Source organism: Podarcis muralis, chromosome 6 (genome assembly GCF_964188315.1).
Source record: "Podarcis muralis chromosome 6, rPodMur119.hap1.1, whole genome shotgun sequence".
Taxonomy (NCBI): domain Eukaryota; kingdom Metazoa; phylum Chordata; class Lepidosauria; order Squamata; family Lacertidae; genus Podarcis; species Podarcis muralis.
Genome location: NC_135660.1, coordinates 43,610,580 through 43,682,668, shown reverse-complemented (window position 1 = coordinate 43,682,668; position 72,089 = coordinate 43,610,580). Strand labels below are relative to the sequence as shown.

The 72,089-nt window shown below is 42.7% G+C and overlaps 1 protein-coding gene across 3 annotated transcripts; it reads left to right on the top strand.

Moving 5' to 3' along the window:
- The first annotated feature begins 13,903 nt into the window (after window positions 1-13,903).
- KAZALD1 (Kazal type serine peptidase inhibitor domain 1) lies at window positions 13,904-48,225 on the top strand. 3 transcript variants are annotated; one of them, XM_077930168.1, is made up of 7 exons: window positions 13,904-14,113; window positions 32,092-32,232; window positions 35,416-35,546; window positions 35,649-36,248; window positions 39,022-39,182; window positions 42,004-42,151; window positions 46,707-48,225. In XM_077930168.1, the coding sequence occupies exons 4-7, from the start codon at window positions 35,711-35,713 to the stop codon at window positions 46,802-46,804; spliced, it is 945 nt and encodes a 314-aa protein (XP_077786294.1). In that variant the 5' UTR covers window positions 13,904-14,113; window positions 32,092-32,232; window positions 35,416-35,546; window positions 35,649-35,710; the 3' UTR covers window positions 46,805-48,225. The 3 variants fall into 3 exon arrangements, with proteins under 3 accessions (XP_077786294.1, XP_028586303.1, XP_028586302.1); XM_028730469.2 differs by lacking the exon at window positions 35,416-35,546 and having other exon boundaries at window positions 13,905-14,113; XM_028730470.2 differs by lacking the exons at window positions 32,092-32,232; window positions 35,416-35,546.
- Window positions 48,226-72,089: the final 23,864 nt, after the last annotated feature.

Sequence of the window (72,089 nt, the reverse complement as noted above, 5' to 3'; positions counted from 1 at the left end):
GAAGATTGCTTGCAAAAGATGTGTATATCGGGCAAAATTGAATCCAAAAATGCTACATTTGAGGGAAAGGCTGAAAGATGAGGCACACTTAGCCTATAAAGGAGAAATCTAAAAATCCTCCTCTGATTCCACTTGTTTTATTACGTATTTATTTATTTAAAGCATTTATAAGCCTCTTGATGTAGTATATATTTAAAATCCCTACATAATTGCTGCTATGTAATTGTTCCCAGAGGCTATTCAGCCAGATTTTAACTTCTCCCAGCAATAGTATTCTGATTTTGAAGTAATTAGCAAGAAAGTAAAAGGTTTGTTACTGTCTGTCAGAGAAATGACAAAATGAAAATAGTAAATCAAAGAGGAGGAGTATGCAGAGGGAATGGAAGGGGACCAAATGGAGCTGCCTGTACATGTCTTACTGTACAAGCACGTGGAACATCTGTGGAACAAAATATGGAACCACCTGCCCTGGTTTAAAGGCAGTGTAGGGTAGTTCCACAAACCCCAAACTATTATTTTCTCTCTGTGAGAACTCTCTCTAATCCTCCAGAAATCTCCTTGCATACAGCTAGTGCTCTACAAGGAAAAGCACACCAAACTTCCCTTTCTGCTTGCCCCACTATTCTGCCCCCAGAAAAACATATTACCATTTTCTGTTTCCTCCCCTGTCTAGCCTCATTAGTGGGTTCTCTTTCTCACCTGCTGTAATCTATTACCTCCTTCTCCTTGCCTCTCCCAGGGATCCCAGCGCTTGGTTATGATTAAGCAGGCCATTAAGTGGAGAGTGTTTTTACCTTTAGGGCTGGATCGTCTGCTATCTAACTTCTCAATTAGTATTTTGGAAAACGTCAACCAAGATTAATAGTTGCATTGCTCCGGGACAGGGTAAATGAAGACTGGGAGAGGCAAGTTGCAACTGGCAGGAATGTGGTTGGCATGGAGGCGAACTCCTGCCAGGAAAGGTGAAAGATTCCAGTTTGGCAAGCTCGAATTGGTTTGGCAAGGGCCAAAGATATTGTCCGTGGATGAGAGATGAGCCAGTGGGGGCAAAGAACAAGCAGGGAGCAAAATGCCTGGGGATTTAAACTGCTTTATATTTGCTTAATGTGAAATGACTGGCATGCATATTAAATGTTTGTGAGGTTACATGACGCACCTTCTCCCCCACCCACAAACATTTCATTCCACCTCCACTAAACCCTATTTCATTGTACTTTGCAAAACTGTGTTACCGGAAAAAGTTGTAAAACACATGTGTCCAAGGTAGAACACATTTCCTGCTCTGATGGCATGAAGAATTACTATGAGTGAGTTGTCTGTTACTGTCCACTTTTAGGTTCACAATAGTAGAGAAGAGGGGCAGTCAAATGGAGTTCCAAAGTTCCTGGGCTCCTATAGAAGAGGCCCTTTAAAGATGTCAGTTTTCAAGAAGTGCTTATTGACTGGTCTCCAATCTTGGAGAAAGTGTTCCGTGAGATAATCAGGGCCCAGACCATTTAGTCAAACTGTTGCTCAGAAAACCCAGCACCTTCAACTGAGCCCAGAAACAAGATGGCAAAGAGCTTCACAATTCTGTTGGTATTAGAATCCACAGCATACAATGATAGCACTTTCAGAGATATTGGACATTCATGTACTATTCGTTATATTTCTTGATTATGAGAATAATTTATATCCCATCTTTCAAGGTACAAGTCCCCTCCAGGTGGTTTACAGACACCCTTCAAACAACAACTATAATATTAAAACACCAAAGCAAATACAGTGGACCCTCTGGTGCGAACATGATCTGTGTGGGATGCATGTTCGCAACCCGCAGCTGCGCGTCTGCACATGCGTGGGTTGCGATTTGGTGCTTCTGCACATCCACAACTGCCGAAACCTGGAAGTAACCCGTTCTGGTACTTCCAGGTTTCAGTGGTCCGTAACCTGAAAAAACGCAACCTGAAGCATCTGTAACCCGAGGTATGACTGTAGGGTGAAACATATTAAAACCAGCAGTCATCTTCATGAAAAGATTTGGAAAGCAGGTAAATCTTCAAAGCCCATTTAAAAGCAGCAAGACTGTAAGCACAGTGAGGGAGGCCTACAGCTGAGAGAAAGTGTGGCGTAGTGGTTAGAGTCATAGAATCATAGAATCATAGAGTTGGAATAGACCACAAGGGCCATCGAGTCCAACCCCCTGCCAAGCAGGAAACACCATCAGAGCACTCCTGACATATGGTTGTCAAGCCTCTGCTTAAAGACCTCCAAAGACGGAGACTCCACCACACTCCTTGGCAGCAAATTCCACTGTCAAACAGCTCTTACTGTCAGGAAGTTCTTCCTAATGTTTAGGTGGAATCTTCTTTCTTGTAGTTTGGATCCATTGCTCCGTGTCCGCTTCTCTGGAGCAGCAGAAAACAACCTTTCTCCCTCCTCTATATGACATCCTTTTATATATTTGAACATGGCTATCATATCACCCCTTAACCTCCTCTTCTCCAGGCTAAACATGCCCAGCTCCCTTAGCCGTTCCTCATAAGGCATCGTTTCCAGGCCTTTGACCATTTTGGTTGCCCTCTTCTGGACACGTTCCAGTTTGTCAGTGTCCTTCTTGAACTGTGGTGCCCAGAACTGGACACAGTACTCCAGGTGAGGTCTGACCAGAGCAGAATACAGTGGCACCATTACTTCCCTTGATCTAGATGCTATACTCCTATTGATGCAGCCCAGAATTGCATTGGCTTTTTTAGCTGCCGCGTCACACTGTTGGCTCATGTCAAGTTTGTGGTCAACCAAGACTCCTAGATCCTTTTCACATGTACTGCTCTCAAGCCAGGTGTCACCCATCTTGTATTTGTGCCTCTCATTTTTTTGCCCAAGTGCAATACTTTACATTTCTCCCTGTTAAAGTTCATCTTGTTTGTTTTGGCCCAGTTCTCTAATCTGTCAAGGTCGTTTTGAAGTGTGATCCTGTCCTCTGGGGTGTTAGCCACCCCTCCCAGTTTGGTGTCATCTGCAAATTTGATCAGGATGCCCTTGAGTCCATCATCCAAGTCGTTGATAAAGATGTTGAATAAGACCAGGCCCAAGACAGAACCCTGTGGCACCCCACTAGTCACTCTTCTCCAGGATGAAGAGGAACCATTGATGAGACCCTTTGGGTTCGGTCAGTCAGCCAGTTACAAATCCACTGAGTGGTAGCATAGTCAAGACCGCATTTTACCAGCTTCTTTACAAGGATATCATGGGGCACCTTGTTGAATGCCTTGCTGAAATCAAGGTAGTCTACATCCACTGCGTTCCCTTCATGTACCAGGCTTGTAATTCTGTCAAAAAATGAGATCAGGTTAGTCTGACATGACTTATTTTTCAGAAATCCATGCTGACTATTGGTGATCACAGCATTCCTTTCTAGGTGCTCACAGACTCTTTGCTTAATGATCTGCTCCAGAATCTTCCCTGGTATTGATGTCAGACTGACTGGGCGATAATTATTTGGGTCCTCTCTTTTCCCCTTTTTGTAAATAGGGACATTTGCCCTCCTCCAGTCTGCCGGGACTTCGCCTGTTCTCCAGGAATTCTCAAAGATGACTGCCAGTGGTTCTGAGATCACATCTGCCAGTTCTTTTAATACTCTTGGATGCAGTTCCTCTGGCCCTGGAGACTTGAATACATCTAAACTAGCCAAGTATTCTTGTACTATCTCCTTAGTTATTCTGGGCTGTGTTTCCTCTGCTGAATCATTTGCTCCAAATTCTTCAGGTCGGGCATTGTTTTCTTTATCGGAGAAGACTGAGGCAAAGAAGGCATTGAGGAGTTCAGCCCTTTCTATGTCCCCTGTTTGCATTTCACCATCTTCTCCTCTGAGTGACCCCACTGTTTCTTTGTTCTTCCTTTTGCTACGAACATACCCATAAAAGCCTTTTTTGTTGCTTTTAACCTCTCTAGCAAGCCTGAGTTCATTCTGTGCTTTAGCTTTTCTGACTTTGTGCCTACATGTGCTGGCTATTTGTTTGAATTCCTCTTTGGTGGTTTCCCCCCTTTTCCATTTTTTGTACACATCCTTTTTTAATCTTAACTCAGTTAAAAGTTCTTTAGATAGCCACCCTGGCTTCTTTAGGCACCTTCCATGTTTCCGTCTCATTGGTATTGCCTGAAGTTGTGCTTTTACTATCTCCCTCTTAACAAACTCCCAGCCATCATGGACTCCCTTTCCTTTTAGTATTACTGTCCATGGGATCTCACCCAGCACTTCCCTAAGTTTTATGAAGTCGGCTTAAAAGAGTGTTGTATTAAGACCAGAGAGACCCAGATTTAAGTCCCCACTTGGGTATAAAGCTCATGGAGTGACTGGGCCAGTTGCAGCAGCTGCGTCTGACCTATCTCACAAGGGTTTTGTCCCTCTCCTTTGTGGTGGGGAAGGCAGGTCACTAGTGTAGCCCTACCCATGCTTCCCTGCTGGCCAATACTGCCTAGAATAAAACAACTTGTGAAGCCACCACTGAAAAGCCCTGTCACTGGCAGCCATCAATCTGATCTTCCTTACTGATGAGCTAGAGAATGCACTCCAAATCAGGACTGAGGCACGGTCAGAATTCAAGCTGGTGAGATCGAGTCATTCTCAGCTGCACATTTCATCTACAAAGCAGGCTGGCTTCACCTGCAGTTTCTCAAGATCTTGAGACCTTCTATCTTGCTGCCGCTGCTGCTCATTTCTTCCTCATTTCAATCCCAGTTCAACACACCTGATGTCAGCTTCTTGGAGCAAAGGATGGAGGGCAGGGGAAGAAGAGGGAGCCAGGACTCTGCCATTCCAACATTTCAGAGCAATTACAGAGAGACCCCTGGGCAAGGGAGGGGAGGGGCAGGGATCGATTAATCTCTGGGATATTTAATGAGGAGCCCCCAACCGCAGACTTTAACCTTGCAGATAATGGGGTTAGCGCTGGTAATTCCTATCGACAGAGTAGGTTCCCCCGTCCTTAATGAGCTAATCAATACTTGTTCTCAGCTTAATTTCCATCTAATTGCTCTTTAACGACGCCTGATAATGGCCAGTCTCCTGTGAGTGCATGGGGTGGGGAGAGATGTTTTAGGTAGGGTTGTCATCATGGAGGGACGGCAAATTCTCCTGTCCCTTCTCCTCAGTTATGCTCCTAAGAAGGAGACATTGTCACATCCCAAAAGGAACTGGGACTAAGAGTTATCATCCTTTCTTTCTTGCCCTTTATCTCCTCCTGTGGCCGCCTACCTGCTTGCTCTATTTAGGATCTGTACAGTCTCGAGAAGACCGGTGTGGACTTTCATCCATGACCAAACATGAATTTATTTTACAGTTTCCCTGGGCTTTTTGGCTATGTATCCCTTGGCAAATGGTCAGATCTAACGTTCTACCCTACCTCAGCAACTGAACCTCTTCTAGGCAAGCTACGATCTTGCTTCCCACATTGCTTTCCTGATTGCTACAGTTTTCTCTAGTCACACAACACATGCAATCATCTAGTGATTCTTATTCCTACAAGCAACATCCTATTTGTTTCCTTCAGAGGACTTCTATGCAAACATACAATCACCCTTTCAAGTTTCTTTTTTAAAGGATTTAAGTTTTGGAAAGTTTTGAAAGTCTTTCGGGCATTGGGATGATGGTGGAAGAACATGCTGCTCACCAAAGGCACTGTCAAATATAAGCACAGTTGCTTATAAATCAGAGAAGCATTTTTCCTGGAAATGTCCAGAGGAGATTTCTGCGCTGCTTCTTTGGCTCTCTGTATCTCCAAGAAAGCTCTTCAGTCCCAGCCTGAGAAATTTGATTCAGTTCATACTCAAAGGTGATTCTACCACAGAGGAACCAAATTGTCCCCAAGATCGAGGGGCCCGGTGCGCGTTTTGCGTGTGTGACATCACATGAGCAATGTGTGTCACATGTGTGTGACATCACGCAACATTGGGGGGGCCCTGGCCCATTCAAAACAATTACAGAAACAATTACCAAATCCACACCTTTTGAAATATGTGAAGCAAAACACAGCTGCCCTTTGGAGTTCACACTTCTATGAAATTTGTGATGCAGTTCTCCAATCAAATGATATTTGCAAAAATGCCATACGTTAGGGGAAATTGTGTAAAAAAGTGAATATATCAATGAAAATAACATGCGCACATGCATTATATTAGGGGAAATTGCTTTCCAAAATCAAAGCAGCATACAAAAATGTGCTTATCAGCAGAAATTCACAGTAAAATGCTGGTGAATTTTCATGAGGATTTTAAAAAAACAAACAAAATTCTCAAATTGTTGCAAAAAATGTGGAGAACTGAAATCCACAAGTCCTTCTAAGCTTATTTCACACAGCTTCCACTTGTGAGCTCCATTCTCTCGTCCTTTTTTTTCTCTTCTATGGAGAATCCATAAGCAGTTGTTTACTTTCAAAAAGACTTTTCAAAGAGGAGCCAGTCCCCAGTAGAGACTGTGGCATGGCCAACTAACACTTGTCCTCTAGATGGCAGCAGAAGGTCCTATATTTTACATTGTATACAATTCAAGGTAAATAATGCCCTGTTAACTCTTGCTAAACTGACAGGCGGTTGCCTCTGATAGGTGAAGACTATGGTTTCAGGAAGTGAAATCAACATACTTAAAACAAGTATCAGATCCCCGGAGAGAAAACAGAGGCCAAAACTGGGCCCAGCATGCTTTGGACACAGATGCGGAGCTTTCAAAAGATAAAAGAAATCTCAAGTCTACGGGGATTTTAACTTTCTGTCCCAGAAACTGGTTTTACTGCCTCTTTTTAAATTGTGGGAGAAGTGACTCGTTAAGTAGTGAGTGATTTATTCTGGGTCTTTACTTCAATTGTAGTTAATATTATATTGTGGTTCGAGGACCCGAACCCCGCGCAGTGGAATGAAACACAAGGACACGTGATATAAGGTTAATGGCCAAGAAAAGGCCACAACTTTATTGATTACAGCAAGTGAAAAGGTATTGGCTTAGGCATTGGATTACGTCAGCTGACTCCACCCACTCGGAGAGGGGTGAGTCTAAAAAACAAACAAACAAACAAAGGGGGTTTATTCACCAGTAGGTGGAGCCTGTTGATGCTAATTCAACTATAGGCTCTCCCCTGATGTCACCGAGGGTCGTGCCATGGCCTCCCGCCAAGCAGGCATCGGACAGAATACACGACCGCCGGATTCCTTTAACGGAATACCCAAAAATTGAAGGCGCAGGTGATGGCCACACCTAGCCCTTCGACACAACAACACATTATTCCAATGCCTAACCTACCCACCAATACCACGAAAGTTGTGACGATTGCTACGAGGTAGGCGAAAAAACAAAAAAGCCTAATGCCAAATGGAAAAATTCCTACCAGGCCCCCCGGACAACCAGGGCGACCAACCTAAGGTCCATAGCAAGGCCAAAAGAAAACTGGAAACCCTGCTCTAAGGGAGTGGAGGGTGGGTGACTCGCGACGGGACGACAAAAGTGAGGGCTGGAGGCTGGCGCCGCAGCAATTTAGGCTGCTGTACACGCCCCCCTTGAAGGCACCTGGTTGGGTACCTGGCCGAGGGTGTGGGCGCCAGCCAGGTGAGTGGGAGGCAGGGGGCAAATGCCCCCCTGCTTGAGGCGGAGTCCGGCTCCCGGCCACAACCACTCCCCTCTCTTGCAGGAAGGAGAGTCTCTATGAAAAAGGTGGTGTAAAGTCTTTCCTTTTTGCACTTCAAATATTGGATCTGCTAAATGCTACTGGGGACATCTGAGGTGCGTCTGGCATCTATGCTCAGGTGTCCCGGGAAAATTACACTTCGCAAAATCCTTGGTGCCTAAGTCACTGTTGTAGCACTAGGGAGCTAGGGAGGGAAGCACACCAACTTGGATCACAATTGGAGACAAAATGTTCAGACAAAACAGTGTTTGCTTTGTAATGCAGGGAAGTACCGTATTTTTCACTCTATAAGATGCACCAGACCACAAGTTTTTGGAGGAAGAAAAAAAGAAAAAAAATATTCTGAATCCCAGAAGCCAGATCAGCAAGAGGGATCGCTGCGCAGCAAAAGCCCAAAACATTTGGGCTACAGCAATAATATTCTGTATTATTGTGATATTTCTATTCTTATGATATTTTAAAATTGTTGTATGCCATCTGTCTCCTATAATATGTAATAAAATCCCACAAAATCATTAAAACTCATGAAAGCTGTCCTGATTCCAAAGTCTCCAGATTTCCACACCTGAAATAGATTTGCTATTCTGCAGTGTACCTTGAAAATAATGATGGTGCCAATTTTGAAAATACACCATTATCTGGATTGCTATGAATGATGTGGCGATACCAGGTGACCAGCTGGTAAGTATCAACCTTTTATTGGGCAAGTTTTATATCTATTTAGGTCATTTCTTCCCATTGGTTCTTACAAATTTGTGTGTGTGTGTGTGTGTGGTTGCTGCTCTCCATCCAATGTAAGCCCCTCTCTTTATCTTATGTGAGCTTGCGTGGAGTGGGCAGTTGTGTTTTCAAGCAGATTTTCAGCATGTTTGGTTCCCTGGGGTGGATTCAGGGCAAGTGAAACAGCCAAGCTACAATTATTGGGGAAACTGAACTATCAGAATACAGTGGTACCTTGGTTCTCAAACTTAATCCTGTTCAGGGAATTTTTTAATATGTGACATTTTAGTGTATTTTTGGTCTCTGTGGAAGCCGCCCAGAGTGGCTGGGGAGACCCAGTCAGATGGGCGGGGTACAAATAAATTATTATTATTATTATTATTAATCCGTTCTGGAAGTACGTTCCAAAACCAAAGCGTTCCAAAACCAAGGCACACTTTCCCATAGAAAGTGATGCAAAATGGATTAATCCACTCCAGACTTTTAAAAACAAACCCTAAAACAGCAATTTAACATTAATTTTACTATTTAACGAGACCATTGATCCATAAAATGAAAGCAATAATCAATGTACTGTACTATAAAATAAATAAGACAGTATTGTAGATGATGAAAATTTAAATTATTATTTTTTCATACCTGCACTGATGATAGTCATTGTTTGCATGGGGGGCTTTTATCTACTTCTACAGTCACACAATCAATCAATCAATCAATCAATCAGTAGCTGAATTGGGTTCCACACAGTCACAAAAACAAATTAACTGAAAAAGCCTCAAAAACGCAAAACAAAATAGCAAAAACAAAAGCGCCAAACTTAATCCGTTCCAGAAGCCCATTTGACTTCCAAAACATTCGAAAACCAAGGCGCAGCTTCTGATTGGTGCAGGCGCCCTGGAAACAATAGCCGACAGCCGCATTGGACATTCGGCTACCGAAAAACGTTCGAAAACCAGAACAGTTACTTCCAGGTTTTCAGCATTTGGGAACCAAGGCATTTGAGTACCAAGGCGTTTGAGAACCAAGGTACCACTGTACATACACCAATGTTGCTAGTTGGAGGGATGACAGTCAGAGAACAGGCGAGCTTGTAAATACCAAACTGTTTCTGAACTTAGCCAGAGAGAGTTTGCCTATTACTGCTTGGAGAAATATACATGCACAAGGAGTCATGAAACCAGGGGCAGCTCAACAATAGAGGCGGACTAGGTGCTTGCCAAAAGCAACATGCTAGCCTTTGCTCTTGTGTTGCTTCCAGTCCCCTATAAATACTGAGAATGTACTCCAGGGTTTTTTTTGTGTGTGATGGTGGCAAAAAACCTTGAGCTGTCCTGTATGAACCACAACAATTTTGTTGTCTCACTTCATGAAGAATACAAACGTTGGTCCTCTACTGTGACTAATCAGATATGCCTGTAAAAAAATAGATGCTCAGAAGATCACACCTCCAGTTTTTCCACATTCAGAGAGAGAGGGAGAGAGAGAGAGAGATGACTCAAGTGAATTTCATTAGAAACTCACACATACCAGAGGAAATCTACTCCCTGGTTTCAGTGATCAAGAACAGAAATACATTTCACAGGGGAGGTATGTGTGCCCCATTCAGTATTATGGGAAATAGTTCCCTTTAACTAGAGATTACTTGCTTGAGCTGCACCCTTGAGGCCAGGGCACAGGTTGCACATGAGCTGAGCTACATAGCCTGCCCTGGCTCAGGATGGTAAGACTCCTTTTTTGTTTAGACTGTTTCTGGCTCAGAACAGCAAACATTACAGAGGCATAATTAACAACAGGAATGGCAAGGAGCTTCCCCCACCCTTTTGTCTCTGCTGAGCTACAGAATGGGCTTTGCATCCCTTTTCACGTTTGGAAACCAGATGTTTGATTATCGGAGACCCTGCAGCAGTCATCCCTGGGAGCCAAGCACACTGGGCTGCCAGATGTTGGGAATGGGGCCAGTTTTGATGTCTTCCTGTTCTGTCCAATTTTGCTGGGTGCGTCACTTGTCTGGTTAAGTAATGAGATGTTTTGGTTTGATGGCAGAGAAATAAATGGCAAGGACAGTTGCATGATAGTAACTGACTGATCAGTGAGGCTACTTGTGAATAGGGCTGCTGCCTAGGTTTATAAAGCCAAAAGTGTGTGCTGCTTGACAGTTTTCTCTGCCTGGCTACATTTGGGATGGGGTGGGGGATCAGCCTCAGAATTAGACAATGGACAATCAAATTTGGGCTCCTTTAAATGAATAATGTAGTTGAAAATGAAATTTGCAAAAAGAAAAAGAAAAAGAAAGTGAGCAGCAAGACTATTTGTGGACACTGAGTAAGGCCACAGTCACACCAAATATTGAAAACACTATGATACCACTTCAATTTGGGCTTCCCCCAAAGAATTCTGGGAGCTGTAGTTTGCTAAGTGTGGCAAGAGTTGCTAGGAGAACCCTATTCCCCTATCATTTCCAGAGTTTCCTGCGAAGAGGGATTGATTGTTAAGCCACTCTGGGAATCGTAGCTCTGTGAGGGGAATAGGGCTCTCCTAACACGTCTGAGCACCTTTAACAAACTACAGCTCCCAGAATTCTTTTAAAGTGGTATCATAGTGCTTCAAACATGTGGTGTGAATGTAGACAGGGTGAGAGAACCAACAGGATGGAAATATGTTGAATGCTGAGGGAATAATAGGAGGAGGCATGGATTCCTAGAAGTCACAGTTACTGTTTGTTAGTACAGTCATACCTCGGGTTGCGAACGTGATCTGTGCGGGAGGCATTTTCACAATCCGCAGTGTTTGCAACCCGCAGCACTGCGTCTGCGCACGCGCCTGACGTGATTTGGTGCTTCTACACATGCACAAAGCGTGATTTAGCATTTCTGCGCATGCACGCGCGCCAAAACCCGGAAGTAACCCGTTCCAGGTTTGGCGCGATCCGTAACCCGGAAACGCGCAACCCGCAGCGTTCGCAACCCAAGGTATGACTGTACGAACCTGGAAGAGTGCAGCAAATAATGTCAACTGTCCAGAAATATTTCTCTTGTGTTCACTGAGCTCAGGTCAATATTCTGGCCTAGCAAAACGGAGGAAGTGTGGAAGTCCTTGGGACCTTGAAGGAAGTTCTGGATCAGCAGGGATGCGGATGGCTTTCCAAGAAGTTCAGGTGCTCTGGCTTTGTGAGAATGGGAGACCTCACAAGATCCCTTCTATTGCTCTTGGCTTCATCTTCCCACCAACTGCTGAGTTGGCTGGAAAAGCACAAACCGCAACACAACCACATATCTCGGGAGAGAAACTGGGCTCAAGATTCTTCTTGTAACTATTTTATCAGTCTTGAGGAACTGCTATTATACACAGGGGAACCCCCCTCGAGACTGCTGGTCTCCTTAGCCTTTAAGGCCAGAGCTCAAGGATGATGGGAGTTGTAGTCCAACAACATCTGGGGACCCACAGGCTGAGAACCGCTGCTTTAAGGAATCCCCTACACCCAATTTCAGATATTTAGGAAGCAGGGGGACAAAAGGCAGTATTGAAGTGCAGTTACCTGGCTGCTTTAAAGTCCACCTCATTTTTCCTGCCACCCAATAGTGTTGTGCTTTGACTGGTTATTAAGCAATAAAAGCATTTTAAAATTAGATCCAACTAAATGGATTAATGTATGACTGGCACATCTTTGAGAAATAGTAAACCTAGTCTAGGCTAGACAAATCTAAGGAATCTACATTGCAAGATGTCCTGCAAGTTGGTTGCGTTGGTCAGTGATCTCTGCCAGGCTAGGGAGAGAGGTGAAAGCTATTTCCTGCTTCTGCTGGATCTCTCTGTGACTTCTGATACCATTGACCATGGTATCCTTCTGGACCATCTAGAGGAACTGGGATCTGGGGGCACTGTTATGCAGTGGTTCCGCTCCTTCCTCCTGGGCTGTGTCCAGAAAGTGGTGTTGGGGGCGATGAGTGTTTGGATCCCTGGGCTCTCACTTGTGGGGTGCCTCAGGGCTCCGTCCCCTCCCCCATGCTTTTTAACATCTATATGAAGCCGCTGGGAGAGATCATCAGGGGGCTCGGCTGGGTATTCACCAGTATGTGGATGATACCCAGCTCTACCTCTTCTTTAAATCGGAACCAGTGAAGGTGGTGAATGTTCTGTGTGAGTGTCTGGAGGTGATTGGAGGATAGTTGGTGGTTAATGGATTGAGGCTGACTCCTGACAAGACAGAAGTACTGTTTCTGAGGGACATGGGGTGGGTGGGGGTAGAGGACTCCCTGATCCTGAATTGGGTAACTGTGCCCCTGAAGAACCAGGTGCACAGCTTGGGAGTCATTTTAGACTCACAGCTGTCCATGGAGGCATAGGTCAATTCTGTGTACAGGGCAGCTGTCTACCAGCTCCATCTGGTACACAGGCTGAGACTCTACCTGCCCACAGACTGTCTCTCCAGAGTGGTACATGTCCTGGTTATCTCCTGCTTGGATTGCTGCAATGCGCTCTACATGGGACTACCTTCGAAGGTGACTCGGAAACAGAAGCTAATTCAGAGTGTGGCAGGTAGACTGGTGACTGGGAGTGGCCACAGGGACCATATACCACTGGTCCTAAAGGATCTGTACTGGCTACTAGTACTTTTCCAAGCACATTTTAAAATGTAGGTGCTGACCTTTAAAGCCCTAAGCGGCCTCGGCCCTGTATACCTGAAGGAGTGTCTCCACCCCACCCCCCATTGTTCAGCCCAGACACTGCGTTCCACCTCCAAGGGCCTTCTGGCGGTTCCCTCACCATGAGAAGTGAAGTTACATGGAACCAAACAGAGGGTCTTCTCTCCAGTGGTGCCCTCCCTGTGCCACATCCTCTCCCATCAGATGTCAAGGAGATAAAGAACCACACAACTTTTAGAAGGCATTTGAAGGCCAGATGTCAAAGCGATAAACAACTACCTGACATTCAGAAGACATCTGAAGGCAGCCCTGTTCAGGGAAGTTTTTAATATGTGACATTTTTGTGTATTTTTCATCTTTGTTGGAAGCCGCCCAGAGTGGCTGGGGAAACCCAGCCAGATGGGCGGGGTACAAATAATAAATTATTATTATTATTATTATTATTATTATTATTATTATTATTATTACCCTGTATTGATAAGTTTTTAATGTTTGGTGTTTAATTACATTTTTATATGTGTCGGGACTGGAGTCCCTCAGAGTGACTTGAGCGGCCCAGCCAGATGGGCAGGGTATAAATAATAAAATTATTGTTATTATTGTTACTGTTGTTGCTGTTATTCTGCAGATCTGCCAGGCACCACATTGGCTAGCCCCTGTGTACCACCATTACAGCCCTTCTAAATGCACAGATTTCCTGGGCATTGTCCAGGTTTTTTGCTGGCTCTGGAGATTCTGCTTTGCCTTCAGGAATTTCCCTGGCTCTGTTTTTGTTTTTTTTTAAAGACACGTCACAAAACAAAACAAAAAGCTCCCTTTCAGGACAGCAATAGGCCTATTTACATTTCCCATTTTCTTTGGAGTGGATAGGAATGGAAGGGCTGGGGTGGGGTGGGGGGAAGGGGTCTCATGGTTGCTCCTGTAACTGGCCCCTTCCCTCCCAGCTATAATGCTTTTAGCAGCAGTCATGGCGGGACTGCGGATCAAAATGCCATAGCTGTGGTCTCACCGGCAGCTGCCTGGACTCCTGAATCAGCATTTCTGCAACACGGCATCAACAAGACTAGCACATCTCAAGTGTGCACAGATCTCACGGTAAGTATCTGAATAAGCAGAGGAGATTTGAATAATGTCTCCGTAAGTGACCATGAAAAAAATGTGTGTTAAATGTGGGGAGCTGCGTGGTGCATGTGTGAACTTTCTATGTACATACTTTAATTGAAGTGGATTAATGCTAGAGGTAGGTATCAATTTAAATCCAGTGCGTTTAATATGTGCATATCTGTGAAAGCTCATAGTAGTAATTCCCAAGCTGTGTTCCAGAGCATGCTAGGGAACTTTGAGTGTGCTTGGCTTCAATCCTGACTGTGCACAGTTACTTGGGAGTAAACCCCACTGAACACAGTGGGACTTAGTTCTAAGTCAACATACATAGGACTGTACTGTCAATAAATAAAATGAAGGATGTGGATCAGCCCAATGAACCAACCCACACAGAAAGCTGCCTGCTGTTTCTCTGCAAGATTAACAGCTCTGCCCTTTCTTACTTCTAGTTACCCGCTTATATTACAGGGTCATTGTCTACATATGCACCTACTGATGTACTCAAAAGACACATGCATTTTGGGGTCTTGAGCTCAGAGGAACCATGCACCACTGGGCAAGCTGCACTTATCGAAGACTTAACAAGGGGAACAAACAACCAAGAGCTTAGAATGAAATAATTTACAAACCTCACACAAATTAAAGCAATTAAAACAGTTAAAACAAGTAAAAACGGTTAAAACAATTGTAGCAGCAGCTCTGTCTCTGATTTGTAGCTGGTGCTGCAGCCAGGAGATACGGATTGACTGCAGGTACAGAGGTCACAAGACTACTGCTAATTGTGGCTAATTGGTTTAGAAATTGGTGATGCACATTCAAATCACATTACCCCGCCCTGCAAAGAATTCTTGGCATTATAGTTTGTTAAGGGTTGCTGGGAATTGTAACTCTCTGAGGAGTAAACCACAGTGCCCAGAATTCTTTGAGGGGAAGAATGTGCTTTGGATGTGCTTTAAAGGTATAGCGTGTACAGGTAGCAACCATTCTAGGCGTGTCCAACTGATGTGTGATTGCCAACATGCGGGTCCTTTTGGACCCAGAAGAAGGCAGAATGGGGTGGGGTGCAATTATACCTGCTCCACCGATGCTCGCAGGGGCCAGGAACTGAACCCCCACACGAAATAATCACTGCCTGTACTCTGATCAAAACAAGCAAGACAGAATGCAGGTGTAACTTTTCCTGGGAAAGAAGGCTTTTTCTATGGGGATCTTGCAGATCATCTTGAGGGCCAAGTCACCAGTGTTGTTTTGGTGTTTTGCAATGGGCTGCTGAGGGAAACATATGAATTCATGGTCTCTAACCTCTGCCCCCACGTTCAGTGTGGCAAGAGCAAATCAAAGCACTCTCCAATCCAACAGGGGCAAGCAGAAGCATGTGGACCGAATGGAATAGCCACTGAGTGTTATGACAAACTCATAATGCCAATGTAGGGTGGACCTTCAGTTTGCTTAAGATGACTGATGATTCCTTTGGGACTCTGAAGATGACAACCACATGTCATCCGTGTCAACCTTGCAAACCTTGGCAGACCCTTCGTAGTCAGTGAGGGTTTGTTTGTTTGTTTGTTTAGTCATGTGTAAAAACTGAGTGTAATCAGGGTTTAATAACCAGTGTCCACAGGACACTTCATGATACTGTGCAGACAGAAAAGCAGCATGGGGCATTACCCAGGAGGAAGAAGAAGGACAAGAAAGAAGAGCAGGAAAAGGGAAGTCAGAGATGGGAAACAGAGCACTGATGAATTGAGTGTGTGAGAGAAGAAACAGGCAGTTGCCATCTCAGGTACGACATATGTTCTGATTACCCTCCAGTATGAGGAGCAAGGGAGGAGAAACTCTGCTCTATCTCCATCTCAGTGGATAAAGGGTCCAGATCTGCTGTTGGTTTGTGTTGTTATTCCTGCAGGCATCCTTGAGATCAGAAAAATGGTAGGGAGAGAATTTGCAAGTGTAGTGGCCATGTTTGCCTTTGTAATGCCCTGTTTGGGTCTTTCCATCATGGAATTCAAGGCAGGATACAATAGGTTCTTATCTGAAGGAGCATCTCCACCCCCATCGTTCTACCCAGACACTGAGGTCCAGCTCCAAGGGCCTTCTGGTGGTTCCCTCACTGCGAGAAGCCAAATTACAGGGAACCAGGCAGAGGGCCTTCTCAGTAGTAGCACCCGCCCTGTGGAACGCCCTCCCACCAGATGTCAAAGAGAACAACAACTACCAGACTTTTAGAAGACATCTGAAGGCAGCCCTGTTTAGGGAAGCTTTTAATGTTTGATGCATTACTGTATTTTAATATTTTGTTGGAAGCCGCCGAGAGTGACTGGGGAAGCCCAAACACATAGGTGGGATATAAATAATAAATTATTATTATTATTAAATTATTATAGATTGTCTCATATCCAGGAATGGACCAGATTCAGACCTGCTTGACCTTAAGAAGCTAAAAAAAAAGTATTTATTATATGATTCATACAATTTTCCACTGTAGTAAGTCACAAAACACCAAATTGCAAAAACACTCCCAACTCGCCCACCCATAACAAAGGTGTAGTCCAGCACAGGTAAGTATAGTATATGTAAAAAACAGATTATCATGATTCAGGGAATTGCAAGAAAGGATATACAGTCCAACTATTGGACCAACGAAACTATATGACAAACCCCTAGAAGACCAGTATTGTCCATTGTATTCATAATAAAACAAAAGCAATCTGCTGCGGATATGCTCTAGGAATGTTTCTGTGCCCTCAGACCTTTGTTTAGAAAGTCTGCCTATGGTCTCATGCAGTCAAATTCTTTCATGGAAAGATGGCAGTCATTCATTACACAGAGGTTGGTGGTTGGTTCTCCCTCCTTCTAGCATTTGCAAGAATGTGTCTCTGCTTAAGCAGCACTTCTTATTCACCTTTAAAATAAATATCTTGTAGATTTTTGAGTACAACAATAACATATACAAACAGCAGCAAATAAGACAAGAGTTTGGGAGAGAAATAAAGATAAGTTGCTCATTTCAACTTCTGTTTTCTGTCAAGCCGCATTTCTAACCTCTGCTGTTGTTTCACTTCCTGTACAAGTTTTATGTGGATGTTTTTGGAAGGAGCCTATGGAAAAATCCAGGCTCTGGCAGCGGAATAACGTGCAGAGTTTAAATCAATAGTAGTAATTTTTAAAATGGCTAGGTTGTTTATAGACATACAGCCTACCAACACTGGAAAGCGAATGGGTATTTTCCTCTTATGCAGTTAGTCCTAATGACCCACTGTTACAGTTTTTAAAGAAAGGCCTGGTTTCAGTGAGCGACGGACTTTTTGAGGGATAAGGCAAGAGCTGAACATCACTCCACAGACACCCAGATGCTGCAGAAACAGAATTGTGAATGACCTTGGCTAGTTACTGCAGGATGTATAAGACTGATAAAAATACTCTGATTAATCCCTCTCACTAAGTAGCCATGTAAACTGTACAAAGTGTCAGTTACAGATAGGTAGCCGTGTTGGTCTGCCATAGTCAAAACAGAAAAAATTCCTTCCAGTGTATCTGAAGAAGTGTGCATGCACACGAAAGCTCATACCAATAACTAACTTAGTTGGTCTTTAAGGTGCTACTGGAAGGAATTTTTTCTGTTTTGTACAAAGTGTGTTAGTTACTGTGGTTTCGAAGAGAAAAGGGAACTGGTAGGAGAGAAACACCCTAAAGCAAATCTCATCTTTCATCAGCTGTGTGATGCAGAACAGAAAAAAGTTTGAAATTTTAATTGTAGTAGTAACTTCTTCTTCTTCTTCTTCTTCTTCTTCTTCTTCTTCTTCTTCTTCTTCTTCTTCTTCTTCTTCTTCTTCTTCTTCTTCTTCTTCTTCTTCCAATTTATATCCTATACCTCGTCCCAAAGGAGCCCAGGGAGGAAACATACAAGCGATAAAACAATTAAAACATTTAGCAGTCTCTTTTCACCCTGGTGTGTTCTTTCTCAATTTCATCATGTTTTATTGGCAGTCGAGTCACTTTTTAACCTCAGGTGGCACTAAGTAGACTTTGCTGCCAATATATCTCCCACTACTTGCATTTTATAGGGCTGCAGTGTTATACTATAAGAGAAAACGTTTAAAACCTTGGTCTGTATATATACAACATTTTATTCTATAATTAATGGAGACTGAGTACTTATTTTTCTATGTAGATCTGTTGTATTTATTTGCCTTTGAAAAACACTTCTTCAGAAACTGGTTTCATTCTGAAAAGTAAAGCTCGCTGCAGATTGACTTGGCATCACCCCACAGGTGACCATTTGAAAACAGATGAAAACAGATGTAGGCAGTCCCAGAAATGGTGTGCTTGTGTGGCCACACCTGTCCAATGATGTTTTGGGTGGGCATATACTGCCACTTCCTTCTTCACTCACCTGGGGCATGTGCAGGGTGGAAAAGGCATGGAAAATCTAATCAAGGGGAAGGTTTCCAAATGTGTATCAAGTAACCACAGTCTCCCTTCTGGACTGTAGAATCTAGAATCAATCTAGACTGAAAGCAGTATGTTGTGGATTAGCATGAGTGATTGGGACTGATAAAAACTACGTACATTATTGTTCTACAAGCAGGTTAGCTGTATATGCAGCTAAAATATGCAGAATGCATGTATTTACATTTCATGCTCTTCTTGCAATTAGAGTTTGCAAGTTTTGTTTATTGTTTATGAGTTTCACTTAAATTCACGCAGGAATTTGGGAAAGATTTTCTTTCTGGATCTCAAGCCTATTTAGAGCAACTGTGGTCCTGTGACCACTCTGGATCTGGGAGGCCTTGGTTCAATTTTTACCTTTGTCTTGGAAGTTCTTATTTCTTTACATAAATAGGCAATGAGAAGAAAAACAGTTCACCTCCACGGGTTATTATGAAAATCAAAAAGAAAAGGTTTCTGAAGGCCCCCTGCACAAAAAGTGCTACGGCATTTTGCACAAGCAAACAGAGGGGAGCAGGCGTCTTGCCTTGCTGGCAAAGGAAGAGTTTCAGGAATAAACTCTCTGTATAATGACAGAGTGAGATTCCACTGCAGGATATTTGTTTGGGAACTGTGGCTTCAAACTAGCACTCCTACATATTTACTTAAAATAGAAATATATATTTCTAAAGCAGCAGGAAATGCAATTCAGAATCCCCCATATCTGGGCCTTAGCGTTCTGTTCCATGCGTGAGGGACCCTATATTTCCAAACAGCTGAAAGGAAACCGGATTATTCTCACAGAGGCCATATACCATTTAAATATGATGGTGTTTTGCCCTTAATTAAACAAGAGGGACTCCAGTGTTGCTCAGATGCAGTCTTACACCCTTTGGCAGGTTTCTCCTCTAGGTACAACTCAGATTTATTTATGTTATATATTTTGTGCCTGCTTCCCTCCCCATCCCCATCCCCAATATACACATTAACATGTGCTCAGACTTAGAAACTAAAAGATAGTAAATAATAAAACACATTAAAAAGAAAAGAAAAGAAACCTTAGTGTGGTAGGTTATAATCCTAATCCTGTACACCTGTGAGTAAGTCTCATGAAATTGAATGGGAGTTCTGAATAGGCATGGTTAGTATTGTAGCCATAGACGACATTGTGATGAGCTAACAGGGGTACTCTTCTGGAAATTCATTAATTTTGAAATGGAACACACAGTGAAGGCAATTCATTTGTAAATAATCTGCTGATGGGTAAAATATGTGTGCCCATTGTGTGCTATGATATACATTTAAAAATGTGTGGTTTCCCATTAATTCCCAAGGATCTACTCCGAGAAACCAACTGCAGTAGAACAGAAAACACCAGTTGAAAAAACACAGGAATGAATGTCGAAATGGGTTGAAGCACTTTCAGACATCCCTATGATGTCATCCCATTAGATGTAGTACTGTATTATCACATCATCAACAAAAAATGTGGGGCACCACAGCCAATAAGATCAAAGGCAAGTGTGGGCAAAGGAGACTGAGATGGAGCTGTGAAGGCAATGAAAAAGAGAAATGGAAATGGTGATGGTGATGGGAAGCACTGAGACAAGGCTCGTATGTTCAAAACGAATGCCAAAATCTGCTGAAAAGGGGAGGTGCTTTTTGACACGAAAACAAATGCAAAAATGAGATGAATGGTTTTAACCTTGAGTGGATGAAAATAAAACACTGCTAGCTGTGTAGACTGCAAACTGAGCAACATTACTGCACATGCTTTAATTTTACAAGGTGGGCATAGAATCCAGGAGGCATGTTAATGGACAGCCAGTTGGCAGCAGCTGCAAGATTGTGCAGGGGCTCCGACTGCACGGATGTTTTGTCTAGACCCGACCCAGAGAAGGGGCTCGCCTCTTTTAGCAGTGTGCAGAGAAGGCCTGCAGAACTCCACTGTGAATGTATTCTTCATGCCTCAATAGTTTGTCTGTTGTACATGATTCCCAGCCCATTGCATTGGAAAGATTAATGCCCTCCCAAGGGGTTTGCTGCTTCTCTCTCTCTCTCTCTCTCTCTCTCTCTCTCTCTCTCTCTCTCTCTGCTACTTCAATGGCATTCCCCTCTCAGCAAAAATGCTGCACTGAAAACAAAGTTCCATTCAGTCATTTCAAAAGTGGAGCAGGTTTAACTCATTCATTCCAGCAGATGGGCTTTCCCAGCTTTTTAATGAAGTTATGGCTCAGATGGCCGGGCCTTCGCAACACATTTAAATGGCTTTTATTGATTTGCAGAGCTGTAGGGGTGGAAGACGCCTCAAGAGGCTCACTGGGGTAGGATGTCGCCAACATGTTATCCTGCTGTTGAAAGAATTACATTGGCTGTCAATTAGCTACCAGGCTAAGTTCAAGGTGCTGGTTTTGGTATATAAAGCCCTGTACAGTTTAGGACTAGGATACCTGAAATATCATCTTACCCCTTATGTACCTAATTAAACACTGTGATCTACAGGTGAAGGCCTCCTACCGACAGCACATTATAAGGAGGTCCATTTTGCACAATGTAGGGATTGGATTAGAATTTCCATTAGAAATTCCATTAGAATTTCCTCCCCTTGGATGTTGTCTTTTTAGTACCCATTCAAAGGCCTTCCACTTTCAACAGGCCTTTTAAGTTGAGATCTTTTCCAGTCTGCATCTATTTTGGAATTGTTTTAAAGATGTTTTTAAGATGTTTTATTTGTCTATCGCTTGTTATTTCCTATTGCTTGTTATCCATACTAAATTTATAACAAAAGGGTTTAAAGAGGGTCATTTGTAGAATTAGTTATTTATCTAGCTTCTTTGGTTCTCATATTAGGCTATGATATGTGATCCTGTACCATTTACACAGTGATAGAGAGGAAGGCTAGCCAGGAGTTCTAATGAACTGAATTCTAATACTGATTTGCTACATCGCATCAGCCTTGCAAATAAGCCTACAAAAGTTACTAGCCTGAATTTTTTTTTTTTTTACTAGTCTGGTAAGAGACTTGCAGCCTGTGTTTCCATCCTGGCCATGGAGATGGGGAGCTTCCTCCTCTACAGCCGGCATGAAAATGAACAAACAAAAGTTATACCAAGCAGGCTGACAAAGGAGGACTGGATCACTCCATCCCCCACCCCTTTCACCACCATACCACTGCATTTCTGTGCTGGTCATGAAGAAAGGAAGTTTCCTCCTTCTGTGGAAACCAAGTGAGCTGGTGGAGGGGGAGGAATGAAGAGGTCCCTCCCTCCTCTGCCAGCCTCGTCATTCCCCTGCATGGAATTCCTGGTTGTCTCTGGTTACCAAGCATGTAGTTAATTATAAGACATGAGCATGCCACTTCATTTGCTTAAGGTCCCCATCTTCCCTTTCAACTGCCTTCTTTTTTAATTTTACTTTACGTTCTTCAGCAAATGGACCAGCTCTCAGTATGTGCCTATAAGTATCCATTTTTGAGAGCAAAGGGGGCCTTCATATATGATTTTTATGCTGAGAACAGCAGTGGGACGCTGATCAGACCTCATCTGCTTGCAGCCCTGGCCTGCCCTGTAAACTTCAGATGTAACCACAATAGCAGAAATGTATGGCACATGTACTCCTTGTTTTTCCAACCTCAGAAGTAGTTCCTGATGTGATCTGTATGTTTCAAGTTCTGTTTCTGCGTTGTTAGAAATGGTTCGGCTGTCTGTAGCACTTAAAGTTAATGCCAGCTTGCTTTCTGTAGCCAGACATTATATGAAGCTGAGCTGTAGTTGCTGCTTGGAAGAGACCAGAGAACTCGGACAAGGCCTATAATGGAGAAAACATGCATTGAGACTGGATGTCCCAGGGAACCTTGGGAGATGCAAGGGAGTGGGAGGAGAAACACACACCAGGTGCTGGACTGTTTAGTCTGCAACCTTCGAACTCCCACTTCCTCCAATTTAGCTCCAAGCAAAGGAGAATGTAGCATTACTGGAAAGAAATTTAGGTGGACCAACTTCACTTTATGAAGAAAAAGATGCAGTACAAAATACACAAACATGCAGGTTAAGGTGTGTGTGTGTGTGTGTGTGTGTGTGTGTGTGTGTGTTGTGCATACTAGGAGAGGATGTCACTGGGCAGACAGCTATACTTGGTTCTGTAGGATTTGACTGAGTTTCCACCAGGAAAGCACATCTGGGTGGCATCTAGCTGACACGGGGGAAGAGCTTAGTAGCTCAGCTTGTAGCCCAACCTTTGCTCTGCTTGGGCAGAGCCAGTCTGAAACATTTTGCCACCTGATGCAAAATTGCAATGCCAACAGCAGGTTTTTTATTATTATTATTACTTTTCAAACAGAAAAAACACAAAATCCTAAAGAACTATACTGCTTACTGAGTATAGTCCTCACATGGCAAAGCACCAGCAGTGATAGCGTAAAGGTAAAGGGACCCCTGACCATTAGGTCCAGTCGTGACCGACTCTGGGGTACGGCGCTCATCTCGCTTTATTGAAAGAGGGAGCCGGCGTACAACTTCCGGGTCATGTGGCTAGCATGACTAAGCCACTTCTGGTGAACCAGAGCAGCGCACGGAAATGCCGTTTACCTTCTCGCCGGAGTGGTACCTATTTATCTACTTGCACTTTGACATGCTTTCGAACTGCTAGGTTGGCAGGAGCAGGGACCAAGCAACGGGAGCTCACCCCGTTGCGGGGATTCGAACCGCTGACCTTTTGGTTGGCAAGTCCTAGGCTCTGTGGTTTAACCCACAGCGCCACCCGCATCCCTAGTGATAGCATAGCTTTGTGCAAATTACTTGGGCAGAATGAAGAACAGAATTTTTCTGGGTTTTGCAGCAGGTGTAAAATTCATGACTAGAGTGTGTGTTTGCCATTGAGGAAGGCTAATGGCCCAGAATGGAGTTTAGCACAGGCCATGCATTCTTTAATACGGTTCTGTCACTGCTCCTTTTGCACTTGAGTAGATGCACAAAATCTGCAGGGGTTTTTTGAGCCCCCTGCTTTCTGCTGTGCATCAGAACAGCATCCATCCCTCATGTGCCCTGCCACAAATGGGGGCAGGTGCTGCTGGCTGAGGGAACCTCACTTAGAAGAACACAGCTTGGCTGCTGATACACTCATGGAAATTTCTGGCTAGTCTTCACCTCATGCTGGATCTCTGCTAATCCCATGCGCCCCAAAGTTTGGGAAACAAAACAGAGTTTCCATGGTGTGGAGGCCCTTCAAACATACCTGAGGACTGAAGGGAGGCTGTAGCAGGATCCTTTGGCAATGCTACTCAAGAGCCTTATAGCATAGTATGTTGGGGGCTGCAAATCCTCTACTCCTGAACTTATGGGGTAAAATGCTGATGAAAACACGTTGGCCTGGAGAGAATCAGATATTGGCCTGGGAAAGGGAAAGGTGCATAGAAAGCAGCTTTACCAAAGTGTAAAGGGTGAAATCACTAAGGATCAGGGCTGGCCTATCCTAACCAGCCTTGGAGCATTAACAGTTTTTCTGACTCCTCTGAGAGGAAGCCTGGGAAACTCAAGTGTGGCTGGCGGCAGCAGGCAGAATGGTTTCTGAAAGAATTTGCTGAGAGGGGAGTTTTTAACGGGAAGTCGGCTTACAAAGTGCCCAGAGAAAGGCAAGCCAAAGGCCCCTCGCTTATGGCTTCTGCAGTTAATACAGGTGGGGAACGTGTGGTGCTGCCGAACACAAGAGCAATTGATCTAGCATGGCTCTTGCGGTCGGCAAGAGATGTTGTTAGAGATGCAGTGAGCATCATTAACTTTTTCAGGTCTACCCACCCTGCTGGCTTAAACAGGTTGGATAGCCATTCCCTCTTTGCAGGAGATCCTGGGAACTATGAGGTGGCTTGTATGAAGGGGCCTGTAGTTCAGTGCAGGGCCTAAGCATCTCCAATGGAGGGTACCCAGCCTTTAATGCACTTTGGCTGACAACACTAGCCCATATTTCATAGTGGTGGTTCTTTTCCTTACAGCTGCAGTACGACACACAAGTCTCATTGGGGACCTGAATGTGGTGGGTAGTCATGGGAAATGAGAATCCTTTAGAGGCCTATAGCCAGAACCTTTGTGGCAAGGAAACTTAATGACCACAGAGCAGCCAGAACAGGTAGCCAAACAAGTGCATTCAACACTATTCAGTTGAGTTACTTTTTAGTCAACAGTTGGGTACAATACAGTCTGCATGGTTTTCTTTCTGCAAGTAAAAAGGCTAACTTTCCTTTAAAAAAAATGAAGACTGAACATTTAGGGAGGTGTCTAAATCTGGACAGTCCCTGAGGTTTCTAGGCATCCACATGACTCCTTGGCTATGATCCTGGTTATTTCCTAACAAGATCACCATTCTGGCAATGGAATAAATGAAGAACCACTTGGACCCATAGTGGCTGGCTTCTGCTTCCCCTGTTTTTTAGTCCCTTTTGGGTGCGCCCAGTGACATACTTCCTTCCTACACAATCATGCCCTTTCTCATCAAAGAATGAGTTAAGCATTAGAGAAGGAGAACCATGACTTGAGGCACATTGGTTGGGTGGGGCAGAATGGGGGGATTGTGAGGTTATGTAGGGGAAAGTCCAGTTGTTAACAAACTATAGGTGCATGCACTCCAGAAGTATAGGGCTCCTGCAGTGCAAGGGCCTTCTTTCACACAACAGAACTTCCTCTCCAGTCCTCTCCAGCCCTTCCCACACATGTCCTCAAAATCAGCTTCGGAGGGTTGGCAGGCTCTCCAGATCAGGTTTGGGAGGTGAGCAGAGGGAGGAGAAGAAATGGAAGTCTTGTTATGCCAGCAGAAAATTTTCATTTCTACACTGCATTTGCTAGGGTTGCCATATTTCAAACAGTGAAAATTGCTGTTTGGAGCTATTTTTTATGGGAAATTGGCAAAAACAGCACTGCCAACATGGGGTGCCATATGTCTGGATTTTTCTGGACACCTTTGCCGATTTCTGCCCAGACACTGCTGCCGGCTGCAGTATTCCTGATATGCCTGCATATCAGTATTCCTGAAATGACTGCATGTTTATGGTAAGTGAGTGGGCTAGGGCAAGTGGGCCTGTGCAGTGAGTGGGCAGGCAGATTGAGTGACCTGGCCAGCAGGCAGCCCAAGACAGGGCTTTCTGCACTCGCCCTGTTGTCGCTGTTGTGGCCACATCACTCCCGACAGGGTAGAGGAATGAAAGGGAGAAGCTCTTTCTTCCCTTCCTCTATCTCACCCCCACCAATGAGAGAAGGAAGGCTGCATTTAAAATGCAGGCCTCCTTCTCCTGGCCAAGGCAGCAGTGTGACGGGAATGACAAAGGGAAGAAAGCTTTGGTCCCCTTCACCTCGCCCTGCTACACCACCTCAGCTAAGAGAAGAAAACCTTTGGGGATGGGGATGGTGGGGAATTGGGGTGAGCTTTGAGCAGGATGAGTTGTAAGGGAAGCAGGGAGGGATCTTTTGGAGGGAGGTATAAAGGTATAAAGGGACATGGGTGGCGCTGTGGGTTAAACCACAGAGCCTAGGACTTGCCGATCAGAAGGTCGGCGGTTCAAATCCCCCACAATGGGGTGAGCTCCCATTGCTCGGTCCCTGCTCCTGCCAACCTAGCAGTTCAAAAGCATGTCAAAGTGCAAGTAGATAAATAGGTACCGCTCCGGCAGAAAGGTTTGGGGGGCTGAGGTGTGAAGGGAGGGGGAGGGCATTGGTATAGGGGTTTGGTGGGGGGTAATTGGGAGTGACAAACAACACAAGCAGGAGTGGCAGTTCCTGGTACATAAAAAAAGAAAGAAAAGAAAGGTTCCAAGATTCATAAATGAACATATCACATCTATGCATATATCTGGGCTTGTTAGTTTTTCCACTGCTAATATGAAGTCTATGCCAGTACTTTTGTCCTTCTGTTACAAAGCTTCTTCCCAGACCTCAAAGCCAAGCAGTCTCTCTATAGGAATTCCTTGAAGAAATAAAACTAACAATGGCTAAAAAGTCTATGTTTGATTTCCTTGGCTCAAAGCCCTGGGATTTCTCTGTGTTTGCATAGGAAGAGGTTCCAAATCAGGTGCTGGCGGGAGGCAGACTTGTCGGCTCATTTCCTCAGATCTCTGGGCTCTTGCCAAGAAAACCTATAGAGGAATTCCAGCTTAAGGAGCAGTGAGTGAAAGCTGGTTTAGATGGCATAGACTAGAGAGATTTATGAATTGGCCAGCAGTGCTGCGGATTACAACTGCTCACAATGCAACCCCATGGCTTGTTCTAAGAATGATGGACTTGAGACAAGCTTGTTTAGACACCTGGCTTCATAGCAGATGAGAACAACAACCAAAGCAGATTCCCTTGAGCAGGACAAAGCACTGAAGTTGCTGCCAACCTGGGAAGGGAAGTCTAATGATGTGTAGGAGGTATTGTTTGGGGAATTATTAAATCCATAGAGAACAGACTCTTTATGCCAAGGATGGGGAACCTGTAGGCCTTCAGAAATTGTCAGACTCCATGTCCCATCATCCCTGGACAGTGTGGCCAATGGTCAGCAACAACAGGATCTGTAGTCCAACAACTTCTAGAGGGCTGCAAGCTCTCCACCTCTGCTTTATGATCTATCAGAGCCTCTCACAGCCCATGGAGCAGAAACAGCATGCCTAAGCAGTAATTTGTATTTAGACACCACTCAGGTGACTGGCAAGGGGGGAAAGCCTTTTGTGTAGCTCAAAGCACTGGGCACTCCCCAGCACTCATTAATTGTTGCTTTCACTCTGGTCCCAGAGTGTGGCCTGAGAGGATACTGCATTCTTCCCACCTCCAGATAGACAGTAATGCAAATGTTGGTTCATATCCAAAGGATCCTTTGGCAAACCAGTAAAGGGTTTTCTAATCTAGCATGCTTTCTGACATGCAGTGTGTTGCAATCTTCTGATCCGAAGCATAAGGATCAATTACAATGAGATGCTGGCTGTACGAAAGGAATTTTCCTTATGCAAGGTTCTGTATGGCCCCTGGCCTGTGTTTAAATTATACTTATTCATGTGTGCAGCATCCACATGGAGGAATAGTATCTGTCCAGGCCAAAGATTGCTAATGAGCACATGCCTGGAATTGCACATGGGTCAAGAAGAACCCTTTAAAAATGGGACCAGGCTGCATGGGACTCTATACCCATGCACACACAGCCTCTCCTTTAAATCAACCCCAAGGAATTTCCCCTCCAAGCAGACTCAGCTGCCAGCTTTGCAGTGGTTGTCAATATAATGACATCCACCATCCAATGCCCTGATGATGTCCTAGTGTGGGGTGGGAATCAAATGTTTCCTTGCAGAAAGAAAACCTTGAAGTCATTTGTGTGTTTGAGCCAAATGACAAAATGCCTCCAGTGTTTAAAGGAAAGAACAGCGCAAGGGAGACTGGCTCTTCCTACAAGGGACAGAAGAGAACAATGGCAGGCACAGAACACAGGCAATTATTATTATTTCTTTAATTTATTATTTATTGAATTTCTATGCTTCCCTTCATCTGAGGATCACAGGACAGTTTAAAATATAAAAACACGAACATATGTAACATAGTAACAAACAAAAGCAATACCCTGGCCCCTGCACAGTCTAAAAGGCCATAGACTCTATAATAAGCCAAAGGCTTGGGAGAAGAGGAATGTTTTTGCCTGGCGCCTAAAGATATGTAGTGAAGGCACCAAGTGAGCCTCCCTGGGGAGAGCGTTCAGGAGAATGCTGTGGACATGGTGTATATTGATTTGAGTAAAACTTTTGACAAAGTCTACCATGATATTCTTGTGGAGAGGCTGGTAACCTATGAGCTGGACAAGGTTAGGTAGTAGCACTACCACAATATTCTGCCTTGGTCAGACCACACCTGGAATAGTATGTCCAGTTTTGGGCACCACAGTTTAAGAAGGGTACTGACAAGTCAGAATGGGTGCATAAATATATGTATTGAAGGTGCTAGGTAAGCCTTACTGGGGAGCGCATTCCACAAACAGGGAGCCACCACAGAAAAGTCCCATTCTCATGTTGCCACCCTCCAGACCCCCCATGGGGGAAGCACATGAAGAAGGGTCTCAGGTGGGCCTTGTAGGTAGGCAAACCAGAGTTACCTCCTGAACCTTTTAAGCATAGTCCTGCTACTTAGGTTTAATTGCAGGTCACAGCAGTGGCTTGTACCAGTTTGCAAGAAGAGGAGGAGAAGAAATGCCTCCTCAAATGTTTCTCAGTCTATCTACTTCACAGCAACTTCTGGCTCATCAAACTGTTTCTTGCATCTGGATTCTCCATAACACCCTGCGAAACTACTCTCCTTTTCTACTGGATTCCTCTCCTATCCCATCATGACTTTCCTCAGGATTCAGGTCTTTTCCTGGCTGGGTTTCTGGGTGCTGTGATTATTGACATCGTGATAAAAGTTTCCTGTCTCTGTTTCAGGGTCTCATTTTGAATGTATATTAGGAAAAAACCTTGACTTTGTTTCCCAATTCTCACAATAGGGTTGTCTGTAGTGGGGATCCTTTGGGGCTGGAGATTTCTTTTAAGCTAAGGTAACTGGAAGGAGCCAGTTTGGGTGGGTGGATTTCAAGCTCAAAGCTGCTGAAAACATTTCAGGGGTTGTGTGTGTGTGTTTTGTCAATAGCTACTCTGCCTCTCCTGGTTACCTTTCCCCTCCCTCCCCGATCATCAGAAGTTGTTGCTGGAGAACCAAGGGATGTGTAGAATGAAAGAAACTAATGGAAGTGGTAACACTGATAATAGAATTGTAGAGTTGGAAGGAACCACGAGGGTCATCTAGTCCAACCCCCTGCAGTGCAGGAATCTTTTGCCCAACATGGGGCTCAAACCCACAACAATGAGATTAAGAGTCTCACGCTCTACCGACTGAGCTACCTCGTGTACTTTAAAATAAATACAGTGAAGTAGAACACAAAAATCTGTCGCAATGGATCAGTTCCCATTTGTTATTTGTACAACTCGACTTCTCAGAAGCTTGCAAAGAAACTAAATGTGTATTTCTGATTTTTAAAAGGTAATCTAGATCTACTATTACTGAAAGCATTATGCAAAGCCTTGCAAATGCTACTGAGGCCACAGGATGGCATTACTTTGTTCTACTGTTTGAATCTTTATTGTAGCCAACTACTAATTAGATAATCATCACCAATTTGAATGTGAACTGATGATACTATTTTGAGTACAGGACCACTCCCTATGTTGGAGGGCTGCAGTTGCCCCCTCTTTAATTGTATTATGACACTCTGAAAATATTTCTTTGCCCTGCCAAGATTCTGTTTTGATTTAGCCTTCTCTCTCTTCCCTTTGTGATTATGTTTGGATAGTCAGCTCTGGTATGGGTTTGTTGTTGTTGTTTTTAAGCTCCCGGCTTTATTTTATTGTTTGATTGTGTTTGTTTTAGTTTGTGATTGCGAGCTACTTTGGGGACTCTGTGAGAGGCTGAAAGGAAAAATGGAAATATTGCAATAGATAAATAAATGAATACTACTCTGAAAGAATATCAAAGCACCCACGCACCGTTTTCAACCCTTACTCAGTCCTTCCTAGCTCAGTTTTCAAGTGGTGTTCTTTATAAACACGTGAGAGGTTAAAAACATAGGAAGATGAGATCAGGGGGCCATCAAGCCCAGAGTCCCCTTTCCTGCAGTGGCCAACCAGATGCCAACAAAAGCCCCTAAGCAGGATGGGAGTGAAACAGCACTCTTTGGTTCATGGTACTTAGGGGCAAGTTACCTCTGTTTCTGGAGGTAGCATCCATCCATCATGACCAGCAGCCATTGATATCTTCCCCGAAATTGTCTAATCCCCTTTTAACCATTGAGGTTCCTCAATGAAAAGATTGGCAATGGCACAGAAGCTGCCTGAAGTTAGCTTGTCCATTACTGCTGATTGTCCTCTCCATTCCACAGGAGTAGAGGGGTGCTGGGCCCAATCCAGGGATCCAGGATCACACTGGGCAACAGCTAGATTCACAGCCACAGTTGGAATCCTATATGTGAACTGTGGTGGAGTCTTAGGATGGATCCCATAATCCTCATCAATGAACTTTTCACTCAGTGCTAAAAGTCTTGGTCCCTCCGTATACATTTAGTTGAGGGTTGCTCCCTTAGTTACACCTATAGTTCTGCAATACATGCAAGTGCAAAAGATCACTCTGGGGTTGCTTTGGTGGGGAGCAGCATACATATCAAATCAGGTATCTTCTCTTTGAAAAGAATAGGGACACACTCCTGTTGCTGTTCATATGAACATAATTGGATCAGACAAAGAGTCTTCATTGAACCTTTTTACCACATAGGCATCTTAGCCAGCACAGCTTTGATATCCTAGAGAAGACAAAGGCAAATGTGTTGATCAGTGACATAAGGGCCCATCCATAACAGTAACAGTATGCAGTTGTCAGAGAGAAGGCTGAGATAGGCCTCTTATTTTTGACATGCCTTAAAAAAAACACCAGGGAGTTTTCATATGGGGCCTTAATTAACTATGCAATCTAGATCACAATATGATTCTGCTGCCCTTGTATTTCAGTTGGGAAACCTCATCAGTGAGACAATCAAGAGAAGGATCACATGACTTTCCCAAGGAAATTCTATTGTGATGCTTGGCTTGTTTATCTAGGTTTATATTCTTTCTCAGGGTATGAAAGAGCCCACATCTGAGTGGCAGACAAGAAAAAAGAGGGATTGCTTATTTTGGCACATACTTGATCAAACTTTTCATCTTTTGCTAGCAAATCATACACAGAAATCTTCTTTCTTTCTTTCTTTCTTTCTTTCAGTAAATTCGCATCTATATAAATTAGCATATGCCATTTTTATGCAAATACGTGCCCTCTTTAAATGTTCTATTTTGGGAGGCAGTGTGTATGTGGCTACATCTCAGGTGAACTTTGGCAGGCTGTGGATTCTGTCTTGAAGCAACCTGCACTATTGCTTTGGCAGAAAAAGTTCGGTATTTGGCTCCTGGCATGCCCTAAAGGTGCTGCCTCTTCCCATCTCACCACTCTGATGATCCTCACTGAGAATGCCCTCTGAAACATACCATCCATGTGGCAACTATATATCACTTTCCCCAAATACCTCTCACTTTCACAGCTTCTCTTTACAGCAAGCAAAAGGGGCCACACCAGGAGTTTCTGGGGGCTCTTCTGCTGTGGAATGTTTTGCTTTGGAAAAATCAGGCACATCTGCCACCCAAGAACTCTGAGCTCCCCCCTTGGACATGTTGAGTTCCAGTTTATACTTCTAATAATAAAAAAAAGGATTTTTCTGCCTAGAGCCTGCTTCCTAAGTAGTCAGTGAAACAAGTGTCTAGTTACAATTGTGGTTTCTCTGTAGAGCAGAGCCAGGAGTAGAGAAGGAGTTTTCTGCTGGGCTTCACTCGTGGCCATTCAGCATGAAAACAAGTCTAGTGGCTAATCAGGCAGGCTTTGGTGGAAGCAGTACTGTTTGTGTGTGTTGAGGGGCGGGAGAGAGGAGAGGGCTGGGATCAGGGGATCACGTTTCATTGTGACATCACTGGTCCTCATTCCAAGCAGAGATGCAGACAAACTAATCCACTGGAAAAGGCAAAAATCATCCAGCTTAACCCGGTTGGAGGGGATATTCAGGACGGCATTGGAAGCAACTGATCACCAGGATTTTGAACCAGCCACAGGCTTTGCCTAGTCTGAGCGGAGGTAGGTGCATCCACCACTGTCTGGGGAACAGAGCTGCATGATGATTTTTAAAATGAGATATTTTAGGGCTACACTGTCTACTGTATATAGTATGCAAGGAACTGGAGAGTTCTCAAAAGAAGGAATATTCATTACCATGATTTACTGGATTAAGGCAATTCAAGTCAGGTCTAGCATTTAAAATAAAGGAGGGTAAATATTTGCATGGTGAGACACTTTCAAATACTGGAGCTTCCTAAACCTTCCTTTCAAGGTTAAAGCATGGTCCTCCAGACCAGCTGCTCAGATTAACTTTCTGACAGTAAGAGCTGTTTGACAGGGGAACAAATTCCCATTAGAGGTGGTGAATTCTCCTTCCTTGGAGGTTTACAAGCAGAGCTTGGATGGCCGTCTGTCATGGATGATCTAGCTGAGATTTCTGCATGGGGGGGGGTTGGAGTAGATGACCCTCAGGGTCCCTTCCAACTCTACAATTCTATGATTCGATGAGCTCCTTGACCATTCCTGAAATCTCAAGGTATCCATTGATTTCTGAAACTCTTGGAGTCAATTCTGGAAAAACGAGCATTTCAGACTTGGCTCCAGGTTTTCAGCCACAGGAGATACATATCCTTGGAACCATTTAAGCATTGGTTGGATAAACATCTGTCATGGATGGGATGGGTCCAAGGAATCCTGTCTACAGGCAAAGCATGAAACAGTTGGCCTCTAAAATCACTGCTCGCTGTGTCTCTATGGGCCCTGACGCTTCCATTATTTCCCCTGGTCCCCTGCGCGAAGTTCCTCTAAAGATGTGTCTAAAGTCTAGCAAAGTTTTCAATTAGCAGGGAGAGAATAACATTGTTGAACAGTAATATTCCTGAGGGTGTTTGGAAACTGAGCTACAGCACTTCATTCATTCTGATGTATTATATTTAGCATCATACTGTTATTTACATCACAGTCCTAGACATGTTTACTCAGAAACAAGTCCCACTGTGTTCAGTGGAGCATACTCCCAGGTAAATGTGCATATGGCTGCAGCCTTAACTTCACAGCAATTGAGCCGTCATAGGGCCCATTCAAACAACTTTTTAATTGCATGTTCATGATAATTTGTGATAATGATGGTATCAGGGGTGGTCATACACAATCTTGCTTTCGATACTGTTTGCAACAGCAAATGTTTTGGGGTGTTCATACTGCCTCATTTCCATTCAGTGCATATCCTGCAACTTCCTGCTGAAATGCCAAAACTTTTTATACCACAGATGTTCAGGGTGTTGTCCTGCATATGTCCCACTGTAGTTCCTCCAGACAGCAATAATTTGGTAACATTGGGGAAGCACTGAAGAACAATTAATGATCTATAATAAATCCACCACTATTGTGTCAAGAATATGTTGCAAAATTCCTCTGCAATAAAATATGTTGTAAAAATCATCCACAATAAAACACATTGCAAAATTCATCCACAACCAAACACTAGAAACCTGCCTTGAGTCTTTCTCTCTCCCCCCTGTATTATTATTATTATCATCAGAGTCTCAAGACCTAGTATGTTGGCAGAAGTGTAATTTCTAGCTCACAAATAAAAGTTGCTATCATCATGGTAGCTAACTAAAGGTCTGGTATGAAATGTGCATGTTTGTGGTTAGGAGGGAGTGGGGAGTAAAGGAGAACAATTCTGGGAAGGCTTGGCTGTCACAAGATAGCCCTTAATGCCTGGGGCTATACAGAGTGTGTTTTCTATAAAACAATAGAACTCCTTCTGTTATGGATTAGTTTCATCTGAAATGCCATGCAATTTTTTCTTTAGCGCTTGTCTGTAAGTGAGACTATTGCTAGCAGTGCTCATTAGTGCACTTCCATAATAACAGAGTGGGGTTTCTATCTCCAAAGTTGGTGGGGGGGATGCAGGTTGTCGTGTTAGTCATTAGGCCCTGGATGGACAGAGAAATCTAGAGGAGATAGTACAAAAAAAGCATCTGAAATACTAGGTTCTGTCTTCAGACCTGAGGCGTGTGTGTTCTAGTGATACAGAGCAGCCCAGAGGAGTTGGGTTATTTTATTTATTGCTGAGGATATATCTGTTTGTCTATTAGACCAAAATAGTTAGGTGGATCTAGGATCCTAGCTTTTGGAGGCAAGAGGCATGAAATACAGTGGTACCTCAGGTTACATATGTTTCAGGTTACATACGCTTCAGGTTACAGACTCCGCTAACCCAGAAATAGTGCTTCAGGTTAAGAACTTTGCTTCAGGGTAAGAACAGAAATTGTGCTCTGGTGGTGCGGTGGCAACGGGAGGCCCCATAAGCTAAAGTGGTGCTTCAGGTTAAGAACAGTTTCAGGTTAAGAATGGACCTTCGGAACGAATTAAGTACTTAACCCGAGGTACCACTGTAGACATTAGCACGGAGGAGTGGGAATGGGGGTGGTAAAGGTGATAAGAACCAAGGATAATGTACTGGGGGGAGGGGGGACCTGCTTGACACTTAATTGGCTGCAACTGCAAGTGAGTGACAGAAATAGCAATTGCATCCCCTCTTCCTTACCCAAGGGCCATTTCTTTCAGAACAACTGTTAACTACCTGATACAATGCAACAGATGTCCCTGTCTCAGTGGCAGCCGCATGGCTGAAGTCAAACAACCCCCAATATTTTGAATGAACCAGCCTAGAAAAATGATCATGGACAAGAATAACTTCGTGCTGAGTGAATATTTTCACAGCATGACTGCTCCCTCATTGACCTCGCAGGCTTTGTTCTAAAAGGAAGCTTGTACAATATACATGAAAGGCAAGCTTGGGAATTAACATTCATAGCCTTATGGCAGAGAAAGCACAGCAGCTTAAATAGACTAGGGCTTGAGTTCCTGGCTTGGGACAACAATAGCCCATAACCACCTGTTAGCTATTATATTTTTCAATGCTAAAATAATTGTAAATAAACTGTGATCTGAAATGATCGAAATGCGCTTTTACTATTGTTCTGGATATAATACCTCAGGTTTAACTTTCCTGTCTGCCTGATGAAACATCTTGCAGTTCTATATATTGTATGGGCGACTCTCAACTTTCACGGGAGTTACATTCCGGTGATAGCGTGTAAAGCTAAAATAACGTATAGTCAAAATACATTGGTTTCAATGGTGGGTGGGATTGCCTTTCCCCCCAGTTGATGTCCCTTGTTCCTCATATAGTTCCACAGGAACACAAGAAACTGCCTTATACCAAGTTAGCTCAGTGGTCCATCTAGTTCAGTATTGTCTACACTGATTGGCAGGAGGTCTCCAGGGTTACAAGAAGGGGACATTCTCAGCCCTACTTGGAGGTATGGCCGCTGAGCCACAACCCTTCCCCACACCTCAGGGATTTATTAAGTGGTTCTCTCTGAATATATCCCCCTCTTCTAAGTTCTGTTTCTTTTTTGCAGGCACTGATGGCCTTGTAGAGAAGATTGCAGTGAACGGTGCTGAGGACCCAAGTGTCCAAGGGATGTTTTTCGGCAAGGGTGATGAATGGATGCCAAGTTCCAGAAAGCTTGTGAGAATGTCTCAGCCTGCTAACTTAGTCACCTTTCTCTTGCTGTTTTTGTGCTGGGATGTACTCAGTCGAGCCCTGCCTGTCGGCCCAGATTACTTGCAGCGTGGCTGGCAGAGGCTTCTGGAGGAGGGGGAAAGCTGTGTGCAATGTAGATTGGAAGAATGTCCCACACCACGTGGCTGCCTTGCTGGGGTGGTGCTGGATGCTTGTGACTGCTGTTGGGAGTGTGCCAATCTGGAGGGCCAGATCTGTGACTTGGACAATACCAACCACTTCTATGGCAAGTGTGGGGATCACTTAGAGTGCCGCCTTGATTCCGGGGATCTACGGCACGGTGAGGTGCCTGAGCCTCAGTGCACTTGCCAATCTAGCCAGGCTCTCTGTGGCTCCGATGGCAAGACCTATGCCCAAATATGCAAATTTCAAGAGGTGCATAACTCCCATCCAGAGGCTAATCTCACTGTGGCCCATGAAGGACCCTGTGAATCAGGTAAGGGTTTTGCAGGTTTTCTCTAAATTTCCAAGTGAAGCTGCAAGCGATGATTTGGAAATAAAATGAGAAGGCATTTCTCCACATTTACATTCCAAGAAAAAGGGGCATTTGGGAAATGAAACAGACGGACAGCTTTAAGCTGGACAAAAGAGAAATGGGGAATGCTTTGACAGCTACCTTAAACTTGTTCAAGCTTTTGTTTTCCCCCAAGCCCAGTACAATAACTGGTTGCAAGATGAGCGCCACAACCCCAGAGTTGGCCATGACTGGACCTAATGGTCAGGGGTCCCTTTACCTTTACCTTTACAATGACTGGCAGAAGTGTTCCAGGGTCTCATGCAAAGATCTCCCCCATCACTTGCCATGTGAGCTTTTTAAACTGGAAATGCCAGGTATTAAACCTCAACCTAGGACTTTCTGTATGCAAAGCACAGCCTCACCTTAAGAGTGATGCATAGACCTCTTCACAGCGCACTGTAATTATTTTCTATGGAAAGCTGTGAAGACCAAGATCATGGGGTTCCACCCCCCAAAAAGCAGTAAGTAATTGAAAATAAGGCCTGTATGGTTGTTAGGGGACATCTCCAGTGCTTTGAGTGAACCTAAACATCTGGCCAGAAGCCTCTTAAGTGGCAAAGTGAGACCAGTCTTCTTTTTCAGCTTGTGTCATTTTCCCATGTGTTCAATCACATTTCCATTCCAGCCTATTTCATATCATCTGGATATTTTTTGTTGCCATTGAAAAATCCAGGATTATTTTTTTGTATTGACCAATGTTTTTAAATATTTAAAGGTAAAGGTAAAGGGACCCCTAACCATTAGGTCCAGTCGCGGACGACTCTGGGGTTGTGGTGCTCATCTCGCTTTACTGGCCGAGGGAGCCAGCGTACAGCTTCCAGGTTATGTGGCCAGCATGACTGAGCCGCTTCTGGCGAACCAGAGCAGCGCACGGAAACGTGTTTACCTTCCCGCTGGAGCGGTACCTATTTATCTACTTGCACTTGATGTGCTTTCGAACTGCTAGGTTGGCAGGAGCAGGGACCGAGCAACGGGAGCTCACCCCGTCGCGGGGATTTGAACCGCCGACCTTATGAACGGCAAGCCCTAGGCTCTGTGGTTTAACCCACAGCGCCACCCATGTCCCTCTTTTAAATATTAACTATCCCACAAAAGACACATTTCTAAACCAATTTTCCCTTGAAGCACATTTTTCTAAAGATATTTTATTCTAAAATATACATGCTGATGTGCATTTTTGCACTTTTTTTTTTAACCTGGGGACTACCTCACAACATTTGGAGAAAAAATAGATTGTTATTTAGTGTGCATGTTGCATAGTCTGGTCCAGAAAAGAAAGGGCTGTGCCAACATGTGCGTATCTTAAAATAGATGGAGCAATTCTGCTGGATTCCTTTGGAGGGGAACGATAGAAGAAATCCAAGGTGTTGGGACAGGATGGTGTCGCTGGGATTGCTAACATTTGCTAACAATTGCTAACATTTGGTCTCACAACACTACACTATTTGGAAAATCCAACTGAAACTTAAGAAGGTGCCTCAAATTAGCCAGAGACTCTTTGGTGAACGGGGACGTGGGTGGTGCTGTGGGTAAAAGCCTCAGCGCCTAGGGCTTGCCAATCGAAAGGTCGGCGGTTCGAATCCCCGCGGCGGGGTGCGCTCCCATTGCTCGGTCCCAGCGCCTGCCAACCTAGCAGTTCGAAAGCACCCCCAGGTGCAAGTAGATAAATAGGGACCGCTTACTGGCGGGAAGGTAAACGGCGTTTCCGTGTGCTGCGCTGGTGCTGGCTCGCCAGATGCAGCTTTGTCACGCTAGCCACGTGACCCGGAAGTGTCTCCGGACAGCGCTGGCCCCCGGCCTCTTGAGTGAGATGGGCGCACAACCCCAGAGTCTGTCAAGACTGGCCCGTACGGGCAGGGGTACCTTTACCTTTATCTTTGGTGAACTGATCAAGGATTATCCATTCTGCAGCTCTCAAGTAGAGAGCTATCTATCCCACCCAACACTTGGCACCCAATCCTTTGTTAACTGGAGATGCTGGAGATTGACCTTGGGGACTTCTGCATGCAGAGTATATGCTCTACCACAGAGCTATGGACCCCTCCCTGTGCAGCCAACCTCACAACAGGAGGAAGAGAGGGACTAGGAGGCTTAAAATGTAGCCAAAGCATCTGACAGTAAAGCAGGCTGATTAGCAGCTGCCACAAGGATGTCACGTTTCTGCTGCAACATGAGACTCAAGCGACATTCCCTGAGAAGCACTTCATTTAAACGAGTATGACAAAGCTCTGGACCACCGTTTAGGGGCCAAGGGCTGTGGTTCACAGATGTGCCATGATGCAAACACATGCTTGACTAACAACTGCTGGTGGGCATGGCGAAGAGGACTATTCAGCTCAGTCATAAAAAGCCTGGCTTTTTTCTGTTTATAAGAAATAAGGCAGCATAGTGCAACAGTTGTACAGAACAATGTGCTTGATTATTATTGTGGTGGTTGCTGCTGCTGCACCTAAAATTGCTAGTTGCTGAACAAAAATATTAAAATTACACAGGCGCTGCTTGCAGGCTGACAATCGAAAGGTAAATATCACATCATGTACTAGAAGGATTACTTGGAAAACACACCTAAATCAGATCTCAGCTAGAACAAGCTGAGAGAACCAATCTATAAAATTCAGCATGAAAATATTTTGTCTTCATATACAAGCAACCCAGAGATTATTTCTCTCAGATAGTTTTGGGTCTTTTCCAGAGCCCCACATCATATCGCCTCCCTATGACATCTGGAACATCACTGGGCAAGATGTGATCTTTGGCTGTGAGGTCTTTGCATACCCCATGGCATCTATTGAATGGAGAAAGGAGGGATCAGACATGCTGCTTCCTGGAGATGACCCCCACATCTCGGTTCAGGTGAGCTACAAGTTCCAGCAAGAGCTCAGGGGGAGAATGGTTTGTGTTTATGGGGCAAGTCTGAAAAAGGATTTTGCAGCAGAAGATACTCAGATTACTCAGTTATTTGGAAGGCCTAATTTACCTTCTTTTAGCAACTGCATCTCATGTTTAGCATCTTCCATCACTTAGGCTGACCTTAGGTCTTCTGCCCGCCAACCACAGATATGCCACAGATGAACTTACATTTTCTTCAGAATACAGTGGTACCTCGGGTTAAGAACTTAATTCATTCTGGAGGTCCGTTCTTAACCTGAAACTGTTCTTAACCTGAGGTACCACTTTATCTAATGGTGCCTCCAGCTGCTGCTGTGCTGCCACCGCGCAATTTCTGTTCTCATCCTGAAGCAAAGTTCTTAACCCGAGGTACTGTTTCTGGGTTAGCGGAGTCTGTAACCTGAAGCGTCTGTAACCTGAGGTACCACTGTATTATTTTTTTTGCTGCTGAAAAAACAGTTGCATCCCTGCACATACATTTCCTTTGTTACAGTGAAGTTCAATTATCTTCTACTTTTTACTGTTCCCCTTTGAGGAAGAATAATACACGTATCCACAATGGCAGATGTGGAATATTGTACTCACTGTGCATAACCCTAAAAGGCTCGCCAAGTTATCTTCAGAAGGGTTAACAGGCTTGGAGCTCCATCCCAAAATAGAACTTGAGAGGCTGTAGGGCAGCCGCTTGTATACCCTTCTATTTAAAGGGCGTGTAAGGAAGTCCTGGGAAACTTTTATAGAAACTACAAATCTTTATTATTATTGTATGGAATGTTTGGGTGAGGCAAAAACTACATCACTGCTGGATTGAGAAGCTTGGGGAAGCTCCATGTTTCAGGCAGGGGGAAAGTAGTGTTATGCTTCTGATGGCATCTTCCAGCTAGAATGAATTTCAAGTCACTTTCCTTGACTGCATTTTCTGGCTGGACCACACATCGGGGATGAAACCCAACAAATGAAAACTGGAACCAAAAACAGCTTTCCAACAGGGAAAAGCTGAAACAATGGAATAATCTCCAGAGAGAAACTCCAATTTCTGCGAGTTAATTAAAAACAGTTTAAATGAAACATTATGGAATATATTGCGCAGAAAAATCTTCAGTGTGAGGGTAGGTATTAAACCAGATGATGCTAACAAGGTCCTAATGCACCCCTAAATCCCCATGCAGCCCTACAACTTTAGGATTCTATCTTTAAAATGGAATGGAAATCCTAGGCAGGTGGGAAGTGGTCTTCATCAAACACAGTAGTATTTACATTCTGGCAATCCTGGAAAGGATCAGTCAGTCCCACTGGAGGATCCTTAGTTTAAGGTTAGGTTTCCCAGTTTAATCAGGAAATCTACTGGTTTGTGACTGCATATTTTAGTCTCTTGCATAGACTTGTATAGCTTTGTAAGAATGTAGAGAAACCTAGTTTTCATTTTAAAAGTTTCTAGACCTCATCTTAAAACTATATGTATGTAGACATATAGTTAAGTATGTAGACATAATCTTCTAAGAGCTGAGAAATCAAAGGGGATGTGGGTGTGGCTTTCAGCAATTGAGAGTGAAGCTTTTGAGTCCCATATAAAGCTTTTTGATTCAATCCATGGCAAGCGGTCCCTCTCCTACTGACTCCACAAACCCTTCATTTTCTCCTCTTTTCTATTCCAGCCCCTGCCAAGACATTACAAATTCTGGAATTTGTTTCAGTGTTGCGCTGCTATTAGATAAGCAAATGACTATTTCAAAGGGATCTTTTAAATTCTGTGCTTCATGCATTTCTGCCCATTGGTGAGGTAACATCACTTTTTGGACGTGATTCTGTGCTCTCTGAGTTGACAAAAGAAAGAGAAAGACAGAGCCTGTACATTCACTTTCAGAGAAAAGCTGCTTGTATCCTGTTTACAAAGGAGACTGAGAAACAAGAAGACAGTTTGTGGTCACTTTCCAGTCCGTTCTGATTTATGCTCTAAAAGAAAAGAGAGAGTGTGCCACAGTACAGTTTGCTACATCTGCAAGAAATTTAGATTGTTTTCCAGTTCAGAGTGGGGGTGAGGGGAGACTTGGTATTTCACAGCAGGCTGAGATGTCCTAGAGAATACACAAGTACAAAATACGTATGCGTCAAGTGTGAAATGTGTGTGTATATGTACGTCTTTTAAAAACCCAGAAGTGGGCCACCTATCTTGTTTATGTGTACCCAAACACTCAGGATGGTGGAATATCCCATTTAAAGTGAGAACAAGGAATATGGTGGAATCCTACAGTTTCCAAATATGTACAGAGATGACAGAAAGAGACTAATTGTTTGCTCTAACTGCTGGGATTAGGAAAAGAGAAAAAGGGTCTAAGTTATAGGAAGACAAATAATAAAGAAGAAATATGCATGCCTCAGAGGTCGTGGAGACCTTTTAAAGTGAAACATTCAGTCTTTTTGGCCCTTCTTTAGAACAGGAAAATGAGTCAACAGCTTTTGCATTCCAGGTGTGTGGCTTTCTAAATAACAAAAGATATCCTATGTGACAGTGGTAGCATTTATAAATGACAAGATATGCTTGTGTAAGAAAATATATTTCAGAGAACATGATAGTGCTTCACCTGAAAGGAGGGCAAATGGAGCAATACTAAAACTGAGATTTGACTCTGTGCAACCAATACCTTAGATATGCCTGAATTGATTGATTTGTGATACAGAGACTGTCTCAATAACTACCCAGTGGAGATTTCAGCAGCATTCAACTTGCTGTAAAGTTTTTAATAATGGAATTGTGTCTCTCCTGTTGGTATATAATTAACTCTAGTTTAGGGGAGGCCCTCAGAAATATGAGGTGACCAGCTGGCTGCAGATTCAAGCTGTGCGGGTAACTGATGAGGGGACTTACCGCTGCTTTGCAAGGAACAACGTTGGGCAGGTGGCAGCTCCAGCCAGCCTCATGGTTCTCACTCCTGGTAAGTAGTTCCTACTCTTCCTCTCCTCCTCCTGACAGATTCATTGTGTTGACATTTCAGGCCCGGCACACCAAACACCCTTTGCCATATGTGAGACCAGATCTTCAATGTCTCTTTAGTCTTCCCCTCTTCTGAGCTATCTGATATTATTCAGGCAACCGCTGATCTGATATTCTTCAGGCAGCCGCTGCTATCAGTGCTCCTTAACTACCAAGTAGTGTTTCATATATCCTGTGTAACCAACTGCATTACGATTGAAGCTTTTTTTTATTTTTTTATTTTTTTTCACTGCTCTGTTGCTTTCTTTCTTTATTTTTTAAAATAATTTTTATTAATTTTCCAAACATGTAATAAAAACAAACAATAAAACAAAACAAAACATACAAATAAACATGTATAATTTCCTAAACTTATTTTCCTTCACCTTATTTCCCGGACTTCCCCATACCTCCCTTTTTCTGCATCCTTATTTTTCCCTTTTAACAGCAACCCTTCATTTAATTAATTAACTCATCTTCATTATAATTTCCTTAAATTTATGATTTACAGCTGCAATTCTCTGTTTCTTAACACCATAACATCTCAGCACTCCTCAATGTTACAACAATTTTTAAGGTATATTTTAAATTTCTTCCAATCTTCTTCCACTGTCTCACTCCCCTGATCACGGATTCTGCCGGTCATCTCTGCCATTCCCATGTAGTCAATCACCTTCGCTTGCCATTCTTCCAGAGTGGGTAGCTGCTGCGTCTTCCAATACTTTGCCAGAAGAATTCTTGCTGCTGTGGTAGCATACATGAAAAAAGTTCTGTCCTTCCTTGGCACCAATTGGCCCACCATGCCCAGGAGAAAAGCCTCTGGTTTTTTAGAAAATGTCCATTTAAGGACCTTTTTAATTTCATTATAGATCATTTCCCAGTAGGCTTTAATCTTCGGGCAGGTCCACCAAAGGTGATAGAAAGTACCTTCAGTCTCATTACATTTCCAACATTTATTATTGGGCAAATGGTAAATTTTTGCAAGTTTGACTGGGGTCATGTACCACCTATAGATCATTTTCATTATGTTTTCTCTCAAAGCATTACAAGCCGTAAACCTAACACCAGTATTCCATAACCTTTCCCAGTCATCAAACATAATGTCATGACCTATGTCTTGTGCCCATTTGATCATAGCTGATTTTACTGTTTCATCTTGCGTATTCCATTTCAGCAGCAAATTATACATTCTTGACAAGTTCTTAGTATTGGGTTCTAACAATTCTGTTTCTAATTTCGACCTCTCCATCTGAAAACCTATTTTCCTGTCCTGTTTGAATACCTCGTTTATCTGAAGGTAGTGCAACCAATCTCGTACTTTAGACTTTAATTTGTCATAACTCTGTAATTTAACCCTTTCACCATCTTGCTCTAAGATTTCACAATATCTTGGCCATTTGGACTCCATATTAAGTTTTTTTGTCTCTTTAGCTTCCATTGGTGATAGCCACCTGGGAGTTTTACTTTCCAATAGATCTTTGTATCTTATCCAAACATTGTATAGTGCTTTCCTGACAATATGGTTTTTGAAACCTTTATGTATTTTTACCTTGTCATACCATATATATGCATGCCAACCAAATCTATTGTCATACCCTTCCAGATCCAAAATGTCTGTGTTCTCAAGAAGCAGCCATTGTTTCAACCAGCAGAACGCTGCCGATTCATAATAAAGTCTCAGGTCCGGCAGGGCAAACCCCCCTCTATCTTTTGCATCAGTTAAGATCTTAAAGTTTATTCTGGGTTTTTTGCCCTGCCAGACAAACTTGGATATATCTTTTTGCCACCTCTTGAAACAGTCCATCTTGTCCAAGATCTGGAGTGTCTGGAATAAAAACAACATTCTAGGCAATACATTCATCTTAATAACAGCAATTCGACCTAACAAGGAAAGTTTCAACCTTGACTATATTTCTAGATCTTTCTTCACTTCTGTCCAGCATTTATCATAATTGTCTTTAAATAAATTCACATTTTTAGAAGTCAAGTTCACACCCAGGTACTTCACCTTTTTTGTTATTACTAAACCTGTTTCACTCTGAAACTTCTCTTTTTCTGCCGTTGTTAGATTTTTCTCCAACACTTTAGTTTTTTGTTTGTTCAGTTTAAATCCTGCTGCCTGACCAAATATCTCAATTAATTCTAATACTCTTTTGGTACTAGTATCTGGCTGTTGCAAAGTCAATACCAGGTCATCTGCAAATGCCCTTAGTTTGTAATTTCTGGCTCCGACCTGAACTCCTTTAACCAATTGGTCCCCTCTAATCATGTTTAACAAAACCTCCAGGACTGTTATAAAAAGTAAGGGGGATATTGGGCATCCCTGTCGTGTACCTTTTTCTATAGGTATTTCTTCCGTAACCACATTGTTCACAATCAACTTTGCTTTTTGCTTAGAATATATAGCACCTATACCATTTTCAAAACCTTGGCCTACCCCCATCCCTTGGAGATTCTTCTTCATAAAGGTCCAACAAATATTATCAAAGGCTTTCTCCGCATCCACAAAAATTAACACCACCTTTCTGTTAATGTTCACTTCCAAGAGTTCCAAAATGTCTATAATGTTCCTCACATTGTCCGACATATGTCTCCCTGGAAGAAAGCCTGTTTGGTCCTTGTGAATCTCCCCTATCAACACTCTCTTCAATCTTTTTGCTAAAATGTCTGCAAAAATTTTATAATCCACATTAAGTAATGATATAGGGCGGTAGTTTTTCACCTGGTTCTTTTCAGTCTCTGTTTTCGGTATAAGTGAAATAAAAGCTTCTTTCCACGATTCGGGTGCCTTTTTCCCTTCCAAAATTTCATTACAGACCTCCTTCAATGGTTGTATTAACCATTCCTTCAATGTCTTGTAGTATCTAGCCGTCAAGCCATCTGGTCCTGGAGATTTTCCCAATTGCATATTCTGGATGGCGCCCTCTATTTCTTGTCCTGTTATTTTCTCATTCAGAATCATTTTACTTTGATCTGAGATCTTTGGTAATCCATACTTCTTAATAAATTCTTCTATTTCCTGCTCATTAACTGGCCCTTGTGCATATAGTTTCCTGAAGAAACTTTGAAAACAATTATTTATCTCATTTGGTTTGTGGATAATTTTTCCCTCCATTTCCAGACTTGTCACAGTATTCAATTTTTGTCTCTTTTTCAGTTGCCATGACAGAAGTTTCCCACATTTGTCTGCCGATTCAAATGTTCTTTGTCTCATTTGCTTTATTTTCCATTCTATCTCTTGATTCATCAATTCCATATATTGCGTCTGGTAGTACTTTATTTCTCTCAAAATCTCATGAGACTTTGGTTTAGACCTCAATTTCTTTTCACCTTCTTTTATCTTTTCCAAAAGTTTTTCTTTCCTCTCATTCTGCTTTTTCCTCTTTATGGAATTTTGTTGTATTAGGAAACCTCGCATCACGGCCTTGCTTGCGTCCCAAATTATTCTTTTCTCCACATCAGTTCTCAAATTGAAGCTTTTTTTTTTAAAGAATCAAATGGTTTATCCATAACTACTGACTATACCAACCTAGTCCTTAGTAAAATGTTGTTAACATTGTTTTCTAAATAAAAGGAATTCAGATATATGGAATACCATTTCCTCACACTCAGGGCAGAACTACACATTACCAAAACACGGTTGCCAACCAAACTGGCAGCCCTGTGTCCATTTCCCCTAGATTACATCCTCTTTACAATCAACATTTTCCTACCCTCTTTGGTGGCAGCAAGTCCTGTGTGTAAAGGGATTTTCAAAAAGCTAATGTAATGCTGTCAAGATATGAGGGTAGTTGAACTACATGCTACAAAGGAACAGGTGGGGTTCTTAACAAGGGGCTCCCAGTTTCAGTGATAGCCATGTGTTTCCCGTAATGTTTAGTTCTTCTCTATGGTCACAATTCAACACAGAGTTAAGCAGTTCCATGGCAGATGTCTTCTGGGCCCAAATTCTACTTTTTGTTCACTGTATCAGGATATCCCTCTTTAGCATTCAATTTAAAATATCTGCAAAAACAATTAGCACCAAATATTAGCTTAAGCGTGCTATTGTTTGTGACATGTGTGCTTGCTTGATTTATTGGTTTGGTGAAAAGAAATGCAGACAAAGACATGGAGATAAAATGTTTGACAAGTTGTTTGTCAGACAAGGCAGCTGCTTCAAGCAATGGATGCTGAGATGTGGACAGGGACGGTAGCCAATTCTTTCTGAACCCCTGTCCCAGCTATTCTCCTGTGTTGGAGACTAGAGAAGGGTGTGTCATGGGACCTGCACTGAGTCCCCTAAGGATGAGTAAGATTCAGCTGTCAATCTGGTAAGTTTCTGCCCATGGAATGGGGTAGTGGTGACATCTTGTCCTTTACCTCAGGCAGCAGAATTGAGTCTTGGGCCAGCCCTGTTCTTGGCTGCTTGTAAAATGGACAACATCCAAATGTCCCCACACTGGTGAAGGATAGATAGCAAAGAATACAAACACTGTTCAAGGACTAATTATTTGCTTTGTGCCCTGTACTTGCAGATCAGCTGAACATGACTGAATTGGCCCTGCCCAAGATGCCCAGACTAGGGCCAGATGATGACATGGAGAGTGACGATGACTCATATGACTATTACTGATGGCACATGCATGATGGAGCTGTCAAAGTGAAGAGAAATGTACATCTATTCCATTTTGAACATTTGCCTCCTCATCTACTGAGATAGCCAGTACTGAACCTTTGTGCTGAAAATATTTTATGGACAGTTTGGATATCAGTTAATTTTGGGTGGGGAAGATTTGTGTATTTAATCATTTGACCCCTTCTTTTGTTAGGTGAAGGGGACAACAAGCAAGTGGAAAGAGGGGGTTTGTTTTTTTTAGCTGATCCTAGAGCAAATGGGCATTAAATGGTACCTTGATCACTTTTGGAGAATATAGTTTCTTTGACCTCACACATGTCTCAACACTTATGTAAACACCCCTTGAGGAAACAAGAGGCTTTATCCTCAATGCAGATAGCAGATACAAGAACCTTAGTTGCCTCCATACTTCAATTTACTTTTTAAAAACCAGTTATGCAACTGATAATTGCATGAATGATATTTTGACTAGTCTGATCAGAGACCAGGGCTTCATCTAGACAATTTGATGGCACAGCACAGACTCTAGAGAAAAGACGAAGCTATGAGACCCCTTCTTGGGATGAGAACCCATCCTATTTCTTCTGTTCCAGATGCTCTCCACACGCTTGTTCTCTACCCTGCCCACCATACCTGAGTTCCTTACCTTACAGACTCCAAGTTGTCTTCTTAGCCTTGATCTGTACTTCTCTTTGGTCTGTTTCTTCAGTTTGGATCAGCTCTTGCCCTCCAGATCAACTGCAGTGGCATTGTATGAGACACTATTCGCCATATAAGCTGAATGCCTTGACAATTTTAAAGTGAAACTACCACTCACATGTAGCAGTAGATATGAAGCTCTTATGCAAATACACTGGCATGATCAACTCTTCCATACTCAAGACAGTGCGGATAGGTTACAATGGTATACAGTAGGGATGCATATCCCTGCAACCCGCTGAATCCTCAGGGCTCTGCCCAGGTCCCCAACCCTCACTGGTCCTGCTCTGTATCTTCCTTTAGTGATTTCATCTGGCTGAAATGTGTCCTTTAACTGTGGTTACAACTCTTGCTTGCCTGGATGGACAGTGGTGTGTGTCTGACCACACCGACCACAGGTATGCTGTCCCCAAAAGGTTAACCACAAATGAATGTGGGGCCCTTGGCTGAAAAATGTTCCCCATCCCTGGTGTACAGCAATGTAACAAGATTGACTTTTTTTTTAAATAATATTTTTTTATTGCTTTGTTTTCCAAGGTCAAAGTACATCGTCAATACAACGTCAATAACACAACAAAAGCTATTTTACAAAAAGAGAGAAAAAATCAAACAAAAGTAAATTCATTTTTCCAAATCTTTTTTCATCATCAACTGGACTTCCCCACATCCTCCATCCCTGCATTCTTTACAATAAAAATAAACAGCAAATTAATACCTTGTTTCATGTGTTTTTTGTATTTTCATCTAATTATTTACTCTAAAAATTAAACTTTTCTCAGTCGTAACTTAGTTTCAATCATTTCCGAATCTCAATACTGAAGCATGTTTTTCTCAAAACTTAGCAAATTCTCAACATTCATATAACTTATAATGTTTTTGTAAATAGTCCTTAAATTTTTTCCAGTCCTCTTCCACTGCCTCTTCTCCCAGGTCTCGGATTCTGCCAGTCATTTCAGCCATTTCCATGTAGTCCATCAGTTGCGTGTGCCACTCTTCCAGTGTGGGTAGCTCCTGTGCCTTCCAGTATTTGGCTATAAGAATTCTTGCTGCTGTAGTTGCATATAGAAAGAAAGTTCTATCTTTCTTTAGCACTCTCTGGCCTACAATGCCCAGGAGGAAGGCCTCTGGTTTCTTATGAAAGGTATACTTAAGTACCTTTTTCAACTCGTTATAAATCATTTCCCAAAAAGCCTTCACCCTCGGGCATGTCCACCAAAGGTGAAAGAATGTTCCTTCAGCCTCCTTACATTTCCAACATTTATTGTCAGACAAATGATATATCTTTGCAAGTTTGACTGGGGCCATGTACCACCTGTACATCATTTTCATAATGTTTTCTTTTAAGGCACTACATGCCGTGAATTTCATACCGGTGGTCCATAACCTTTCCCAGTCTTCAAACATAATGTTGTACCCAATATCTTGTGCCCATTTTATCATGGCTGATTTAACTGTCTCGTCTTGAGTATTCCATTTAAGCAACAAGTTATACATTCTTGAAAGCACTTTCGTCTTAGGTTCAAGTAGTTCTGACTCTAATTTTGATTTTTCCACCTGGAAACCAATTTTTTTGTCCTTTTTAAAGATCTCTAAAATTTGGGCGTAATGAAACCAGTCTCGCACCTTTCCTTTCAATTTTTCAAAACTCTGCAACCTCCAAGTGTCACCCACTTTTTCTATTATTTCACAGTATTTTGCCCAGCCACCCCCCATATTAAGTATTTTTGTGGCCTTAGCCTCCATCGGTGACAGCCACCTCGGAGTCTTGTTTTCGAGTAAGTCCTTGTATTTTATCCAGACAGTAAACAAAGATTTCCTGACAATATGGTTTTTAAATAACTTATGAGACTTTACCTTGTCGTACCACAAATATGCATGCCACCCAAAATCATTGTTAAACCCTTCCAGATCTAGGACATCAGTGTTTTCTAACAAAAACCAATCTTTCATCCAGCAGAAGGATGCAGCTTCATAGTACAACCTTAAGTCCGGCAGGGCAAATCCCCCTCTTTCCTTCGCATCTGTTAGTATTTTAAATTTTATTCGGGGCTTTTTGCCCTGCCAGACAAACTTCATAATGTCCCTCTGCCACTTTCCAAAGCACTCCACCCTGTCCACGATCTGCAGGGCCTGAAACAGAAACAACATTCTTGGCAATACATTCATCTTAACTGCTGCAATTCTTCCCAACAAGGAAAGTTTCAGTCTTGACCAGATTTCTAAGTCCTTTTTAACTTCAGACCAACATTTTTCATAATTATCTTTAAACAAATTCAATTTTTTCCCAGTCAAGTTAACCCCCAGGTATTTCACTTTTTTAACCACATTTAGTTCTGTTTCCTTCTGAAACCCCTCTATTTCTAAAGGTGTCAAGTTTTTTACCAGGACCTTAGTTTTTTGTTTGTTTAACTTGAATCCCGCCACCCGACCAAACTCAGAAATTAGTTCTAAAGCTCTTTTTGTGCTGGGTTCTGGCTCCTGTAATGTCAAAACCAAATCATCTGCAAAGGCCTTCAGTTTATATTGTTTTCCTCCGACCTGTATTCCTTCCACCCGCTGGTCCTTCCTAATCAAGTTCAGCAAAACCTCCAGGACAGAAATAAATAGCAAGGGTGATAAGGGGCACCCCTGTCGTGTTCCTTTTTCAATTTTGAACTCCTCTGTCACCACGTTGTTTACTATCAATTTAGCTTTTTGTTCTGAATAGATTGCTTCGATACCATTTTGGAACGCCCTTCCCACTCCCATCCCTTCCAAATTTTTCTTCATAAATTTCCAAGATATGTTATCAAAGGCCTTCTCCGCGTCTATAAATATCAAAACTGCTTTCGTATTCAAATTTGTCTGTAGTAGTTCCAGGACATCCACAATGTTCCTAGTGTTGTCAGACAAATGCCTACCAGGGAGAAAGCCTGCTTGGTCTTTATGAATTACTTCGTTTAAAACTTTTTTCAATCTATTTGCCAAAATATCAGCAAAAATCTTATAATCCACGTTTAGGAGTGAGATAGGACGATAGTTCTTAAGTTGAGTCTTTTCAGATTCCAATTTTGGTATCAAAGTGATGAATGCCTCTTTCCACGAATCTGGTGCCCCTTTCCCTTCCATAATTTGGTTGCATACCTCCATCAATGGTTGGATCAAATATTCCTTCAATGTCTTATAATACTTGGAGGTAAGTCCGTCTGGGCCCGGGGATTTGCCTAATTGCACGTTCTGAATGGAACTTTCAATTTCCTGTTGTGTTATTTTATAATTCAGGGCTGTTTGTTTATCTTGTGTTAGTTTTTCCAGGCCATAGCTTTTTAAAAATTTATTTATCTCAGTCTCCACTTGGGGTCCTTGAGTGAACAATTTTTTGAAGTATCTCTGGAAACACTTTCTAATTTCTTCTGGTTTCTGAATACATTCTCCATCAACCTCTAGATTGGTAACAAAGTTCAATTTTTGTCTCCTTTTCAGCTGCCATGAGAGCAGCTTCCCACATTTATTTGCCGATTCGAATGATCTTTGTTTCATCTGTTTAATTTTCCATTCAACTTCTTGATTTATCAGTTTCACGTATTGTGCTTGATGGAATTTTATTTCTCTTAAAACTTCTTTTGATTTTGGATTAAGTCTCAACCTTTTCTCTCCGTCTTTTATCTTTTCCAAAATCTTGTCCTTTTTACCATTCCAGAGTTTTTTCCTAATAGTATTCTGTTGTATCAGAAACCCTCTCATAACAGCTTTACTTGCGTCCCAGATTGTTTTCTTTTCCACCGAAGTGTTCAAGTTTATTTCAAAGTAGTCTTTCATCGTTTTTTGGGCCTTCTTTACAATCTCCTGGTCTCTAAACAAAGAGTCATTCATTCTCCATCTGAAGGATCCAGCTGGTGTGAGTCTCAAGTCTATTTTCAAAGCGTTATGGTCGGAGCAAGTTTTGGGGTAGATCTCTATTTTTTTAGTCTTAGGTGCCAGTCCTCTAGATATCCAGATTTGGTCGATTCGTGTCCAGGATAGGTGGGCCTCAGAAAAGAATGTTCCCTCTTTACCTAGAGGGTTCTTTATCCTCCAAATGTCAATCAAATCCATATTGTCTGTAAGTTCGAAAAAAGTCATTGGTAGTCTGCCATCTTTAGTTAAATTTTGGTTTTGTGACTTATCCATGTATGTGGAGACAACCGTAACAAGATTGACCTTTGAATAAGAACCACAATTCTCACTCCTGAAAATAAAGCAGACCTGGGAGAATCTCACTTTAAAGCGCAATTGGAGGCCTGACTTCTATGCAGCAGCTTCTCTCAAGCCTTTTGTACAGATTCATCTGTGATCTCATTTGTGTGGTTATATTTGTTACTGTCCTTTGCTTTCTAACAAAATCAAAAGCAGGGCAGGGTGGAAAGCATTGTATTTCCTGAAGTGCTAGCAGACAGATCCACTTTCCCACTGCGTTTTCAAAGGTCTTTTCAGGTCTCATCAAAAGTCCTGAGGGAGCAGCTCCTGAGGATGTGTACACATCTGTTTTGTCCTTCACAGCTGAGATCCTTAGATGAAACTCTGGTTTCTGGGTGCCTCCCCCAGGAATAAAATCATATGCTCATTCAGAAGAGCTGGTGGGTAGTCCTTTGCCAAACCAGGATTTTCAACAAACAAGAGATGAACAGAATGGTCTCTTTATAGGATTCGTATGGGCTCCTTTTGATTCTTGGAAATGGATTGTTTTCAGTTCTGGAAGCAATTAATCAATTTATAAACTGGTCTCAGAGTAGCTGACACATAAACACCACATACACTATGTGAGCAGATCACAAGCTTGGAGGACTCATATAAACTTGCATCTGATGGCCACTGCTGCAGTGTGCTAAATGAAGTGTGCATGAGCAATGTGCCATTCTACAGGGAACAGTATGCCTGCTTCCCCTGTTCACATGATATGGGGTTTACAATGAATGCCTGCAGAGTGATAGGATATAATCCAATCTATACACATCCAACAGACCTTGTGAACAGATCCTATGTGCATATAGATTGTATGCATGTAGGCCCTGTGTGTGTAATCTGGGACAGTACAGTAGTTCCCAATGCTTTTTTTTCACCCGGACCACTGGAAAATCACTGAAGGTGTTGCCAGATCACTTAATGATTCCCTCCCCCTGAATTTTATAAGCCTTCACTCTCTTTCTTTTTCTTCTCGCTGCTTCCTTCGCTTCTATGAACCAACTCTCCACTCCTTTCCAAGTGCCTTTTCAGCCTCTTTCTCTGCTTGAGATTTTGCTGCCATGGCTTTATTCTTTTGAGTACAGCAGAGCATCCTCCCTGCTCCATCACCGGGGCCTAAGAAGGTTGGGGTCTAAGAATGATAGAGCAGCAGCTGTGTGTGCCCACAATATTCGTCACTCACACATAGCTCTGCCGCCCTGCAGAGTCGCTGCTGTGGGCCACCTGTATAAAGCTCATGGAGCACAGCTGGTCCATGGACTGTGCTTTGGGAGCCCCAGATCTGGGACCTTTCAAAAAGCAGGATCCTCAACTGTGCAGAAAAGCCAATGTGTGTTTAGTTTGTACAAAGGCAGGCTCTATTGAATGTTGGAGGCAGAGTCAGTGGGTGTACTCATTCGACACCTCATGTTGTCTGTGTGTAAGCAGAGTTAAATGGCCAATTCATAGGTTTAGGTTTACTGTGGAAACCAAGTGATCTGTATGTGTGTGAGGTTTCCATAGTTGCTACCAGACTCAGCATCAGCACCCCGGGCAATGTAGGGGTCCCAACCCTGGGAGGGCTTGCTCCTGCCCACTCAGGCCCTTTGCACTGAGCAATTGAATCTGGGAGCCACTGATTCTCACAATGCCTTTGAGTGACAGCTACAGCAGGAGCTTTGTAGGAAATTTCAAAGGCAGTTCCCACCGGGCTCTGAACAGAGCTCTGCTGCCTATGTTAGGGGCCCACACAGTGTCATGCTGACATTCAATGCAGCAGCTCAAACAGTACAACTAGGGGTACCATGGGATTTTCAGGTTGGTCTAAGAGAGGAACAGGTATGCTAAGTGGAGGCTGAATTCTACCAATGTACAATATTGCTTTCACCTCTCACCTAGAAGGTTAGCTTGAGGAGAGTCTGCTCTCAGAATGCAAGTTTTAAGCATATGTGCCGCCATCAGATGCACTTGCTCTCACCTATTACCTATGCTGAGTGAACAGTGAGCAAAATGACCAGTTCACACAATGGTTAATCTTCATCTCAAGCAATGAAATTGGCATTGAAGCTTCTTCTCACTTCTGACAGACACTGCACTCATCTTTAAACAAAGCTCTTTGTCACCCTTGCAAGTTATTGCAAGCAAATATGGTGCAACATGATGGTTGTATTTATTGTATGATAAACATAAATGAATTGTCCCCAGGAAATCATGTGTTGACATGCATAAACCCATCAGTAAGTATTAGAACTGTGGGACAAAGAGAAAATTATACACAGCAGCTTTCTTAACCAACTAAAAAAGATTTCCCCTCTGCTTTCCACAATGCACAATTGACCTGTGGAATTGATTACTGCTGGAAGTTGAAACGGTAAGATGTGTAGAGATGTTTTTAAATAAAAAGGATTCATACTTATTGAAGACAGGGGTATTAACTGGGGTCAAGCACAGGTGGGATAGGAAACAAGTACACTTTCCTGGGAGAGGAATCCCAGGCTGCAACCCTATTATTATGAAGAGAAAAAATAGGCTAAATTGCATATCATGTTTGAGGATGTTTATAAAAGCTTCCTATAACTGTACAGGGTTGTCAATATCTTGTTAAGATATTGTAAAATTTTCTGGAGCCAATAATAATTCATTAATTCCATTTTTATCTTGCCTTTCCTTTAAGGAACTCAGAGCAGCGCACATGACTCCCCTCCGCCTTTTATCAGTATGAAAGCTCTGTGACATAGGTTAGGCTTAGAGGTGGTGACTGGCACAAGGGGATCTGTGGGGATCTAAACCCAGGCCTCCAGGGTCCTAGTCTGACACTCTAGCCACTGCATCACACTTCCCCTTAAGGACTCGGTTAGAACAGAATAAGCAACATTCTGAAAAGTGAGCTGCTGGCCCAGGCCTTCCTTTAGAAGAGAGAGAGAGAGAGAGAGAGAGAGAGAGAGAGAGAGAGAGAGAGAGAGAGAGAGAAAAGTCCCCTCCACAAATTATCCCCCATGCATTCATTAATTATACCTGTGTATAATTAACATGTACGCAAGCCATATTGCCATGCCTGGCTTTAGATACAAGCCAGACAGCCAGTAATGTAAGGCGCTTAAACAAAGGGAGCTAACAGAAACTAAAGGATACCAGTTTTAAAAACAGACAAAACCTTTCTTCTTATTAAAAAAGAAAAAAAAGAAAAGAACCAGAGAAATTAATGGGGGAGGAGGGGTGATTAGCTTCAGCAATGGAATGAACATATAGTAAGATGTTCAGTGCATTCATCCTCTTAAGGGTGAGTGTGTGTGACTTAATACCTTGAGCTTCCTGAAGCATCAATGTCTGTTTAATGTTTGTGTCATTACAGCTGTCCTTCCCCCCTCACCCCCGCACCCCACACAGCTACATGCGAGTGTTTCATCATACCATCACTTGACTGCATCATATTCCCCCATCCATTTATCATAACAATTATTTAAAGCAAAGGTTTTCAACCTTTTTGAGTCCGCAACTCCCTTAACCAACTACAATCTTTCTGCAGGAGCCCAGTTATGTCATCCCTTGCCTGCAGAGTTGGCAGCCTCTCATCCTTTTTCGAACACCCTCCCTTATGGAGTGTGCCCTCAGCCTCTTCTCCTCTCTCCTCTCCTTGCTGCTGTCCCTGGTCTCTGAGCTGCCCACCCCACCCCACCTGCTTCAGAGAGAGGTGTCTCTTAGAAGCACCATTTGCCAGCAGAGCTTATGGCCAGGGCTGCTGCAAATAACAGCTGTGCAAGCCTTTGGGAGGCAGAGAGACAAGAGGGCATCAGAGGAGGGAGGGAAGGAAAGAGGGACAGGTCAGCATTGCCCACGGCACCCCAGACCATCATTCAAGGCACCCCAGGGTGCCACGGCACACTGGTTGAAAACCACTGATTTAAAGGTACAGTGGTACCTCGGGTTACAGACGCTTCAGGTTACATATGCTTCAGGTTACAGACTCCGCTAACCCAGAAATAGTACCTCGGGTTAAGAACTTTGCTTCAGGATGAGAACAGAAATTGCGTGGCGGCAGCAGGAGGCCCCATTAGCTAAAGTGGTACCTCAGGTTAAGAACAGTTTCAGGTTAAGAACGGGCCTCCAGAACGAATTAAGTTCTTAACCCGAGGTACCACTGTATGTCTCTCATAGATGGTCCTAGGTCAAGCAAACCTAAAAAATGTGCCTGGTGATCCCAGACCTGACTCTATTGCCACTGACCAGCTTCCCAAATAACTAAGACCTGCCATACGACCCCCTTCCAGCCTGTGGTAGGAATAGAGTAGTGGCTGAGGCATATAAAGCTGATTTCAGTTCTTTCCCAGAAATGCCTTCATTCCATCACCACCATTAAATTCTATCAACCGGGGAGTTCATACAGGATGCTGAAGACTGCTCAGCCTGTTCTTTTGCTGCAGAGAGAGTCTCAAGGGTCACAAATCTTCCTTGTTTCAACACCACTTAAAAATTAAAAGAAGAAAATAACCCTCTCTGCACCGGGCCTAAGGTTAATTGTTCGGAATCTGTCACTGCCACAGAACTTAATTAAAGTTATTTGTTGTTACTTTAAAATATGCTGGTTTGGCACTCCTTCCGGGACAGCGACTGGCGTCCAAGTGGTGGCTTGGAAGCTTCCATTAACTCTGTGGTGCCTGGGCTTCCCTCCACCTACCACACTACTTCTGTTTACCAACAAATTTCAAGTAGGGTCACCGCACCATTTTTTTTTTTAAAAAAGGGCAAGATTTCCTGTGTGACAAGCAGATATGGAACAGGAGAAGCATTTCTCAGTGCTGCACCTCTGTGGTGGGGCAGGGCGGAATCTTCATCTGCTGAATTTATTCTTGGCATTCAGGTTTTAAAAGGCACCGAAGCCTTTCCAGGAGAGAAAAAGTAATGTCAACCTTAGTGCTACTTCGCTCCCCCTCTTGCTATTATAATAGCTGTATGCTGCCTTTGTGTTGGCATTGGGGGTTCATAGGAAACCAGTTCCTGCTCAGGGTGTTCCTCTTTGCTATGGTTCCTCCCCCAGGCACCCTAGAGTCTGCCATACACCAGGGAAGGCACAGCTCTCTCTCCTTCATTTGAATCAGTTTTCCTCTGGGCAGTGGACCAAAATAAGCATTGCCATAATAACTGTCTGTTTTGTCTTAGTTACACTTAGAGGAGCTTGACAAAGTTTTTAATCATGCCCTAGGGAGGCTCACTATGGTAATAATGTTTAAGAGCTGTTGTTCAAGCTTTTTTTAAAAAAAGGAAAAAAGCCTTTAACGTATTTTCCTCATTTTCAGCCTTTAATTCAATAACCGCAACAGGAGGGGGTGAAAAAAATGAGAGAAAAATGAATACAGAGAGACTCTGTGCCTATGATGCTGTGCGGGCTTTGGACTAGCCACTCGCAGGGTGTGGGGGGGGAGGCATCATTTAGGATGTGTACAACATGGAACCTTCTAGAACAGTTGTTTAATCGAAGCATCCGCACCGAAAGGGGACCATATATCACATCTCTTTGCTCTGGGTTTCATCACTTATCCAGCTACACAGCAGTTTGCCAAAAAAGAAATATAGGCCAGGGAGTCAGAGATCTCCACCTCATAGCTAGAAACATAGATTTATGACTCAATGCATATGGATCAGCCTTTGGGGGAAACCAGCCATTTTATCCTATGACAGGCCATAGTTTCAGTGTCAAGACTGGAGCACAGATGGAGGAAGCAGTGAGTGCATTACTCCATTAACAGAAGCCAAGGAACTGCTCCTGGTTTCCTTCAGGGCAGAACGTCCTTTCTGGCAAGAGTCAACAAAGCAAAACAGCCAATTAATTCAGATGAGATGCATTGTCTTATAAACATTGGTCACATTTTCTTCTTGTCTTGTAAAAAAGAAGAGCTTGGAGGATCCGGATTCTGTTGTTGGGTCACAGAGATGAAATGGGATCAAGTGCATCTGTTGGGCTTCCCGGCTTCCCAGTCATACTCACTTGTGGAACTCATGGAAGAAAGTGGAAGCTGGTTGTTTTTTTAAAAAATCCATCTAGGTCAGAACCATCTTCTCTGATTGACAGCAGCTCTCCATGGTCTAAGGAAGAGGTCTCTCCCCTTATTTGCTTCCTGATCCATAGCTATCTGATCTTTTAATTGAAGATGCCAAGGTACAATGTTTTAAGTTTCAAGAACAAGACTTGGAACACTTCTCTTAGAAAACAATAAAAAATGAAATATGTCTGTGGTTATTTTGAAAAGTGCTTCAGATTCACTCTTCACAAAGCACAATTCTAGGATTTCTCCTCCCACTACCTGTTTGTCAATGATTGTCCACTAAATAGTGCCATCTACTGGCAATCTCTTCAATCACATTGCAATCTTCTGTTTGTGTTGCTTGAAGCTGAAAACCTTTGAAACTGATGGATGCGGTTTTTCCATCCATCAGTGTGTTGGAAACATCTATTTGCATTTTCTGCTGGCAGAAAATAATAATAGTAGTAATAGTAATAGTAAATAATAATAATAATAATAATAATAATAATAATAATAATAATAATACATTATTTATACCCTGCCCACTCTAGGAGGCTCCCAACAGAATATTAAAAATAGAATCAAACATTAAAAACTTCCCTAAACAGGGCTGCCTTCAGATGTCTTCTAAAAGTCAGATAGTTGTTTATTTCCTTGACATCTGAGGGTATTCCACAGGGCGGGTGCCGCTAGCGAGAAGGCCCTCTGCCTGGTTCCCTGTAACTTCGCTTCTCGCAGTGAGGGAACTGCCAGAAGGCCCTTGGCGCTGGACCTCAGTGTCTAGAAATTTTTTTCTTTGGATTCTCCATCCTTTACAAGGTTCTTGTTGGACACCCACATAGTCCAAAGAAAAATTGCCGCCTCCTTGCCTCCCTATCTACCCTGGTCCACTCTGCCATCCTGGCCTTCCAGATAAATGTTATGAATACAGAAATACATGTTTAGATTTACTCCTGGAAGTGTACATATCTGTACCTGCATTAGGTATAGAGTACAGTGATTGTAGGGAAGAATCTTTCTGTCTCTGCCAGGCTGGAGATTAATTTATGCAGGATGAAATCATAAGTTACACCTGGTCCTTTGTATTCACTGGTCATTAGAAGTCTATCTTTGCTGTAGCAGGTTTTCTTTAAAGAAAACCTCTCTTCCAGCATCCCCAACAATTTCCTCCTTAGATCAACAACATTCCTGTCAACCTGCCCCCCTTGTTGGCTGTCTTATGTTGTATGTTTTCCAATCTCCCAAGGGCTTGTTAAAATACTCTTCATTGGAAGCATATAGAATGTTTTCAGACACTCCTTCTTGGATTGCATGCTATTTCATGGGGAGGGAAAAGGGAGGGGGGTTGCATCATATATATGATGATATTATAGCTCATGGGAGCTAAATGTGCAGAGGCTAGAGAAGGGAATGCAGGGTTTTGCCACTTTCCATCTCCATCATCTATTTGGATGGTGAGTACATCCAAATATCTAAAGAGCAATGGGAGGTGGCCCAACCAACAAGCACTCTGAATCGCCACATTATATCACAGAATATTTGGCATCTTCCTCTTGCATCTTATTTCAAATATTCTTCTTAAAATTCCCCATTAACTTTAACCAGAGGCTCCGCTCTGTAGCCGTAAGTGACATGCCCATTTCCCGCTTGAATACTTACTTTCTAATTTCAGTTAAAAGAATAAGCCACTTTATCTCTGTCTCTTGCTGGCACTTATTCTGTCTGGCAAATAAAATGGGGAAGGGGGAAAACACCTTTTGCAGTTGAAGCAAAGGGGCCTCATGGGTGAGGGGGGCTGAGGGGGGCTTCAATAATTCACAAGGCTGCAGCATACTGAGTGAGCAAGCTCTGGTGGGTTTTAATAAATGCAGCTATAATGTGACATCCAATTTATTATTAAACTTTAAAAAGGAGAGGAAACGGCAGAGTTTAATAAAAACGTTCAAATGCCTGATATTAGTCATGGCAAATGGATGAAGGCTGTGGATTTGGCTGAGGGTTTTAATGAATAATATCTAAGTTGGTCCCCTGATACGTGCAAGGGAAAGGAAGGATATACTGGCAAGACTGTGGTGGGGGCAGGGAGGAGAGGCCTGGTCTCTTTGATACTAGCGTTCTCCATAATGTGGGCTGGACAAAATAGCTGTTAGGTGGATTTATAGCTGGTTGACTGACTGAGCCCAAAGAGTGCCCATTAATGGTTCCTCATCATTGAAAAAAGTGGCACATGGGGTGCTACAGGGTTCTGCCCTGGGCCTGTTGCTATTCAATGTCTTTATAAACAACTTGAATGAAGGAATTGAAGGGAATGCTCATCAAATTAGCAGATGACACCAAACTGTGAGGGGTAGCTAATACAGCAGAAGACAGAATCAGGATTCCAGATGACCTTAACAGATTGGGGAACTGGGCCAAAACGAACAAAATGAATTTCAGTAGAGAGAAATGTCAGGTTCTACACTTAGGCAGGAAGACCCAGCTGTACAAATATAAGATGGGGGACATCTGGCTTGTCAGTAGAACATGTGAAAGGGATCTAGGGGTCTTAGGAGACCACATGTGTTGACAATGTGATGCAGCAGCAAAAAAGTGACTGCTATTGCAGTTTGCATCAACAGAGGTATAGTGTCCAGATCAAGGGAAGTAATAGTACTGCTCTACTCTGTCTTGGTCAGAAACCGCCTGGAATACTGTCTGGGCACCAGAGTTTATGAATGATATTGACAAGCTGAAATATGTGCAGAGAGGGCTACCAGGATGATCAAGGGTCTGGAAACGAAGCCTTATGAGGAATGGTTGAAGGAGCTGGGTATGTTAAGCCTGGAAAAGGGGAGACTGACAGAAGATATGATAGCCATCTTCAAACATCTAAGGGGATGTCACATGGAAGATGGAGCAAGTTTGTTTTCTTCCAACTCTGCAATTCTATGATCCTGTGTTTGAAACTGTTTTCCCTGCTGGCTCTTGCCACAGACTGGGCTGCTAATCCAGAATTTTACCCCTCCAGTCTTGAACTCAGGTTTGGCCATGACCGGATAAGCACACCACCAAGGAATTAAGCTTGAAAAATTGTAAAATGTTGCTGTCAGCTTAATACTGTTTTGAAATCATGCCACTATACATTACATAAAACTGGTGCATCATGCAACTTTTCTACATTAAAATGAATGAAAATAAGCAATGAAGTAGAGCAAAGTTAAATCCTTTTTAAGTGCTTTGAATCACTGTCAAAACTAACAGATTTAAGCACTATGTTGACTCTCCCCTTGAAAGCAATAGAGCTTCAAAATACTTGTTTTAGTCTATCTCCATCATTCTCCTAAAGAATGTGACAATAGAGTAAGCAGCCATAATTCATCTGCTCAATCTGACACGATGCTTTGCAAGATTTAGAGAACTATGATCATTCCAAAGTGAATTGGGTCTGTCACATTTTCAACCTTGCAGTCACATTCCACTTGAGGAGAACTCTACAACATGCTATCAGTCCATTTCAAGTAATGGCTGGATAGTTGAGGCAAAATGAAGTGGATCTGACAATGGGGTTGGATGCCAATGAAAAACTCATATAGAAATACCTAGAGTGAAATTGGGGTGCCCTGAGGACAAGCACCCATGGTCCTAACATGGGAAATTGAAAGGATATGCTTACTTAGACAATGCAGGGCTTATGTTGCTAGATCTTCATCTCAGAAAAAGGGCAAAACACCAGCAGCATAACACTAGGTGAAGAGATTCACACTGCAAGTGTACTTTGACCAAAATAAAAGGGGACGGTCCTACCACATTATCCTTGCATTCATCTGCACTGCAATCTATTGAAGATCAGGATTACAGCGGCTGCACAATCTTTGTATATTTTATAGAATCCCTTAAGGGATTCAGCGTGGTACACTGCACAATAGCCAGGCTCTAATCCTTCCTTAGTCATGAAGCTCACTTAAACCTTGACTACCAGTAGCCAGTTCAAACAAATGGCTTCTCGTGGTTTTTCTAAATGTTCAAGCTTGGATAGCAAGTCTCAAAGGGGAAGGGAGGTCTTAAATTTGGAGCAGCCATGAAAAATGCTTCTTCTCTATGATCTAAACATGGCACATTGATAGTCTTACTGAGAGGCAATTGTAATTTGTCTTGGAGATTGGGTGATAGGACATGGAGGGAAGTGACAATCAAGCTGGTACAGTTTTTTTTAAAAAAAACAAATCAAAGCCAAATTTAATAGAACCTATATGGCAGATTCACCTTTTCTTTTCATTGATAGCCCCCCCCCCCAGTTTTCCATGGAATGATGTGTTGTTTGTAACATATGTTATTTATTTTGAGTTCTTCCAGATTCAGAATAGTTTTATATCAGCAGTAGAATAACAGGTGGTGCCCTTTAATATAAGCACTGATTAGGGCAGTCACGACACAGTGATTATACAGTAAATTACCAAATTAAATTGTAACCACAAAGATCATTATTTCTCTTCAAGACCTGTGTTACTGTCTAGGTCAAACTTGCTAGGAGAAATATGGCACAGCTGATTTTTGTCTTTCCTGGAGGGAAATGGACTCTAAGTGGTGATAGGATACAGGGCAATAAATTGTCAGTGGACAGAAAGGAGAAGCCCGTATTTGCATGTGGTTTGGCTTAGGAGTCAGCTAGGAGTACACCCATTCATAAAATCAGTAGTAGCTCTGGCTTCAGTCATTTTTGACCCTCAGCTCCAGGTTATCTCCTTGAGTAATGGGACTGTTTTGTGGAGAAAGAGCTTATCAGAAAGCAGCTTAGCTGCTTGTTGTCTTTCCTCACATTCATTTCCACCCTAGCCCTTGCTATCTGTTACTGTCCTGGTCTGTAGTTGCCTTTGCCTACGGTCTGTCACTTCATTAAGATTAGGCATTTCTCTTGCTCCTGGCCTGCTTTGAACTGCATAGAAAAACCACAGCTCCGTTCAAAGCAGGTGATATACTTACAAAACATGTTAGGTAGAGAGGCAATTTAAACCTGCAATTAATTTGAAAGAGTTGCATCTCATCGCTTGAGCATAAAGGGGCAAAACAGAAGAGAGAGAAAAGGAGCAGCAGCATTGGTATGTTGAACCACGTCTTTTTAAATAATTATGGACAAAATGTAAGAATATAGCCAATATATTGCCTGGGATCATAGTACTTGGGAACATTTAATTGTGTGATCCTACTGATTTATCTCACTGGCAATTGAGGAATGCTGCTAATGGTACAAATAGTTCTAAGAGATAGTCAACATTCAAGTGAGTGTTGTATCATTCCTAAGGAGTTTAACCAATGAGAGTTTGCTTTTCCTCCCAAGAAGAATGGTACAAATCTTACTCATCTTAGACATTGTCATTACTCTATTGCGCCGATGTTTGCAATTCTATGAATGTTCAAACATGACATTTTAAATATTGCTTTATTCTATCTGTTTCTTAAGGTTGTTAACATCTATCCCTATACTCTGCTTTTGGGGCACCACTTCCTAATCTTAAATCTGTACAAATAAAAGAATAAAAAGCCAAAGATTTCTAACTAGGTAACTGCACTCTGAAACAGTTGCACAGCAATTAGAATATACAGACAAATATCCTAGCTAGCAGATCACTCTTGTTTTCCTGCATGATAATTCATTAATTTGCCATTAAGCCAAAATTATGTGGAAATTAATTTAATCAGAGTACATCTATGCAGTCCCAGTAGACAAAAGAACAACTACATCCAGTAAAACCCTGAGCCCCCTCTCCATATTCAGGTTCCCCTTACCACTTGCCTGGACTTTTAAAATCTGCCAACTGTGAAGAGGAAAATCCAGCCACTTCCTCTTGTTAACAGCTGACAAGGAACAGATCGCACACTGGGGCAAAACTGGATAGCTTTGTGTGCAGTGATGGGGATGAGCAACAGGCAGGTCTGGCAGCTAAAGCAGTACTACAACAGATCCAAATGGGGATTTGTGCGGCCCTTGGGACATCTCTTCCTGGCAAGTGCTGCAAAGAAAGATCACAAGGTGATTGCTTCAGAGTTTTTGGAAGCACATCACCTTCACTGCACCAACAAACCTGGCATGGATGGCCTCCCAAACCCATATGAACTGAAGCATACTGAGTAAGAAGAATGCCCTGAAAGCAACAGGACAGCTCCTTAGAAATAGGCCATTCGAATGCATCAAGTGATGCTAGTAGTTAGGAAAGACCATCAGGCTCAAAAACACATACAACACAGATAATTAAGAAGAAGGTGTTGGATTTTTCAAGTTTGCTGTTAGATTGCTAACAAGGAAGCTAGTAATTTCAGAGTTGTGATACTTCCCATATATCAACAGACCATTCCACTCATCTTTTTTTTAATTATTCCTTTATATAGATCCTTGAGAAAAGGTGCTAGTAATGGCAACATTTTGGCTGGTCTGTTGAATCTCTTTTCTTTTACTTGTCGAAGTTTGTCTTGCTCGGTGCTTTCTTCTTCTCCTCCAGGAGGTACTCAAGGGTATGCAGTACAGGCACCTTTTTGTTGTTGTTAAAAATGTAGCACTTACTGCAACAGCTTCATGGTGAGTACAGCAACCATTTTTCTAGAAAAAAGCACTGCCTATAAGTCATTACATAACTCTTCCCAAAACTACCAATTTCCTTCATAAAAAGTAAATGAAACCCAGCTCAGTTCACAAGGGTGCACTCTTATGTGGGCATGAACCAAGTGTTGGGGGAATTGGGCCAGACTTAGGACAGTTGAGGATCAGAGTAAGAAGCTACATTATCATACATTCCAAGCAATCATGCAACACGTAAAACAGCCTGTGACCTCTTCATCACCTATATTAGCACAGGAGAATACATAACTAGCATTTTTTCCCTTATTGTAATAACTAAAGCACAGGCTCCTGCTGAAGGAGCATCTGTCTCTCTTCTTGCCAGTTCCCTGTGTCTTTCTGGCAAAACAGATGAAATTGTGCCCCTCACACTGAGGCCTGAGGGGCTAGAAATCTGATAGGCCTGAGTACTGCTGTAGAAAAGGCCCATCTTTTAAAGCAGAATCCTGTGGGAGTTGGTGGGTGGGAGAGAGAGAGAAAGAAGGCCTTCAAGGTGGGGGGGGGACACACCACTGTCCTCTCACAATGGCTATGCTGATTTAGTTTACCGTAAGTCTCCCCTGACCATGAACTTGCAAATGGTCCTTATGTTCTTCTTTAATTAAAGTTTGAAGGGTTTTGCACAAGGTAGCAGCATATGGGCCTTTCAAAAAGGGGAATTTATCTGTTTCAGACTGGCCATATTTTAGGTGGAAATGTGGCTGGTCCAGTAGCAATGAAAGAAGGACAAGAATAAACAAAGTTTGGTAATAAAGTCTCACTAGTCTCCTGAAGGTACAGGATAGGACCTACTTGTTAGGAACTAGAAAGAAATCTAGCCCTTCAATGGACAAAGAAATACAAACATTTCTCTGATGTTTCAGAGTGAAACACTTGAATTTCAGAGATGCCCAGATTAGCAATTTGCTTCGGCTCTGGTCTTCAGAGCAGAGAAACTTAGTGCTGGCAAGTTTTTGAATAATAAAACTAAATAAACCACAGTGTTTGAAAGAGGGCTCATTCACACTTCCACTTGCCTTGTGCCTAGAAAAAGCATGGATCCGAGTAGTTTTTTGTGTTTCCCATCATCTGGCCATTATGTAGTCCTATGACATCTGGAGGGCACCATGTTGGCTACCTTGAGTTATGCCATCATCACTCTCCTGTTTATATGCCAACAAGGCTCCCCCCCCCCATGTTTCTGAAAGCCTATGGAGATTAAAGAGGAACTCCTAGTGCTTAGCAGCAGGTTCTGTGGGACTGCTGCCTCCACATCATAAAATATCTGATATATATGTTGAAAGTAGGTGTCCAACAGGGGGACACACTCACAGAAGCTTCTCAGCTATTAATTCACCAATCCAGATATATTCCAGAACTAGAAGAGTTAATGTTTCTGCACAGGAGCCCCCACTCTCCAGTGCTCTCAGCTTCTCTCGAATGATGTAGCCAGGCCTGGAGTTCATGGGAGCTGTACCTGTGCTTTGTCTTCATCTGTCACCTCTACTGACAGTCAGATCCATCTTAAATTGGGAGAGAGTTGGGGTGGAGGGAAGCAATAATTAGCCTCTGTGCAGTTTGCTCTGCTGAAATACCGTAGCCCAATGATGCACAAGGAGACAGTCCTGACACTTTTATTGCTGCCCGGCTGTCCCTATTCATCCTCCGTGTAGGAGGGGATTCTTTAGAGCTCTGCTGCCTAGGATAGAGACCCAGAAAGGGCTTCAGTTTGTTAGAGAAAAGGCTGCCACTGATTCATCATCACCAGGGGATCCAGAACACGTTGCCCAAACACTCTACAATTCTGCAACAGTACAACTTAACATTCTGTGATGAGGATAATTATGTAAACAGACCTCTTTTTGCATCCCCACGCCTCTTTATTGAGAAAGCATACATTTATTTTTATATGAAATATTTCAATTGCAAACTCCCCCCCCCCAAAAAAAACAACCCCAAACCACTGTGGAGATGAGGGTTGCAGAACTTGAGTTTTTTTCTGGCAGGGACTGGAGTGCACAAAGAAGAAACTGGGAAAACCAAAGAGTGCATGATGGGTGAGTTTCAGAAAACAGAATGCTGTAGTCTCTTTTTCTGACCACTGGAAAGCCTGCAGAAAGGACAAGTGTAATCTTATTTACCTAGGAACAAATCCCACTACTTCTAAACCGCTTAATTAACTACTAGCTATTTTTGTCAAAAAACAACCACACAGTTTTCTGGACCAGTTTTTCAGATTACATATCAGGTGAAGCTGAGGCTCCAATACTTTGGCCACCTCATGAGAAGAGGAAAAGACCCTGATGTTGGGAAAGATTGAGGGCACAAGAAGAAGGGGACGACAGAGGACGAGATGGTTGGACAGTGTTCTCGAAGCTACAAACATGAGTCTGACCAAACTGCGGGAGGCAGTGGAAGACAGGAGTGCTCTGGTCCATGGGGTCACGAAGAGCCGGACACGACTAAACGACTAAACAACAACATCAGGTGAAGGATAACAGAACAAGAGTTTATGCCTCTTCTCAACAAAGGTCTGAACATTTTGGCATTCAATCTGCTTAGATTTATAAGAATTAAATTGTTTTAGACCCACCTAGATAGCAGCTCTGCCCCACACAGCGAGCCACTTCTAGAATATACAAAGTCTCTTTTGTGTAAAATCTTTATGAACTCTACTGTCATTACTCCCCCCTGGGGTGGTAAACCTTAAGTTGGGGTCTGAATGTGGCCCTCTAGGTCAAGAGCACTGTGTAAAATGATAATCAGGAAGGGAAAACTAAAAAAGAAGGCAATTGGATTCAGAGAATAAATGAAGATAATACCATCAGCCAATATCAGTTATTTTTAAATCACCATGAGTTTGAAGTGGAATAAAAGTTGTTGTTTTTTGTTAGAAGTGAATTCAATAAAATTCAATAAAATGATGCCATTTTTTCCCCAAATTTGTCTGACACCTTTGCTTTTCATAATGCTTTCATTTTATGTGCTATTTTTCCATATATATGGTTGACTAGATTTCTTGGAATCAAACTTCCAATAAACCCAAATGGGAAGCTTTCCAATATTTTGTTATTGTTAATCTAGCAGCTGTCAATTTGTGTCAAATCTTACCTGCTCAACCCTGCAGTAGTGTGAAGGAAGCTACAGGTAGGATTATGACAGATAGAAAGACAAAAGCAGAATTTGGTTCTGAATGCTAAGACTTGTTTTGTTTTGGGGAAACCATTTGAACTTACTTCCAGGCATCAAAACATTTTGGGCAGGCACTGTTCAACAGTCTCGTTTAGGGAACATAGAAGAAGGGACAATCTGACAGAAGTAAAGATCTTGTAAACTCTGGTATCTTTTTGCTCTGTATATTCTTTGTCTTACATGGGACCTTTGCAACAAAGATGGAAATTGAGATAATCCATTCCCTATCACTCTCCTTTCCTTGAGTCAGCATAATTGAATTGTTATCTAATTAGCACTATCTTCAAGAGTATAGTTTTGCTCAACAACAGCCATGTTTAATGTTATAAGGAGTACCTGTGCCTAATGAACAGACCTGTGTGGTCTGAAGTGTGCACTGGTACCAGAATTTTTTTGTTTTGTTTTGTTTTGTTTTGTTGTTGTTTTTTGCACTGCAGCCCTTTTGAAAAAGAATCTAATCATGGTAGCTGTCCACAGTGCTGAAACATGAGACACTCTACCCCTAATGGAAGCCTTGAACGTCTCTCAACAAAAATGTTCTTCATGTAGTTTGATTAGAACACATAGTGCTAATTCATAGTTTTTGGAGAGGGTTATCTTGAACAGTGCTGAGCCAAAAGAGGGAGACACATCTTGCAAACATTTCAGCACACTACAAAAACTTATTTCCTCTTTGTGGGGCTTTTGCAGCAAAAGCCCTCTGATGCATTTTAAATGGATTTTTACATCCTAAAGTAAAGTATCGTTTTAGCCTGTTCACAGACAGCATACTCTGCTTCTCTTAAAACTAAGAATATTCAGTGACTGTTTCCTTAATTCAGAGAAAGGGGATTTGTGCATTTGTTTGGCTAAGCATATAACCATACAACCTCTCAGGAAGAAAAGTTAATTCCCAGAATTCCCCTTTCTCAAGAGCATCCTGTAAAAAACTGTTTCCTGGCAACACAAAATGCATTATATCGCAACATCATGAAATGTGGTGCTAAATGGATGTATCAGTAAAGGCTAAATGATTTGTAAACTGCTCGGAGACTGTATTGGAATTAAGCAGCATATAAATATGTAAAATTTTAAAAATAGCAATAGCGATGGAGAAACTGAGGGACTGAGGTGAAAAATGCATGAACAAATCTAATGAAAAGTTTAAGTATAAAAAGGACATCTGTGAAAGCAAGCTGTTGTACTTGCTCTTTTACAAAAGGGGTATTGTCATAGTCTATGCCTTCTTATTGCATATATCACTGTAATAGGATTCCACCCCCACTCCCGGTCAGGGATATTAGGTTTTTTATCCAATTTGGTAATACTGAATTTATTTTTAATACACCCATGTCACACTATTGAGGATTCCTGCCCAATACTATTTTAAGGCTTTGTGGGAGGGACAGGGACCCAAATATTCTAGGTCCCTAGACAACTATCATGAATAAACCTTCCGGTTTTTAAACAGGTGTGCCACAAAAGTTTCTAAGATTAGAAATTATTCTAAACCTTAAGTATTTTGTAAAGCCCCAATCTGCTGTAAATGTTACACAAATCAAACATTTCTTTGAACTCTGTTGGCCCTTTCAATTTGGCCCTGATGCACTGAGCTAACCTATTTTTCAATGAAGTATCACTGAACAGGCCAGACTTCAGAGATATTTTGTACTATGCTGTGAAAGAAGGAAACACAGCTTGAAATTCCCTGGGGTGACAGATGGGGGCAGCAATCCTAGTTTTAAAACAAACCTGAGAACCAGTTAGCACAGTATTTGCTTTGGCAACGAAAAGTAGGTATTACCCTAAGAGACATTGATAAGTTGGATGTATTAATAACAGACATCCTTCCCCTCCCACACAAGCATCCAGTTTCAGAACAGTAGTCATAATAAACCCTTCAAATGTTGGAAATGCACAGATGGGATTTTAATCAAGCCCAGTTTGAGCACATGGGTGCTCAAGCTAATCTAATTCCAGTCAGTTCATTAGGAAAGATATAAATCACTCAGTGATTGACAAAAGGCTGTAAGTCAAAGTGGATTCTAAGGAGCTATGTCAGCATTGGAACTTATCAGATGGGACATTGCCCAAACTTTTCAGTGCTCACTTTCTGCTGTAGAAATGTTCAAAATGATAGCTGCAAGTTTATTTTAAATTTGATTTTTAACAGATAAAATGTAACCCTCTATTTTTCTAAATGTAATTTTTCAGCATTGAGAAACTGCCTTTTTGGCATTTCCAATTAGTTAACTTTCTTCTTCTTCATTAGATTTAAGATCTTTCAAGAAGTGAATGGCTCTTATCATATGCAGTAACTTAGGTGATATTGTCATAGTGCGGTGTTATCTGTGCTTACTCAGAAGTAAGGCTCTCTGAGTTCAGTGGGACTTACTTTCAGGTACATGTGTCTAGAATTGCAACCAGAAGCATTTAGGAGGTAACTTCAAAGGTCAATGGGACAACGTAAGATAGAGGTCAATTTCCAGAATGATCTGGCAAAAATTTAACAGGACAATGGGATGTTTAAAAGAAAAGAAAATGACCATAAAATATTATTTAATAAAACAATAAAATATATAAAAATGTGAGTAATAAATGTTAATCAAAACCAAATACAGTAATGGCTTCTTTCATATTTAGTGGGAATGCTCAATAATGAAACTCTTTAGGAATAAGAGAAGACCCTCATCCCCATACACACAGGTAGACTTTCTGCTGGCAAAGTCCAGGTACATCACTCCAACCATTATTACTGATCAAACGCTCATGAGCATTTTTGTCTGCAGAATCATACTGCAGAGGCATGCAGAACATTACATTACATCAATGGGGAAATATATTCACAGCCTCTCCCTTCCCCACATGAGTGGGGAGGATAAGACAGGAAAAAAGGTTGAACACCTGGATGCCAACACTCACTATTCTCACTCACTTACTCCCAAATGTATTGGACAATCCAGTTCCGTGAATACTTACTGTTACTCATTATTCTTTATCTATGTCTCACTTTGCTCTCCGCAGGCCACTCTCATGGGAACAAAATTAATCTCATGCCTGGTTCTGTCCTGACCAAGAGGGAGCCCCACCCCATGACCAGCAGTAGTGTGTGGGATGCTTCTGTTTTTTCCTTCATAAATGTGTTAGCTTCTTGTTCCAGACAGCCTCCCACACTCTTGCAAACTCTGTGGCACATGGTTATGCAGCAGGTGAAGATGCTCCTAGTTCACTTGCACAACATTGGTTTCTGCCATTTTTTATATGAACCTACACAAAATCAAGTCATTTGCTCTCCTCCTCATCCATCCTTCCAACATACAACAGGTTCTTCTCCTGGGTGGCCTCTGTTCCCACATCAGGCTCCACAAAGTCCCACCCCAATTCTACCAAGCTCAACCCCCAGATTTGCCAGGATCCATCCCTTCAGCTGCACCTTCGGGAGACCCAGCACAGTACTTCATAGAATCATAGAACTGTAATGTTTGAAGAGACCACAAGGGTCATCGAGTCAACATGGGGCTTTTTGCTCAACATGGGGCTCAAATCCATCACCCTGAGATTAAGAGTCTCATGCTCTACTGACTGAGCTATGCATTTCCTTACCAAATAATCTACCATGGTGCCCATATAGCTAAGAATTACTGTTCATGATCTGTAATTTCTGTTCTTATCAAAAATTCCATCTTCCAATTTTCTCTCACGATCCCCCAACTTTTCACAATAAAGTCATCTCCCGACAAACAGTTCCTTCCTTCTTGTTCGTCCCATTTCTTGCATACAAACATTAGATATATTTTTTAAATCCTTAGACAGCTTTTCTTTATTTCACTTCTTTAAAAAAAACCCAGCCTCACCAGCCCTTATCTTGGCTGTGTGTCCAAGAGCACACACACTCTCTCACTCTTTCATGGTGGCTCAAAGGGTGGAGCTCTCAGAGGCAGACCAAGAGGAAGCCTCAGTATCAGGCAACCCCACTATTTGAATGGGAATGGCAGGAGCTCTTTGATGGGAGTAATCTATCTCCATCACTGTAATGACCATTCCCATTAATCGGCCATAAACTAATAAAGTAAGCACTTTCCCCTCTGCACCCCCCACCCTTCCAAACTTCATTAAGTCTTTAGTACATTAATATGTCTTACTTAGTGTCTGTTAAGCCTCTTTTTCTCTGCGTACCTGATGAAACACCTCCCGTGGGACAGCTGAAGCCTTGACAGCTCAGGCCTCAAGTTGGAAGCCATCACTAGGCCTTGTTGTTACGGCAACACCACCCTTGCTACATGCACAGCGGGTTGGGGAGGGGGGGATGATGATGAAGGGAAGGGGGAGAACAGTAAAAGAGCTGCTACACCTCCAAATTAAATTTGCGATGCCAGGCATCAGATGGGCCCACAGCCAGAGATTAATTCGCCTGATCAAGTTATAAAGAGTGCTGAGGCTGGTAATCAATCTTGTAGCTGTCAGGGAGATAGGCAGTGGTATTAACCTGGCAGGACTCACGAAAATGCAGGCCTCTTTCATTCTTTTCACAATGACTATTATTTCCCTGGCCTGTTTTGTCTGGTTGCGCTGGTGGTGTCAGGGTGGGATGGTGTGGGATTGATGGCTGTCCTCCCGCCCTCCCTCTGTCCAAGAAATAATTCTG

Bases quoted from the DNA above. Each gene is read 5' to 3' on its own strand.
- KAZALD1 (XM_028730470.2), top strand. From the start codon at position 35,711: ATGTTTTTCGGCAAGGGTGATGAATGGATGCCAAGTTCCAGAAAGCTT. The intron at 36,249-39,021 runs GTAAGGGTTTTG...GGTCTTTTCCAG, and splicing joins TGAAGGACCCTGTGAATCAG to AGCCCCACATCATATCGCCT. The intron at 42,152-46,706 runs GTAAGTAGTTCC...CTGTACTTGCAG, and splicing joins CCTCATGGTTCTCACTCCTG to ATCAGCTGAACATGACTGAA.